Raw genomic sequence first — 72,089 nt, 5'->3', positions numbered from 1 at the left:
GCCTTTCATCACATCTAAAGTCACGTGGTTAAACATGTATTAGTTGGAATACTACCAGTGTGATAGCATAGGCAAGATTTAATCGAATATAGCAATGCTCTACCCAAACCAGTGTAATTCCTCATAATTATTGTAATATAGTCTATACTACAAGTAAGTCTTTGTTTTCTTAACATTCTTATCAAAGAGTCATTCCCTGGAATAAAATCACTCAAGTCCAATCAAAGTGAAAAATGTAGATAGCACTAATCCAGGAATCAGGCTGAGTCTCTTGTTCCTGTTTTGCTGCCCACTTGCTGTGTGACTTTGGAGAAACCACCTAACATCGAGGGGCCTCAATTCACTCAACTACAAAATGATTACCTTGGATTTATCCATGATATTAATGTACTTTATGATTAGATTTTTTGTTGCTGTCTCCTTAGTTGTATTTGAAGTAGCGTTGAACACAACTGAGCGACTTGACTTTCACTTTTCACTTTCATGCATTGGAGAAGGAAATGACAACCCACTCCAGTGCTCTTGTCTGGAGAATCCCAGGGACGGGGGAGCCTGGTGGGCTGCCGTCTATGGGGTCGCACAGAGTCAGACACGACTGAAATGACTTAGCAGCAGCAGCAGCAGATGATCTCTGAGGGTTTTGGCATCTCTGATTAAATTCTCAAAAGACTTCAGAAGTTATGTGTGTCTTGTGCTCTACAGGGAGGTTTTAGTCTAAGAGATGTGCACATCACCTTGGGCACTATTTGAAGTTAGGCAAGGGGAAAGAGACACGAAATTACTCTAATAAATTGTTTTTAATTTTAAAAGACAAAGCGTTAAGGGGTTTGTTGATTTTTCTCAACAAATATTGAAGTCCTTCTATGTGTGAGGTTCCATAGTGGCCACTGGAATGGCAGTGGCTACAAGGCTGAACCAAGGATTTCAGGACCACCCACACCTTAACTCTATCTGCTTGCAATCAGAGCACCTGGTCATCTAACTCAGACTTGAGCATCCCTCCCACTACTTGTCCCACAAATTTCAGCAGCCAAACAGCAGGAAGGAAACCTCTAGGAGCATTTTCATTACAAATGCCACCCAGATCTCCAGGTGGGAAACTGTTCCTGGTAGAGCAGGAAGATTATATGAAACATGTTTGTGGTTATTTGTGTGTGTGAATGTATATGCATTTATATGTATATGTACATATATGTGAATATATGTGTCTGAGTGCATACTTGTGTGTGAGGGCATTTACAAGGTTTGTGTGTTATATGTACCAGTTTATGTGTGTAGTTTTGTGCAAGTGTGTGCTATAATCTCTATGTGAATGCTTATAGCTGAATGTAACTATACCACTGCATAGTAAGTTGACGTGAGCCTACATAAGTGTGTGTCGTTGTGTCTGGGTTTATGGCATGTGCATGATGTCTGGGAACTGAAATGCTGAAATGCTATACATGTGCTTTTAGGCATGTGGCTAGCTTGTTTTCATAGGATCATGTCTTATTGCAGACTTCCGTTTACACAGCTAATCCTTTATTTTTTTGCTTGTAGTGTCACAAGGCTCATTCTTTTTTGGCTGACAATCTGCCTCTGAATAAACAGGTAGGTGTGTAAGCCACAAAGTGGCTGCTATTCATGAAATACTTGCACACACCACCAGCCCAAGGTGCCGGCCACCACTGACTCATGACTCCATCATCAAGCAAGGCTATGGGTATATCTGGGGAAATTTACACAGACCTTATGAGACCTTGTGAGCAAGGAACATAAGCAGTGGCAGCAAAAAGCCTGTTCTTTTTGTATGTAAAATAAGACATGGCCTCTGTCTCTAAAGGCAGGATCCTTGGAGGCAGCATTATAATCGCTCTGCTAAACCAGTATCCAGCTGAAACCAACCCCCTGAATATTAAGAATGTTTCTCTGAACTTAAAGCCAAGTAGATAGTCCCCCAATCCATTTATGCCTTAATCAGTGAGTCAGAAGGGAACCAGAGTTGATTGCAGATGCTACCAGTCCACCAGTCATGCCCATGACTCATCCTTTGCACAGAGAGCTTTTTGGCTGTAATACAGTTCATCTTCCAAAAATACCTAGTATTGATGAGCTGTGCTGTCGTAGCTGGACCAACTGGCTGCTCCCTTGTCCATTATTAGAAAACTGATCCAGAAGTCCTCCAGTTCCATCTGGGAGTAATTCAAAGCAACAGCCAAAGGAAGGAGAGTGAGATTTCTTTATAACAAATGAACTGCCTGTCATACAAGTTAACTGATGATCTTCCAAAGTTAAGGGGAACAAAACAACTAACCATAAATAAAATTAAAAGACAAGCACAGATTGGGAGAAGTCAGTCATAATAAATTACAACAAAGCATTAACATGCAGAAAACAAACAGAAATCCTACAAAGCAATGTAAACTCAGAAGAGTTTTACACTGCTGGCATGGAACAGGATGGGAATTCACAGAAGAAATGTAAATGACTGAAATACATCAGGCCAACAAAAAGTATAAAACAAATTTAAAAAAAATACTATCACTTTTGCTCATTAGATTGACAAAAATTTAAATATTGGTAATGTCAAATGTTAGCAATTTAACAGACACTTAAATTGGAGCAGATTGCCTTACCCAAGCATAAATTGAAGTGATTTGAAGTTGGGCTTCTGACTTTTTAAAGAATCTTTTACTTCCTATGATATAGTAATTAGACAGTCCCATCCCACAGCCTGAGTTTTTGTCAGGACCCTAGATCTTTGCATGCTAAGTCACTTCAGTTGTGCCTGACTCTTTGTGACTTAAAGAGCCTGGGCTGTAGCCTGCCAGGCTCCTCTGTTCATGGGATTCTCCAGACAAGAGTACTGGAGTGGGCTGCCATTTCCTTCTCCAGGGGAATCTTCCTGACCCAGGGATCGAACCCACATCTCTTAGGTCTCCTGCATTGGCAAGCGGGTTCTTTACAACTAGTGCCACCTGGGAAGCCTAGGTCATCAGCTCTCTAAACACCAATTCTGTTCTTGATGCCCCATAAAGCTATAGGAAGCTTTGCTGAGCTTCTCAGCCTCTCAGCCACAGTTCAGATTTTTGGAAGTTCCTTGAGGGAGAAAACCAGTCCAAACGCCACTTCATTTCTGGTTTGTTTGTTTTTTTCCCTTTTCTTAAGGACCTTGTCCCACGTCACTTCATTTCTGGTGTTTTTTTTCCTTTTCTTAAGAACCTTGTCCCTTCAAGTTTTTGCTGCCTGAGTAGCATTCCAGGGCCTTCACAAAGGCATTTTATGTATTTTCTTCATCTTTTCTAGTTGTTCTTGGAGCCAAGAACAGCTACAATGAGTGCTTCCTCCCTTACTAGAAGCAAAATTCCCACCCAGCTTGTCTTCTGAGCATCAATTTCATTTTGAGATTCTGGAAATTCATCCCATTTCTTTTGAGCTCTAAAATTGAATTATTCCCTATGGCTCTCCTTAGAGTTTCTGTTTCCTTAAAGAACCAAGTCAAGGGGATCTACTTTGTTGTTTCAGCTAACATTTTGATCTTTATTATTATCTAATACAATGAAAATGTTAAAGATCAACCATAGTTGAAACCAGACAAAGAAGTTTTTTTTTCCCATGTGCCAAAGACTCTGAGGCTACAACTCATCCAGCAAGAAAGTGCCATGATAAAAGTGCCTGCCCTTTAGAGGAGTGGTGGCCCATATTTGCCAGGCATTTATCAGACACAAAGAAAATGCCCCACAAGTGGACTCATCTCTCTGAGAAGTTGCTTTGTATGCATTCAGATTTTTAAAAGACACAGCTAATACCTCTCTTTGTAAGGTGGGCAAAGGTTTGCTAACATGGCAGATATTCATCCCATAAACTAAGAGATTGTTGTTGTTGTTCAGTCGCTAAGTCATGTCCGACTCTGCAACCCCATGGACTGCAGCATGCCAGGCTTCCCTGTCCTTCACTATCTCCCGGAGTGTGCTCAAACTCATGTCCACTGAGTCAATGATGCTATCTAACCATCTCATCCTCTGCCACCCTCTTCTCCTTTTGCCTTCAATCTTTCCCAGCATCAAGGTCTTTTCCAGTGAGTCAGTTCTTTGCATCAGGTGGCCAAAGTATTGGAGATTCAGCTTCATCATCAGTCCTTCCCGTGAATATTTAGGATTGATTTCCTCTGGATTGACTGGTTTGATCTCCTTGCTGTCCAAGAGACTCTCAAGAGTCTTCTCCAGCACCACAGTTCAAGCAGCAATTCTTCAGCACTCAGCCTTCTTTATGGTGCAACTCTCACATCTATACATGATGACTGAAAAAACCATAGCTTTGACTATAGAACTGTTTGTCCACAAAGTGATGTCTTTATTTTTAATACACTTTCTAGGTTTATCATAGCTTTCCTTCCAAAAAGAAAGTGTCTTTTAATTACATGGCTGCAGTCACTGTTTACAGTGATTTTGGAGCCCAAGAAAAGAAAATCTGTCACTGCTTCTACTTTTCCCCCTTCTATTTGCCAAGAAGTGCTGAGACCTGATGCCATGATCTTAGTTTTTTAAATGTTGTTTTCAGTCAGCTTTTTCACTCTCCTCTTTCTAAAGAGGAACTAAAGAGGCTCTTTAGTTTCCCTTCAATTTGTGCCATTAAAGTAGTATAATCTGCCTATGTAAGTTGTTGATATTTCTCCTTGCAATCTTGATTCCAGCTTGGGATTCATCCAGCCCAGCATTTCACATGATATATTCTGCATAGAAGTTAAATAAACAGGATGAAAATATACAACCTTATACTCCTTTCCCAATTTTGAACCAGTCATTTGTTCCATGTAAGGTTCTAACTGTTGTTTCTTGACCCACATACAGGTTTCTCAGGAGACAAGTAAGGTGGTCTAAGTAGTCCCATTTCTTTAAGAGTTTTCCACAATTTCTTGTGATGATCCACACAGTCAAAGGCTTTAGCATAGTCAATGAAGCAGAAGTAGATGTTTTTCCGGAATTCCCTTGCTTTCCCTATGATCCAATGAATCAGTTGGCCATTTGATCTCTGGTTCCTTTGCCTTTTCTAAACCCAGTTTGTACACCTGGAAGTTCTTGGTTCACCTAGTGCCAAAGCCTGAGCATTACCTTACAAGCCTGTGAAATAAGCACAATTGTCCAGAAGTTGAACATTCTTTGGCACTGCCCTTCTTTGTGGCTGGAATGAAAACTGACCTTTTCCAGTCCTATGGCCACTGCTGAGTTTTCCAAATTTGCTGACATATTGAGTGTAGCACTTTAACAGCATTATCTTTTAGTATTTGAAATAGCTCAGCTGGAATTCCATCACCTCCACTAGCTTTGTTCATAGTAATGCTTCCTAAGGCCCACTTCATTTCACACTCCAGGATGTCTGGCTATGGGTGAATAACCACACTACTGTGGTTATCCAGGTCTTTAAGACCTTTCTTGTATAATTCTTCTGTGTATTCTTGCCACCTCTTCTTAATCTCTTCTGCCTCTGTTAGGTCCTTACCATTTCTGATGTTTATCGTGCCCATCCTTGCCTGAAATGTTCCCTTGTTACCTCCTATTTTCTCAAAGAGATCTTTAGTCCTTCTCACTCTATTGTTTTCTTATACTTCTTTGCATTGTTTATTAAAAGAGACTAAAGTGAAAATCACTTAATCATGTCTGACTCTTTGCAACTCCATGGACTGTACAGTTCATGGAATTCTGCAGGCCAGAATAGTGGCATGGGTAGCCATTCCCTTTTCCAGGGGATCTTCCCAACCCAGGGATCAAACCCAGGTCTCCCACATGACAGGCAGATTCTTTACCAGCCATCAGGGAAGCCCAAGAATACTGGAGTGGGTAGCCTATTCCTTCTCCAGCGGATCTTCCCAACCCAGGAATTGAACCAGGATCTTCTGCATTGCAGGCAGATTCTTTACCAGCTGAACTACCAGAGACTAGCAAAAGCCAAATCTCAGTGACCCATGGTTTCGGTTTCCCATCACTTTGTTTATAAGAATTGAAATTAGAAATAGGGGGCATGTTGTTGATTGTCTTAGTCTTCATACTGCTATACCAAAATATCACAGACCGAGTGGCTTAAAAACAACGTAAATTTATTTCTCACAGTTCTGGAGGCTGGAAAGTCCAAAATCAAGGTGCAGGCAGATTCAGTGTCTGGTGAGAGCCTGCTTCCTGGTTCAGAGCTGGCCATCTTCTGTGTCTTCACCTGCTGGAGGGATGAGAAGGCTCTCTGGAACCTCTTTCCCAAGGGCATTCATCCCATTCATTAGGGCTCCACCTTTATGACTGAATCACCTCTCAACGGCCCCACATCTTAATACCATCACATTAGTCGCTCACTGATGTCCAACCCTTTGTCACCCCATGAGCCTGCCAGGCTCCTTTTGTCCATGCAATTCTCCAGGCAAGAATATTGGAATGGGTTGCCACACCCTCCTCCAGGGGATCTCATCATATTGGGGATTACAATTTAAACACAAGAACTTCGAAGAACACATTCAGTCCATAACACTGCTTGAGACTCAGCTGTCAGAAGGAGAAGGCAATGGCAACCCACTCCAGTACTCTTTCCTGGAAAATCCCATGGACGGAGGAGCCTGGAAAGCTGCAGTCCATGGGGTCGCGAAGAGCTGGACAGGACTGAGTGACTTCACTTTCACTTTTCACTTTCACGCATTGGAGAAGGAAATGGCAACCCACTCCAGTGTTCTTGCCTGGAGAATCCCAGGGATGGTGGAGCCTGGTGGGCTACCATCTATGCGGTCGCACAGAGTCAGACACGACTGAAGCAACTTAGCAGCAGCAGCAGCTGTCAAAAAGTGGTAATTATGGTGACTATATATTCTATACCCCAAATAGAAGGAGGCACTGAGGGCTACTGCTCTTACATCAGTAATAAGATCGAATGCTGGAAATCAAGACTGACCAGGAGAAGCCAGCTCATAAGTATAAAAATTATAATTCTGTCACTGGTTCAAAATGTTCTTGATTTTCACTAAATTGGCTCCAAAATGGGGCTTTAGAGAGCTGGCCACATTGATGAGATTTTTCCAGACCACAGTTACAGGAGAGAAGGGCCTTCCTGGACTCTGGTCTCGGCCTCCAAGCTGCTCCCAGACCCATCTGCAGGGAACCAGATAACAGACCCCTAACCTGCTTATTTCAGTCAGCGGTTTTGCTTCTTGCAGTGCCCAACCTCACAGATGCTAAAGGCCTTTACTCTGAACCTGCCTGCGAGCAAGGACAGTTCAGCAGCAGCTGCCACCGCGCCGATAATGGGTTTATGCTGCTGCCGACCCAAGGAAGCCGCTTTGAGTTGACGATGTATCTGCATTCCTGCAGCCCAAACCCACACCCTCCGCGATGGCTGCGGCACAGAGAGAGCACGAGCGCCACCTACTGAGCACTGCAGGCCTAGCTGGCTTCACGGCCAGCAAGACGGGCATGGCTCCCAGGGTGGGCCTGAAAACCACCTTTGTACAGTCATTAAGGAGGCCTCATCTTCTGCCAAAGTTGGTGACTGTTTTTGAGAGTTACACTGAAAAAAGTTACAAGGAAGTTCATTTTGCTCTGAACAAACATGAAACTTAACTACAGTTGGGATCCAGGCAGTATTCCACTTAAGTGAGACATGGGCAAGCCAGCAACTGCAGAGTTTATAGAACACAATTAAGGACTCACCCTTAAGCAGGCGGTGGGTGAGGCACCAGGGACAGAAGGAGGAGTGATCTACACTAGACCAACAACAGAAAGGTGGTGAAGCTGTGTCTGTATTCCACAGCTGAGAAACACGCTCACTGAACTCAGCCATGATTCACTCCCGAGTCCACCTCCAAGGGTTTTCCATCTTTCCCTGTGTTCCATCACCACTGTCACTAAGCTGAGAAGTCATGATGACTTCTTTATTGTTCTGTTTTGGTTTGATTCTTGAGTTGCTGACTGACAAATGATATGTTTGGAATTTTGTTCTCAAAATAGCTGCTTTGCAGATGCCCTAAGCCGGTCCTCTTGGCCACGCTTTCTGAAAATAATGCCAGGAAAACTCTCAAAGTATTCAATCCCTTCCCTGTATTCACAAACTCCTCCACATGTGCTAATAGCGCATTTCTGACAATGATCAATAAAATATGGTTTCAAATGTTTTTAGCACCTAATGACCCAATCTTACTTCCTCAATACATACAAATAATAGGTTAGTTAGTAAATAAACAGTCTATTAAGTAAAAAACCCCAAACTGGGTGATATGGTCACACACTTTTGCATCTGGGCAGCAGAACCTGAACACCCCAGGGGACCCTTCCTGCAGAGAGATCCTGGTGCCCAGCCTCGGTCCACAGCCATCATCCAAGCATAATCCAATGAACTGCACTGGGGTGCTTCCTTCTCCAGGAAGAGGCCAGGTAAACACAAATAACTGGAAATGGGCAAACATGCATGTTGGATGCAAGATACCCAGATTGAAGGGAGAATCAATAATTCACAAACTAAACTTTCTTAGGGTTTCCCTGATAGCTCAGTTGGTAAAGAATCCACCTGCAATGCAGGAGACCCCAGTTCAATTCCTGGGTCGGGAAGATCTGCTGGAGATGGGATAGGCTACCCACACCAGTATTCTTGGGCTCCCCTGGTGGCTCAGCTGGTAAAGAATCTGCCTGCAATGTGGGAGATCTGGGTTCGATCCCTTGGTTGGGAAGATCCCCTGAAGAAGGGAAAGGTTACCCACTCCAATATTCTGGCCTGGAGAATTCCATGGACTGATATAGTCCTGTGGGTCACAAAGGGTTGGGCACAACTGAGCGACTTTCACATCACATCACAAACTTTCTTAAGCTACTACTGTGAGAATTGCATTTAAGGCCCTACTAAACTTTCTGGTATTTTACTATGATTTTATTTTTGACTACAGTCCAGGTGGGCAATAACTTAAGGTATTAAATATTTATATGAGCTCATAGTTTTACCCATAAAGATTCAATCATCATGTTTTCCATCCATTCCAGCCCCCTTCTTTTTACAAGGTTCTGTGCAAAGTAGTTTTGAAAACATGTTTCCAGCCAATCATTCAACTGTTGACCTGGTAAGATTTCTTAGATGGCTTATTCTTTAATTCCTACAATTCAGTTCAAAGAGGGCACCTAAAGCAACTATCAGCTACTACAAATTCAAGTTTAACCATTAGGTGAGCTGCTGGGAGAAACTTCTCTCGTACCTTGCAAGCTTACTTCCTTGGCACACATTAGAAATCTGGTCCAGAAATGTATACTTTCAAAATGAGCACAGCTCCAAAGCAGACCGTTTACTTCAGGCCTTTCTGATTTTCTTCCTTTGGGGTTGAACTATAAATTTTGAAATCTTTACACTCATAATTAGTATCTTGTTAACTTAAATTATATTTGAACCAAGAAAGGGCTTACCCAGGTAACGCTAGAGGTAAAAGATCCAACTGCCAGTACAGGAAACCTAAGAAATGCAGAAAAATCAGAAAAATACCTTGGAGAAGGGAATGGCAACCCACTCCAGTATTCTTGCCTGGAGAATCCCATGGCCAGAGGAACCTGGCAGGCTACAGTCCACAGGGTCGCAAAGAGCTGGACACAACTGAAGTGACTTAGCAGAGCACAGCACAAACCAAGAAAACTGAAAGTGCCAAAGTACCCACTCCAATCTCAAAATAGAGACAGCTTTAAAAGAAAAAACTTCTCCTGAACTATTTTAAACATCACTCTTCTTTGATAAAATTGTTTCTTTTGAATTTTAGAACTTAGCAATTTTGAATACACTTTCTTCCACAGCTTCAGTGATTTTCTAGAGATATTTTCTTAAAGCTTTCAACTAATACAAACCCAAATATGCACACCAGCTTTAAGAGAAATTATAAGGTTTTTAGCAACAGAAACAGAATTTGCCTGTTACCTCCTTTTTAATTTTTTCACCCCCAAAAGCTATAATAAAACATTAGTACCTCTTACACTAAACATCATATAAATACTTAATGTTAAAATCCCAATTTCAAAAGAGTAAGAACCAGACCCTACATCCCATCTACCTAGATGACAGATTAAAAGACATCTGGAAAATGATTGTGATTTCAATACAATTCTTCAAAAAGAACTCTTGCTGCCTTGCACACAATGTGGTACATATGCATTAATAAACCTGACAAAAATGTAAATGAGAGACATGCCAGGAGTGAAACTTCTTCAGAATTTTTTCAATCTAGTAAAATTCTTCTTAATCAAAAAACACAAATCATATATGCCAAATGCTTTGTTAGAATTTCAACTCATTATTTTAAGAAGGATCTATATTTAAAATTTCATTTTGGTGTCAGGGAAGATCACAGATGACACGGTAATTCTCAGCAAGAATATTTTAGGTGTACATACCTTGAGGAGTCTTGTCCCCTCTCATGGAATGCCACCACTTCAGAAGTAGAATTCAGAGTTTTTAAAAGCTGCACACAGCTATCAAATGTGACCAGTCTTCTGAACAAACAATCATGACTCCTTTTGGCTCCTACCCCTGCACATAATATGTGTTCAATAAACACTGAACTGACTAGCATTTAGCATCTCAAGCATGACATGTGAAAGATGAATTTTAATGAGATAGTCATAGCTGTTTAATATCAGAAATCAAGAGCATCTGGGATAGATTTTTTTTAAGTAGAAACAGAGTCATTACTAACTTGTTCATTTTAATAAACTCTTACATTTGTTTCTCAGTGAAGAGTTTATAAATTCATGAAGCTATTAACTCATTAAACCTCACTCTAAGAATATTAGAAAGTTGGTACTTGTGTTTTCCTGCAGTAACAGAAAGCGTGACCCAAAAGGTCAAGCGATATGCCTGAGTGTGAAGAAGGCACAGTTTAAACCCTGGTTTCCTGCCTCCAAGTCCCTGGTTGGCTGAGTGAGTTCAGATGCCTGTTAGGGGTTACTGATTCTGCAGTTTCAGCAGGTGCATCACAACCTTGATGCCTCAAACTGGACTGGGCCAGTAGAGGCAGATACCAACACCATAGGACATCACCCTGGCCAGCACAGGGCGACCATGATCTCACTGTCACACTCCAAGCGTTATCATCTGCAAGTGATGTTTACTGCACTAAGTCAGGAGTGCGGATGCCAGCCTTCATGGGCATACTTGAGATGAAAAATACAATCACTGTAGCACAACTGACGGGCCCGTCTGTTTCCACCATGAAGGGGGGAAAAAGTGGATCATTTCCCAGCCCAAGAAAGCACAGGTCTCAGTTTGAAGCTAAAAACCCAAACAGGCATAATCAAACATGGCTTTCACGAGATGTCTAACTCACCTTACTAAATCAGATGTCATCTATTAGTCCCATCACCTTCTCACCCCACCCTCTTTCCTTATTGCCTCACTGATGCTGGTTTTAGCTCACTTCACACACCCAGTGCTTTAGGCTGTGGGGAGGAATACTGACACTTCAAGGGCAGAATTCAGCAAACGTTTTTCAAAAGATGTTCACAGCTATTGAAGATGATCCGCCTTCTGAACAAGCAAGCCTGCTCTTAAAAGAAGCTCTTTTATGAGTCTGACACAAGGTGTGCAATTCCTCCCCTGGTATTAGAGAACTCTCCATATCTTCAGGAGCCCCTTAGGAAGAAGCCTCCTGTGAAGCACCCTTAGCATTACCCACTTTTGACAAAATGCTTGCCAACGTGTGTGTGGTTGGGCCACTTTCCTCATCTGTAAAATAAATGGGTCGAGTCCATTTCTAAGGTCCTTCCTGCCCTACTATTACAAAAACGCTTTCTGAAGTAACATACATGATCAAAATAAGGTGCACTTTTAGCACTTATTACCCACCAGGGTATGTGCTAAAGCATTTTATTGCATTAAGCACTTGTTTACATTACTTCATTTTAACCTTAATAATAATACCCTTACCCCTGGGCAGACACTCTTACTATTTGCAGCTGATGAAAGACAGTATGAGTGCTTGAGCAGGAAAACCATCCTCAACCAACCTTTCCTTGGCCAATCTAGCAAGTGCACTGACTCCAGTTCATTTTGTAAATCTGCACTGTGATGGATGACCTCTGTACTGTGGATGTTAGTAGCCGGTAGCTACTCTTAGGCAGGGTCTCCATACAGTTTACCCCTGCAAAGCTGTGTCCTGACCAAGAGTTAGTCGTGTTTGTCCCCAAACTTGTTTGTGCCAGTTATACTTGGCACTGCAAAAATGTAATTTAATAAAAATAGTACATAAGCCAATGACATATAATTATATAAAGAAAACACCGTTTCAGTAACTCACTAAGATGCTTTGGAGTGACAGGACAAATCATATACACACAAAAATGTTGTTGAGTATAATACACACAAGAGATAGTACAAAGATTAGGGGCCAGAAACCCCCAAAGTCAAGAGAGTTGGTAAGTTTATAGTTTCTCCTATGCCTTTATGTTCTCATTCCATCTTGAAGAAATCCAAATGGGAGGTTTCTTAGAGAATGCATTACAAAAGGAGATTTTGCAAGAAAGGCAGCCTGGTCCTACAAGTGACAGAATCACACGTTAAAACAAGCAAAAGAACCACATCTGCCCAATGAATGTGTATGTCTTATATAAATTTAAAAAATATATTGATGGTATATAAATCATTGGGAGTGGGACTCTTCTGCTTTATGGAGGGATAATTCACATAATAAACTACACATAAAGTATGCAGTAAATTTTGATATATATATAAGAAGTCATCATCAAAATCAAGATTATGAACACATCTATCACTGCCAATGGAGAAGGAAATGGCAACCCACTCCAGTATTCTTGCCTGGAAAACTCCATGGACAGAGGAGTCTGGCAGGCTACAGTTCATGGGGTCGCAGTCGGACATGACTGAGCAACTTAACTCACTCACTCATCACCCCCAAAAGGTCCTCATGCCTCTTTGTAATCATTTTACCTACCCTCCCCCTCACTGTGCTGTGCTTAGTTGCTCAGTCATGTCCAACTCTTTGCAACTCCATGGACTGTAGCCTGCCAGGCTCCTCTGTCCATGGGGATTCTCCAAGCAAGAATACTAGAGTGGGTTGCCATGCCCTCCTCCAGGGAATCTTCCCAACCCAGGGATCGAACCCAGGTCTCCCGCATTATAGGCAGAATTTTTACCATCTGAGCCACCAGAGAAACCCTCCCCCACTTCCTCTTTCCATCCCCAGGCAAAATTGATCTGCCAATATAGGCTCATTTGCATTTTCTAAAATTCTACATAAATGGAGTCATATAGTATATACTTTCCTCCTCCTGACTTCTCTTTAGTGTAAATGAGACTCAGCCATGTTGCATGCATCAATAGTTTGTTCCCTTTTATTGTGGAGTACTATTCTATAGTATAGGTAGCCCCCACTTTTTTCATCCACTCTCCTTTTGATATAGACATTTGTGTTGTTCCTGTTAGGCGCTATTACAAATAAAGCTGCCAGAAACTTCTAAACAAGTCTTTTTGTGGACATGCTTTCACTTCTCTTGGGTAAACACATAGAAGTGGAATGGCCAAGACACAGAACAGATATATGTTTAACTTTTTAAGAAACTACCGGCTATTTTCCAATAGCGTGTGAGTGTTTTTTATGTCACATTTTTTGCCAGCAATTGGTATTCTTTTTTTAAAAGTCATTCCAATGGGTGTGTAGTGGCATTTCATGATGGTTTTAAAGTGCATATCCCTAGTGACTAATAATGTTGAGTATCTTATCATGTGTTTGTCATTTTTATTTTTTTGGCAAAGCATTCAAATATTTTGCACTTTTTTTAAATTGGCTCATTTATTACTACATTTTGGAATTATTCATTATTTTCTGGATCTAAGCCCTTTTCTTCCAGTTTGTGGCTTTTTTTTCTTAATAATGTCTTTTGAGAAGCTCTTAATTTTAGTATCTTTTTTATCTTTTTTAGATTTTACATTTATGATCCACTTTTAGTTAAATTTTTTTTAATAAGGTAAGAGTCTTGATCCAAGTTTGTTTTTTCACATATGGATATCAAATTTTCCAGCTCCATTTGTTACATTATCTTCTCTTCACTGAATTCTTTTTATGCCTTTGGCAAAAATTAATTGCCCATCTACGTAAGTGTGGTTTACTTTTGAACTCTATCCTTCCATTGATCAAATTGCCCATGTCTGTGCAGGCTCTCCTGGTGGCTTAGATGGTAAAGAATCTGCCCGCAAAGCAGAAAACATGGGTTCAATCCATGAATCGGGAAGACCCCATGGAGTAGCAAATGGCAACCCACTCTAGTATTCTTGCCTGGAGAAATCCATGGACAGAGGAGCCTGGCAGGCTGCAGTCCATGGGATCCCAGAGTCAGACACAACTAAGCGACAACACTTTCCCTTTCCCATTTCTGTGCCAACTGTAGCAATCTTTTCAACTTTTTTGATTTACCAACCAGCTCATGTCTAGGTTTGTCTGGGGGCTTTTACTGTATTCCTGCAATGTGGGAGACCTGGGTTCAATCCCTGGGTTGGGAAGATCCCCTGGAGATGGGAATGGCTACCTACTCCAGTATTCTGGCCTAGAGACGTCCATGAACAGAGAAGCCTGGTGGGCTACAATCCATGGGGTTGCAAACAGTCAGACACAACTGAGCCACCTTCACTTTGCTATATTCCAGTGGTTAAGAAAACTGATAGGGAAGGGAAGGCAGAAGAAAGGACAAGATGGGCAGGAGAAAAAAGATAAAGCAAAGGTATCACAACAGGTAATAAGACAAAGATCAGAAAAAGCTGACACTTCCATTAATAAAAAGTGGCTTTTTCTCAACTCTGCCATCAACAAAGACCACCCTCCACCTAACAGAACTCTTATCTTGTTTTGAAAAGTTATGTCTACAAAATAAACAGCATTAGATATTAATTCATTTATGTTCTCATATATAATTCATCAAAGGCATATACCATTGTTTCTGAGCAGTATGGAATAACCAAGATTGCTGTAACTCATGCCAAAAATAAACTGACCGTTCAGATATTCTGTGCAGTCTTGTGATAGGTAACATCTTCAACCCCATTAAGTTTTGTGAAATAGTCACAGAAGCCCCTGGGACTGCCACTGTCTCATGCTTGGCCCAAACCACTCTCTTCTGAGAGCCATGGGGTTCTTCTGGAGCTTCAGACAAACTCCAGCCCAGGGGCTTCATCTGGCTTTACTTTCTCCATCAGCCACTTGCAGTGTCATCAGAGCCTCAGAAAAATATGTGATTCATTGATGTGATAAAAAATAACAAGAAACTGTAAGGCAGTGATTGCCAATCCATGGTTTTACAGTAATTAGGGAGGCCACTAATGATTAGCTCAAGAGATAACCCCTACAACATGAAAAAATGTCTCTCTCTCAGCACTACAAATAAACAGTGATCAGGCAGAGCAACTCAAAAGAGTCTGAAATACTAGAGCTTCAGACAAAGAGCACTAAAGAGAAATTGAACATGAAACACACCAAGAGCAACTGTTTGAAAACTTAGTCAAAAAGGAAAACCCTGTCCCAGCTGGGGAGACCAAAGCTATCAAATCTGACAGCCTGACATGTTTGAATCCAGAAACATCTTAAAGTCAGATCCCGAGTGAAGAAGTGACAGATTCTTAGTGTAGACTGTTGCAAATGTTACCCGACACAGCTCTCCTCAAGCAATGATTGATTTTAACAAAAGAACAGCAGTCAACAAATGAATGCACAAAAAAATGAGGGAAAAGACACAATTATTCTGATTTCAAATATTACTTCTCCTCTTTCTCATTTGTTTTCTTCTTTCTAAAAATAGGAGATGTTTTCCCATGTGCTTCTCACCCTCACACAGGGGGCTCAGCAAGCCTCTCAGAATTACTTCCATTCTAGCACCACTCCTGCTGAAGTGAGGGCCACTGTACCTTTGAAATCCAGCACCTTGTCAAAGGGCTTCCCCTGTGGCTCAGTGGGTGAAGAATCCGCCTGCAATGCAGGAGACACAGGAAACAGGGGTTTGGTCCCTGGGTCAGGAAGATAGGCTGGAGGAGGAAATGGTAACCCACTTCAGTACTCTCAAAAATCCCATGGACAGAGGAGCCTGGCAGGCTACAGTCCACAGGGCTGCAAAGAGTCAGAGGCGACTAAGCACACACATGCCTTGTCAAAACAAATCCAAAGCTCTCTCTCAACTGAAAACAAACTACACACTCACTGATGTCATTTTGAGAAATAGGAGAGGAAATCCAGACTTAATTCCCAGTCAGGCAATAACTGTTCAGACTTATTTATGTAGATTTAAGTTCTCTGGCAGAGAAGGCAATGGCAACCCACTCCAGTACTCTTGCCTGGAAAATCCCATGGACGGGGGAGCCTGGTGGGCTGCAGTCCATGGGGTCGCGAAGAGTTGGACATGACTGAGCGACTTCACTTTCACTTTTCACTTTCATGCATTGGAGAAGGAAATGGCAACCCACTCCAGTGTTCTTGCCACAGGGGAGCCTGGTGGGCTGCCGTCTGTGGGGTTGCACAGAGTTGGACACGACTGAAGTGACTTAGCAGCAGCAGCAGCAAGTTCTCTGGGCCTCAGTTTATCTTTAAGATGAATGTAACAGTCAATAAGATTGAAACAAACAAATGAAAATAACAAAACAGAGAACAAAACTACTGGTTACCAATGGGGAGAGGGAAGCGGGGAAGCGCATGATAGAAGGGATTAAGCGGTATAAATTACTATGCCTAAAATATATAAACTTTAAGGATATATGGTACAGCACAGGGAATACAGCCAATCTTTTACAATTGTAAATGGAATATAATCTATAAAAACACAGAAGCACTATGTTGCACATGTGAAAACTAATATAATATTATAAATCAACTATACTTCAGTTAAAGGTATGTGTGTGTATGCTCAATTGTGTCCAACTCTTTGCAGCCCTAGCCTGCCAGGCTCTTCTGTTCACGGAATTTTCAAGGCAAGAATACTGGAGCAGGTTGCCATTTCCTCCTCTAGATCTTCCCCACCCAGAGATCAAACCCATGTCTCTTGCACTCCTGCACTGGCAGGCGGATTCTTTACCACTGAGCCACCTGCGAAGCCCATGCGTGCGCACACACACACACACACACACACACACACACACAATGTGAACATGACAAAAAACACAGTCCTCGCTCTAAATTCTGGGATCTCTAATTCTATGACTGTTACAGCTATGAATTTTCTACTTTTAGGCTTATGGGGAATGTAATTAGATAATTCCAAACTTGATTTTAGTTATGATCTAAACTTTCAAACAACTGTATCAGAACCGCTGGCATGGTGCCCATCACAAGGAAATGGTGCTATGGGGCCAGATTCCACTTGGGTTCCACTTGGATACTGACAGATGTAATCAGTGTCTTTACTGAATACCATGAGACAAAGCGCTTTGTTTATTTCTGCTGTCCCTGAGACAATACCAAATTGAGCTTATATGAATTAATTACCACAGTGTCAAAGATTATCGTTAGAATAAAAGTGTTCTTTAAAAATACATTATTTCTAGCGTATCTGTATGACACTTTACGATCTTCAAAGATATTTCATATTCATTAGATAAGGTTTATCCCAGGTATAGAGAACTGAAAGAACATAAAAAGAATAAAAGCTCACACACGGCTTTTTCTTCTTCCAAAATTTAACTCTTTACTAGAGAAACAGCCTATAAAATTAGCAAGCTAACTGCTGCTAAATTTAAGTCAAAGCTACATAAACAAGATTTAAAGAAATGGAAACTACTAAAAACAAATAAAATTTTCCTCCATTAAACATAATCCTTAATAATCAGTTTAACTTTTTTTCTTTCTACCATAGTAAGAACTATATGTTCCTTACAATTGCAAAGGAATTTTGTTGAAATAAATTACACTAGTAGCAATCATGATATCCTAAGTCATTAGGCTTTGAATAAAATAAAATTTATATCTCAGATGTCTGTAGGAAATAATGGTAAAACAAGCTTGGAATCCCTTGGAGACTCTTTCCTCACCCTCCTTTCCAGATGTTATTATGTATTCTAATGATTTTGTGGATTTCAATTCTTTGGCTAAGAATAATATGTGAAATGAAGGGAACAAGGAAATTTGAAACATAAGCTAAACTAGATCACAGTGCCTCAAGTCAGCAAGAAGTTTAACAACTCAGTTCTCATTTTCTTATAATGAAGAAGGATATAATCTAGTCTTTTCATTATGCAAATTGTTACAGGCCTAGAAACAACAACAACAAATTGTAGAATAGGATTATCTACTTAGTCAGATATAATTCCCTATAACCAGAACAATAATTGTGGATCATCCACATGGAACCAACTCTGTTATACAGAATGCTTATTTTGTTGTAAAGGGAATTTGTATGTGACACACCACTTTTAAACAGCAAAAAAAGTTCTGAGTCTTTATTAGCTGCAATAGGGGTTTTGAAATAGCTACATGAATAGTGACCAAACCATAGGAAAGACTTCTCTATTATCTTTTCTGATCAAACAATCCCATGCTCAAAAACCTAAAATCCCAACAGAAAATAAAGTGGCACACTGAAGAGAGAATACAATATTAGTTTCTGAAATTTTATTATTTTTAATACATACATTTCACAAACAGAAACCTTCTAACACCACACAATTCCAAATGTTTCAACTTTATCAACATTCTTTAACTATTTACACTGTCTTCTCTCAACAAAAGTGCAATCCAAGACATCTTGACAAGAAATCTTTACTGACAAGAATGTATTTTTGAGCAGGTGTTAATGACACCCATCCATTATGTTTTCTTTCAATGATGTGGAATAATAATAAAGTCAACAGGACACAGAGATGAGTTGGGTTAGGCAGCATCCTTTTACAGGAACCAAAACACTGAACAAGAGCACTTCCTCCTCACCTCCTCCCCAACCTCTGACTGCAGTGACCCAACAGCTGCTACCGTGAGACTAAAGAGAAGAGCAAACTGGACTGGCTGACCCGAACACAGGAATAGAGACTGCATGTTAAGCACTGATCTCACGGGACAAAACGAAAGATTTCAGCAAGTTAGTCTGGGTGATCTAACAAGTTACATTAAAAGTTTATCTGTTAGTTTTAGGATTTAAACACCTAGGAATATTCTGTTTGGAGAAAGCTCTTTCTTAATTACAATGGGATAATTCAGCCCACTCCCTAACTTCAGGGCCACAGGTGTATCAATTGCTTCAAATGCAACCAGAAAACAGAAGAGAGTGAAGAACTGAGCTAGCCTGAAGAGAAGACGACAATATGATCAGAAATAGTCATCCCACTAAACTAAAGCAGGTAATTTTATTTGTTCAAGGTTTAACTCTGAGCCTTATTATGGCTCAGACGGTAAAGCATCTGTCTACAATGGGGAGACCCGGGTTCAATCCCTGGGTCAGGAAGATCTGCTGGAGAAGGAAATGGCAATCCACTCCAGTACTACTGCCTGGAAAATCCCATGGACAGAGGAGCCTGGAGGCTACAGTCCACGGGGTCGCAAAGAGTCGGACACGACTGAGCGACGTTCCTTCCTAACTCTTAAAAATAATGATAAAACAAGTTAAAGTAGATAAAAATTACCTATAAGTGGGTTCATGTCTTTGAACACTATTAGAAAAACAGAAAAGGGACCTCTTGGATGACTAATATTCTTTAACATCTGAACTCAATCAAAATAATCATCTTTTGTGGTACATTCCAATTCCTATCAAGGTACTCAGAGCAAAGTACTTCTAGAAAGTATGATGAAAATATTAAGGTCAGCAGATTCCAAAACAAAATTTAGTCTTCACATGGTTGCATACTCAATTATATTTTATTCTCAAATCTGCCAAATTTTCCATTTTAGACAAGAATGCAATGCCGTAAAGGCATTATCAATTTAGCACCCACAGAATCCTAACAGAGCCATCAAAATAAAGGCCACAAGCAAATTTTATTCAACTACAGTGAAACTTCGTCATACTTATTTCTCCGAGAGTAGACAACAACGTAAGGGGAAAACATCTACACTTGCAATAGTTTTAGGCTGAGGGGCATGTAGGTGATCTACATGTAAGCTTTTAAGCTTCAGAACAACAATACAAGCAGGTTTCTCTTTAGAAATTTAGGTGGGTTAAAGAACAGCATTACAAATAGTTTACTACTCATTTGAAATTAAGAAATAAAATCCAATGGTTTGCTGAAGACAAGAGAAACTCCTCAATTTTTTATACCTGGTACATGACAGAGAATCAATAGGGAAACAGCTGATTCAGTTACAGTTTTGTGTATCAAAGACAGATTTGCAAGGGCTATGTCCTATAGACTTCTTTTCCTTGCATCAAACACTGTCAGGCTAATAACAAATTGCTGCGTCTTATGAGCACTGAGCATTTCCCGCCACTGTGAAACATTCTTCAGATCATCAAATATCAAACTAGATGCAAACTAGATGTGCTCAGCCAAATTATCATCATCCAAACCGAAAGACGAAGAGTATTAGTCAAATTCTCACAGTCAGCTGTATTCTTTCAAAAAAAAATCAAATATTCCATGTAGCAGAACTGAAACTCACTTGCAATGATGCCTAAACACTTCTGAGAGGAAAAACAACTGTTTTTTCTTGGGGGTGAGAGGGGGAAATGATATAAACTAAATAATAGAAAATATCCACATAACCCCAAATTTAGTTACCCATAAAAGGATATTCTCAGCATCCTTATAACACATATGTGTATTATAGCTGAAATTACCAAATTCATTTTTTGAGAAATCATATTCCAATTCCAGTTTTATAAAGATAAGGGGTATCAGTCTATTTAAACCAGGAAACTCTAAACAGAGGCTGTATTTTAGAAAGCTCAATGCTCTCACTAACAAAGTTCTATAAATTACCATCTTTTTCAACAGTGGTAAGCTATCATGGAGATCTTTAGAATAATCTATCCTCAAACATATTGTTATGCATTATAATTGGTGATCTTCCAAAATGAAACACTTTAAAAAGAAATACTAAATTATTCTTTTCCTCAAAGCTTCACAAATAATTTTTTTCCATTCCTTCCGAAGGTCAAATCTTTGATTTTGGAAACTCAGCACTAACCGAGTAAAATGCAGCCATAAGCAGTTTGGGGGGAAGGTTAAGTGTGGCAATGATTGCTTGTGAAACTTACCAGTTAGGGTCTGTGGCTGTGAGATTTACCTGTGAGAAGAATCTGACATCAAATGACACTTCGACAGTGTAAACCTATATAAATCAGTACCGCCCAAATCATGTTATTCATGGAATTCTCCTTACAAGCTTGTTTGACCAACCTCAAAGATACAATTCAAATGACAGCGTACTGCCCTTTTGCCCTCTGAGTCAGTATGCACCATTTCCAAATTCTTTTAGCATATTCTCTTTGTTACGGGTCAGTTTTACCTAAAAATATGTGCAACACCCATTGTTTTCACATGTCTTATAATTTGGATATTATTTTCAATATGAAAACTGGCTGTTAGAATACAACAGGGATAGAATCAGGGCTCACGTCCACGTCCCAGTGATCTGCCAGTGAGGGGAAGCTGCAGGTCAGTGTGTGCTGCAGAATGCCAAACCAAAGCGGACAAACACACCATCAGCTCTCCAGGCACAGGTTACATTCACTTGTCACATGTTTTGCCCAAGGCCCAGAGAAGACTTAAAAGTGGATCTGTAGGCAGTCAACATCTTAGTAAGAGTTTCTCCCCAACTCCTTCCATGCTCTCAGTTTATGACCATGTAATCCCTTTCCTAAATTCACCCCATCCTCCCCACCACCCTAAAAGCCGCCTGAGAGACTCTTAGTGATAGCGAACCGTTCCCCCAAGCTCACAGGAGTACCTGGCTGGGTGCTGGTCATGACCACAGACTAACACATGGGGGTCAAGAGAGGGCAAGGGGCAGGACCCCTTTAAGTGGCACACGTACACAAAGGAACTCTCCTTTCAATTAGAAAAGAAATGAATGTCACAGAAGGCTTCCCTAGAAAAGATATGTAACAAAGTAATATCAATAAAATAGCTATTACTAAAGCAAAGCTTTCATCAATAAGCTTCAAGAACTTTGAAGGAGGAAAATGGCTTCACGAAATGGTAGTCCAGGTTGCCACAGTGTGGACACTGCTGGACGTTGCTGTACTCGGAGAAGTACTGCATGCCGATCCGCACGTCGATCACCGGCTTCCCGCAGTGCTTACAGTTCAGGCGGGCCTGCGGGGGAAACACAAGAGGCCGTGAGCCACACTACCCCTCTGCCCCCCAGCATTACCAACCAACACTCAAGACTGCTTACCTGGGAAACTGATCAAGAGTTTAATAAAGCATCCCTTTATTACCCCAAACAGAGTGGGCAGAGCATCAGATAAGCATGAGATATTATACACGCAAATATTTACCCAGCAGCCTAAAAGATTAAAGATTCTTCATTTCTCTCCTGATGTGCAGCACTGCTTGTAATTACTCTACAGGATGGGAAGAAAATTCTCAACCTCTACTGCCTAAACTTTTCCAGTAAAACTCCTAACAATCAAAAATCTCTTCCCCGTGGGTTTTAAAAAGTGGCTGAAACCAACCTCTCTTATCCAAACCTGCATGAAATTTCTTTGAAGATTGTTTTTGAGTTTATTTCTTAAATGTATATATATACATTTTTCGTTCTACTCCTAACTATACTTCTGCTTTCTTCGAGGTAAAAATAAAATCTCCCTCAAATACTCTAGTAAAATTGAGGATCTGGAAATAAGGGCCATGTTTATGCCAAGGCTTCTGGAACCTGCAAAAACACTGTACCTTCATTCATGCCCCGGCCTCCCTCTAGTAGCGCCAGACCTAAGCTTTCAGCAACAGGTCCAAGGACTTCAGTAAATAATAGGAAATTATAAAATACAATGGGCTCTCAATTCAGATGCATTCTACAACCACTTCATCCTCAAAACGCTCCCACAGGTAGGTAGTAGCCTATCAATTTTAGATGGCCATACTGAAGCGCATGGTGATGAAGCAGAAAGGCTGAGATCTGAACCCAATAGCTTTCCCAGAGCCTACCCTCTTGGTCAGTACAGTCTCCCTGAAATAAACTCCCTTTTAACTGACTAATCTCTCTGAACAGTATTAAAAGTGAGATTCTAAGCACACCTCTCTCTTTAACCACTCTCTTTAACCTGTTACTTGTTTCTAATAATGAATTCCTGCTTGTTTCGGCCTCAAAGTCTTCCTGAAGACACTCCTTGATGCCTTTGTAGCATCTAACATTTGTACCTTTCCCAGTGAATATAGTTAATTAATTTTTTTAAGTCAAAAAATTGATTTTTTTTTTTAAGTCCACTCCAGTAAGGGGCAAGGAAAAAAAAAAAAAAGTGTCTGGGATTAAATTGTTTTAAGGAAGAAATATATGGTGAGTAACAACAGGCTGGGTGTGGCATGATACCACTCTGCTTTTCTCCCTGAAGATAAGACAGCAATCCCAGGGCCTGTCAGTGGTGAAGCAGAAAGAGCAACCAGGCTGGGAGTGACAGAGGTTTGTGGTTATGCTGATATGTGTGGGTAGACCTGGGGAAAAAGTTCTAATTGTTCAGGCCTCCACAGCATGTGAAAAATAAAGAGTCCTTTCCAGTGCTAGCACTCTTACGAGTTATAGGCCCACACATTCTTTCACTTCCCTATTCTTTAAAAGGTAACTCTCTGGTGTGTGGGAGAGAACTCTTCCTTTTGTTTCTCTCATCTCAAGAGCAGGCATCAAGGTATATGGGTATTATAAAATGCTACAGTGAATAACTCTTAGTAAAAGACAATGATATCTCATTTCCAAGACTAAGTTTTAAAATGGAAATGTGGTCTGTATATGAGAATAGCATAAAAGGAATCAATTATATCTAGAATCAAACGACAGGCTACGAATGACCCATTCAGGGCTCTCACGACTACATTTCTCTTCTAAGATCAGTAGTACAGACACAGAAAGGCTGAAATACCAACCCTGCCAACCTCTTCATTCAACCAACATAGCTTATCTTCTGAATACACTGCTAATGGTAAGGATGTTCTCTTTATAAAAATCAAATCATAATGCTAAAGATATAAAACTATTAATAAACTACTGAAATGTTTATCAGGTGTTTATATTAAAGGCTTAGCCACTTAAGAGGAAAGGAAAATAATCTCTCCAGCCTGTAAATATCAAGGAATTATATAAAAAGCCTTTTCTTTTCCAAAGCACTTGGAAACAAATCAAGATATTTCCAAGGATTTTGTTTTGTCTTCTGTTTCTATGGACTTATTTAATGCATTTTCACATGTTAATACTTCCCTCTTTTCCTCATGACAGCTAGATTTCAGATGCTTTCTTAGCATCAGAATATGCCTCCCTTTAGCAGAGCTTTAAGGATTACAAATCTTTCAAGTCAGCCTCAGACACATTCCATGGCAGGCAGATCCTGTATAAATTGCACTGTCCCACACAAAGGAAACAAAAAGAAAATCCTGTCTACGAGAGGAAGTGAGACTTTCTTCTTTCCTTTTAAATGACAACTTTTTCTTACATTTAAAGCTTTAAAAACTCTAAGTAAGCAAGAAGAAAACTAAAGGAACCATTGAGCATCCCATCCCACCATCCAGAAACAAGCTCTGGTAACAGGCTAGCAGAGTCCTTTTCATGTTCACTTTTTACAAATCAAAGTGTGCTATTCTGCCATTTAAGACGTGCTTTTTTTGACTTAAAAGACTGAAACTATTTCCCACAGAATTATACAGTATCCTGCAAGATCCCGTTTAATGACTGCCAAGTATTCCAGGAGCAGCGGCACCATGCTGTAGTTAATCAAGCGTCACTGCTGGACTCCTGGGAGGCCCTTGGCCGCTCCTTCCTGCGGCACGCTCTCCATGCCCTCCCTCCTCCCCCAGCATCACCCCAGGGCCACCGCTGACTCTTCCATATTTACTTGGGGACAGAAGCCTGAGGTCCCCCACTGCTTGCTCTGCGGGGTCAGCACCAACCTGACAGCACGGAGAGGCGGCCAGGATGTCGTAGGTGTACATGGTGCCCAGCTGGTGCCAGCTGCCGTCCCACCGCGACTTACACTTGATGCAGATGATCTTGTGAACACCTTCCAGGCAGTCCACACACACCGCGTACAGGTGCATGAGCCTCCCTGTGCACAGAAGACAGTAGGCTGAGAGCAGCTGGCAAAGAAGCCACCTTTGGTCGCCAAAGGGGATTAAAACAATCGCTTATTTATCAGTTATAAGCTAACACTTTTTCATCTGAACAAACATAAAAAGCAAAATAGATGATACATATCATATATCCCCAAGTTGTCCTTTTAGAATAATGATGGATTACCAACTACTGTCAATGAAACACGTACTTTAAATTCAAGTTTATTAAACACTGGCTTCAACTCACTTTTCTGAGAAGTGCCGCCAGGTTTACAATACGTATACCCAAACTCACGTGACCAAGCCACAGAGGCTCGTAACCAACCTGGGATCATGCAGGGCTTTCTGCTCAGCGGTCTACTGTGGAATATGGAGGCTGAACCAGCAATGCCGGTCTGTGCTCAGGGGCTCTCATCGTCCCCTCATAAAAAGCCCAGAGTCTGTCTTCGTATTGATAGCCCAGAATTATGCCACAACCAAAATTACTACGTTAACTATTCTTGCCTCCAAAATTGCTCAGCCATCACCACATCCAATTTAGGAACCAGAATTATATCTTACTTGTGTTTTTTTTCTGAAAGGAGTTTGATGTCTTGTTATTTACTAGGCTCTTGAAAGTCACAAGTTCATCCCTCTACTATTTATCGATATCTAATGCTTATAAAGGAAAGACATCACCCTCGTTTATTTGGAAGGGTTTAGGTTCAATCAGGAAGTTAGAATGTCCAGCATCAGGCAACAGGTAGCAGCAATAACGTGCTCTCTACGGGGATCAGGGTTCCACTGTGCTAAAAACTACCATCAGCAGGACACATACTCCTATGCGGCTTCTTATTCAGATTGTGCTGCCCACTGCCATCTTTTCAGTGGTTAAGGGTCAACCTGCTCCTTACCCATTGGAAAGGGATATACAGTACTTATAAGGAAACCTTTCATTTCATTCACTTTCAAGACTCTCTCCACTTCTGTGAGAACTATGCCTTCCTTGAAGGTGCAATGTCTAGCACAGTATCTGGAACATGGAAAGCACTCCATAATTGCATGTTGCATGAACGGATGGAATATGTTAACAGCCAAAGACATTTTAACCTTGGGGGCCTCTGCCAAAAATGGGATGGGTGACAACAGTTTCTTGCAATACTGCCCACCTCTGCTCTGCAGTGTTCTGAAAATAAAATGATCTCACATGCCATCCCCACTCAGAGTGGCCTGGGGCATTTCAGGATGTCAGTTCAGTATCCAGCTGCCACTGGAAAAGGCTTCATTTCCAATCTCCCTCCTAGACTTACTCATTGCAGTTCTCTAACACTCAAAGACACCCAGGTGGCTGGTTGGGGCAGGGACAGACAGAGAAGTCACATGTTGGTAGCAATAACCACTATGATGAAGCTGACAGTGAACCTCCCTGAGTGCTTACCCAGGACCTGGCACTGTGCTTGGAGGCTATGTGACTCACTTTACTTAACCCTCACGACAACCCTATAATGTAGGCATTATTGTTATTCCCACTTCAGATAGGAGGAAGTAAAACTTACTAGAGCTGAAGTAGCTTGCTCACGTTCAAAAAGATAGTAAGTAGCAAAGTCCAGACTTAAATTTCTGTCTGACTCTTAACCTCCACTCTACATCATGGGAATTTCTGGCCTGGACTGAGTCTCTGGATTTGTTTCAATTACTGTTTACACGTTGTCCTAAGTACTGAGAATTGAAAATTTCTAAATCTATTCTAGAATTGTGAATTCAAACAAATAGTATATTTCTGTGGTTCTAAGTGGTAAAGAAGCACCAAAAGAAATTCTTAATTCTATCTCTCTCAGTAAATTAATAAAGTATTAAACCTTAATAAATGATCACAACCAAGCAAAAGCATCTTCATCTGGAAAAGTCAGGGAAGAGGAGCTGGAAGCCGGGGAAGACAGTGAGGGGGACAGGGCCCCAGGGCAAGGGCGTGACAATCCACACAGTCCACCACTGGAAATAATACAATATTTCAGGAGTGTATCACCAACTGCAGCCTGCAATCTTATGGCCTGGAATGGGCCTTTCTACTGGAACTGAAAATGCTTTAAGGAATACATGGTTGAAACTCTGGAATGGAAGAAATGATTGACACTGGCTTGTTATAAAAAAGACTGCACGGACTTCTCTTGGATGTGGCAATAAAAACACAGACACATGCCAAGGCCCCACTTGTGGCACTGACTTGCTGGGTACTGATAAAACACCCAGATCCTCAGATTTTTATTATCAACAATCAAACTGCTCAATACCTTCGTAGTACACACCTAATGCATTCATTATCTGTGGATGTACATGTACTTCAGGTGTGTACACACACAGGATTAGTCCTGGGCTCGGTCATATACTCCTGCTTTTCCTTCTCTTGTCTCCCCATTCAAGAACTCTTCCACTCTTTTAGCCACTAACATTAAAAATAAGCTTCAGTGTTCATCTCAGATGTTTATTTCTCATAGCACTTGTGAGAGACATCTCCACACAAAAGTCCCAGCATCTCTTCAAACCCAATACACACAAATGCTTCATCTTCTTTCGTCTAAGGCCTGGTCCCTTCCCCAACTTTCTCCACTCCTGTTCATGATAATACCATTTACTTTGTCTAGACTAAGAGTGGGCCAACAAGGACACAGCTTTATCCTCCACAGTCAAGCTGTCTCCAAAGCTGTAATCTTCCCTTTAACATAATCTCTCACAGCTATTCCCACCTTTCAATCTCCACTGTCACCACTCAGCTGGTCCCTTTTCTCCTTGCATCTAGAATGGAGATTTAAGTTACACCTGCATAGCTTCCACCCCTTGCAAACAATTTTTCTCCCAAGAAACCATTGGCTTAAAAAAAAAGAAAAAAATTGCTAAATTCTTCAGTTCATCAACATGGCAAAGCTCTTTGTTATGGCTTGAAAGGACATCTGTAATCTGTTCTCCACGTACTTTACTCATTTTCCACTCGAGAACCTCTGCTCCAGCCCAATGGTTCTCTCAATTCTCCGTCTCCTGATCTTTTTATGAACCACCATTCCTTTGCTCACATTACTGCTTATCAACAAACACCTTACATAGTAGTTAGACCCTGAGTTTATCAAAGTCCACCACACCTCCTGATATCTGTCTTCACACTGCCTCCTTTGACTATCCAGGTCAAAGTGCCCTTTTCCTCCTTGGAAATGATAAGATGCTGCTTTATGTACATAATAGCCAGGTGATACCAGTTCTGTAGGTGATACTAGGGCCTTAGGTCTGGTAAAGTTAGTTACATTTTTATAAATACATCTTACATCCTAAGATTATAGATTGATGAGTAGCAAGAATTGATAGTACCCAGTACGAGTATGCAATGCATAAGTCTGGTTGGTTGGTGAACTGATTAAATGAAAGGAATTTGTCCATCATGAATAGAAAAAGGACAACTCTCCTCTCTTGTATCCTGTACCCTTGTACCCTCATTCATTTTCATAAAGAATACTTCCAGTCATGAAATGATAAAGATGTTTCCATCTTCTTTCCTCTATAACTATCCCCACACAGTAGAAAGATCATGTAACAAAATACAAATTCCATCTTCCATGAAACAATGACATACTTGTAACTGAACCAAAATATGAGGTCAGAAATAAAATGGAGAAATAGTAAATGGTGCAGCTCTGAAACTGGACAAAAAGCACAGGGGAGGTTGAGATGAAGTGCTAACAGAGAAAGAGTAATTTATTACTAAATAACCACACATTCTATACAACTTTCATCAAGAAGCAGAGTCTATTGAATGATCCCCTGAATTTGGGATAGCCTGACAAGTTATTTTGAAGAACAGAATGTGACTGAAGTGAGTTACTCAGTCCTAAGCTTAAGTCTCAAGAGAGAAGGGCCATGCAGCTCCATTCTCGCCATCTTTACTGCCATCCTGAAAACAGCATGTGAAAAAGCCCCGGCTAGTCTACTGGCACACGAAAGGATGTATAAACAGAGATAAGACATTCTAGCCAAGGCTCCCAAGGCCAACCAGTCTGCCAACTGTGAGATGTGTGAGATGCCATCCTAACCAACCAACTCATAGAACTGTGAGAAATTATGAATCATCACTGTTTCACACCACTATGTTTCAGAGTGGTCTGCCCAATAACAAAGGCTAAAAGACACAGAGGAGTAGGTGAAATTCCAGAAAACGAGTAAGACCAAATTCAGCTCACTTTCCCTGCTGAGAAAAACAAAATAGAAATAGCATCCATGAAATAAGAACAGGATGCTATTAAAAAGAACTTTAGGAAATTACAAATACAACACAGAACAGAAAACCTTAAACTCAGTAAAAATATTGGAATATAAAATCACAGAAATCTTCCAGAGAAACAAATGATAAAGAGATGAACAGAAGGACCAAAAACATACATAATGAAGCATCTCCTCCACCTCAAAAAAAAAAAAAAAGATCAGTCTAAGAGCTCCAACATCTGATTAACTGTTTTAGAGTTTAAAAAAAAAAAAAAAAGGGAAGAAAACGAAAATGGGAGTAAATCATCAAAGAAATAAATCAAAAGAAAATTTCCCCAAACTGAAGACTCTAAGTTTACAAAATCTTAAAGCTAAGAAAGCATCTTGCACAATGAATGGAAAAAGAGACTCACATCATCATGAAACTTCAGAATACTAGAAAGAGAAAATCTAAAAACCTTTGGAGAATAGGAAGGGGGGATAAAGGAACAGGAGTAAGAATAATATTAGATTTCTCAGTGGCAACTAGGGAAGACAGGAGTCAGTGAAGAAAAGCCTTCAAAACTCCAAAGGGAAAATAATTATAACTTGGAAGACTATACCCAGCCAACTACCAATCAAGTGTGAAGACAGAATCAAGATATTATCAGACTTTCAACATCTCAAAACATCTATTCCCAAGCCTCCTTTCTCAGAAAGCTCCTAAAAGATGCTTCTCAACAAACAGGAAATTAACCAAGAATAAAAAAGAAAGTATGAGATCAAGGAAGCAGAAAATAAAAAATAGGAAAGAGATGAAGGAATTTCCTAGGACACCTAAGTAGTACAGCTAGGTAGCACTTAAGTGCACCAGGATGGACAGGAGCAGGAAGGTGAAAGTGTCCACACAAAAAATTTCCAGAAAAAAATTCATAAAATGTTTGACAGGTATGTGGAAATGTTTTTGAAAGGTGGTTTGTAGAGTTGCTACAGAGTCAGAACTACCAACCAAAGCTTCAATAAAGGTTAAGCAATTATTAACTCTGATAAAAACAGAAGGTGTCCTGGAACACATGACTCTCTATACAGGAAATATATCTATACTCGCTGGCTCAGGATTACATACTCATAATAGCAAAATCATTAAGGATTCAACTAAGAATTGTGATGTATTCAACTAAGAATTCTGATGCATTATCCTGAGAGAAAGGGGAAGCTACAAGAAAGCATAAATCATCATCCACCTTAAAAGTAAATCAATACTTTACTTCTCTGGTGGGTAGAGGTAAAGAATCCACCTGCCAATATAGGAGACACAGGTTTGATCCCTGATCCAGGAAGACCCCACATACTACAAAGCAACTAAGCCCGTGAGCCCAACTTTTGAGCCTGTGCTCTAGAGTTGGGAGCTGAAACTACTGAGCCCAAATGTCATAACTACTGAAGTCCTCGAGCCCTGGAGCCCAGGCTCCACATTAAGAGAAGCCACCACAAGAAGCCCGCCCACGGCAACTACAGACTAGCCCCCGTTCACAGTAACTAGAGAAAAGCCTGCGCAGCAACAAAGACCCAACACAGCCAAAAAAAATTTTTTTTAATTTTTAAAGGTAAATCAATAAGTAATACCTAAAATTGGAGAATAAAGTTCTCAGTTTTAAAATTACGATCGTAAAAATCTGAAGTTAGTTAAGATTTGAGAGCGTCTCTGAGAAGTGAGACAGCAGGGAATGGTAGGAAGAAGTTAAGTGGGGATATATCCTTCTTACTATAGGCTTTCTCAGCACAGTTTTAAAGTTATAAATAGCTTATATGTCATATATCCCGTATTTATGTAAATTCAATAGTTTTACATGAATTGACAGAGTTCTCTGTCAACTGACCAGCCCTGTCATTCATTTCTCGGCTGCAATGCTCCAGTCTCTGTATGTTATCCACAGCACTAATAAGCTCCCCACCTCTTACTCTCGCATGTGTGTGCTTAGTCGCTCAGTCGTCTCCGACTTTTCGTGACCCCATGTACTGCAACCTGCCAGGCTCCTCTGTCCACAGGGATTCTCCAGGCAAGAATACTGGAGTGGGTTGCCATGGCCTCCTTCAGGTGATTGTCCCAACCCAGGGATCAAACCCAGGTCTTCAGCATTGCAGGCAGATTCTTTACGTTCTGAGCCAGCAAGGAAGCCCAAGAGTACTGGAGTGGGTAGCCTGTCCCTCCTCCAGGGGATCTTCCCAACCCTAGGAATCAAATCGGGGTCTCCTGCATTGCAGGCAGGTTCTTTACCAGCTGAGCTACCAGGGGAGCCACCTCTCACCACCAGAATAATGTCTGACTTTTCCTTTTGCTGCAATCAAGAAAGTCTCGCCTTTCACAAGTTTTAAGAATAATTCAACTCATCTAAAAACTCACTGTCTCTGACCCTCCTTTTCCTTTACTGTGTTATGTTTACAAGGATCAAAGAGAATATACTATAGCTTGCTGAGTATATTAACATAGATTTCAAAGGCAACTATTTTATAGCGAGTAAAACATTTTTATGCAATTGCTTCTCTAACTTTCTTCCCAGTTACTAAACACTACACATCCGAATCCTCTCTTCAAATGAGAGCAAGACGAAAACATAAAATTACCCACCAGGACCACTGTATACTTGGTATAGTGCGACATCAGAGTGAAGGATACCACCTCCACCACCTCACTGGGCAGAGCTGAAATATTCAAATGTTAGCTAGCTCCTGACTAGAACAAAGACACACCAGCAGTTAAAATGAAGCCCGAACACAGCCATCCCTTCTCGTTGGCTTTTCACTTCTCACACACAGAAAACCGGCAAGGTGAGTGAACACCTATACCTTGAAGGTGACAGGGAACATCGTATTCGATCTCATCGTGTCTCGAGGGGCTTAAGAACAGAGTGCCGTCCACCAGCGGGAACTGCTCGAACACCGGGAGCGCCCGGTGGCACAGGGCGCAGTTCACCACGTTCCTGTGGCTGGCGCTCAGGGCTGCCAGGATGAACTTGCGCAGGTCCTCGCCCTGGCCCATCTGGGCATCGTCCTCCATCCGCACGTGGAAAGTGTTCAGCTTGTGCCGGGGGATGTGAGTCAGGAGCTCGGACAGGTCCAGGCGCCGGAGGAACTGCACCGGCGCATCGAAGTGGCCCCCTCTATGAACCGACAACCCCGCCGGACTGTAGTCAAAGTGGGCGTTTCGGAACACGTGGCCCCCGGCCAGGGCCTTTTTGTGAGGCTCCAGGTGGATGGCGTTCTTAAGGAACTCCCCGAGGTACCTGGAGGAGCGGGGGCCGCTGAAGTGGGCGGGGGAGAGGATGGAGTAGCCGGTGGGCGGGGACTGGCCCGGGGAGCCGCAAGGCGAGCGCGCCCCGTAGACTGCCGCGCCGGCCCCGGCACCGCCCTTCTCCTGCGAGTTCTGCCGGTCCATGGAGTGCCGGCGGGGCAGGTCGTGGCTCAGGCCTTTCTGGGGCTTGGGGGGCGGCCGGCACTTCTTGGCCTCCTCCACAGCCTCGCCGGGGGGCCTCCCAGTGTTCTTCTCCGACCCCGACTTCTTCTTCTTCTCATCCTGCATCCGCTTCACCTGGTACCAGTCCGTGTCCTTCTTCAGGTGGCCCTGGCCGCAGCGGCAGGAGCAGAAGCGGAAGGCCAGGTCGTAGCCCTTCTTGGTCCACATGTTCTGGCGGCACTGCTTCTCGTTCCAGCTCCGGGCCCGGCCGATGCAGTTGAACTGGACCAGGATGCTGCTCTCCCACTCGTAGAAGCACTGCAGGTGCATCCAGGTGCTGTGCGGGCAGTGCTCGTTGTTGCACACCACCTTCTGGTAGTCGTCTTTCTCCAGGTCCACCGGCCTCCCGAAGCTGCAGATCAGGGGCGTTGCACAAGGGGCTTCTGGGGAGAAGCACAGAGAGAGAGAGTCAGCTGGCGCGCTGTGCGATTCCAGCCGACGCCAAGAGTGAGATCAAAGCTCACTCACCATCCCGCCTGAGCCCATTCACGCCAAAGCACGTTTCTGGTGTGGGGATTCCCACTGCTGGAATAACACCAGACGGGGTTAGAAAACGTTCACCGCTTTCTTTTGGTGGGATGTTGTACCAAGGGAATTTATTCTGTGATATTTGTTATCAGCTGAAAAAACCATTAAGCTTCAAAAAGCCCAAATCCTTCACAGTGCAATTAGCTGCACATCATTACTTGCAACAGTGTAGTATGAGGTCTTCCTGAGACATGAGTGTAATGACAGGCAGTTTCAGGGTTTTTTTAAAAATGAATCACTCCGCTGAACTATAAAATATGATGCAGCTAGGGAACCAACAAGAGGGCTTCCCTGGTGGCTCAACTGTAAAGAATCTGCCGGCCAAGCAGGAGATGTGGGTTCCACCCCTGGGTCACGAAGATCCCCTGGAGGAGGACATGGAAACCCACTGCAGTATTCTTGCCTGGAGAATCCCATGGACAGGGGAGCCTGGTGGACTACAGTTCATAAAGTGGCAAAGAGTTGGACACAACTTAGCAACTAAATAACACTAACAATTGAACCAACAAGTTCAGATGGTAGCTCCAAAAGGGCTCTCAAACCCTTTCTCATAGGGTTGTGTAATCCTGAATACCATGGAGAAAATAAAACAGACTTGCCTCATCCCCAGCACTCTAGAATGGTCTGATACCAAATGGTGGGATGTTTGATTAAACTGACTGTTGGTCTTCATGCCAGTTCATGAAGAAAAAAACAAAACAAAACAATTCTCATTAAGCCATGAGGACAGCAAGCAGGAACACAAGGTATCTCTACCCACAGGGTGTACAAAAGGCCAAGCAGGTTCCCAGAAGGGAGGTAAAACTTGGTAACACAGAATAGACCCCATTTCTTAAGAAGTAAATAAGATTTATGAACATTTGGAAGCTATGCAGTTTCCCTAAACCTTCCCAGCATCCCCACTGCCCACCGATGACAAGTACAACATGCCACCAAACAAAGTAATGCCAATGATGGGGCCCAAAAAGCCATGGCCCTCTATGGTACAATCATCCCCTTCAGTGTGGGATTCCAGGAACTCAGCAAAATGGCCCAAACTGACTTATCCACCTCCGTGATTACCATGGCTTCCCCATCTACCTCCTGGGAGTCACAACACTTCATCTTCACTTGTTCAAACCCCATGTGCCCAGTGTAGCAATTTGCAGCATGAACTCTGCAGCTGGACTGCCTGGGTGAGAACTCTAGCAGTACCACCGATGAGCTGTGTGCTCGCGGGCAGGCTACTACTTCTCTTTGCGTCAGCTTCCTCTGTATAAAATGCAGGTGTCAACTGAATGGACCTTATACGGTTCTTAAAAGGATGAAATATATGGATACACAGGTGGTGCTTAGAGCAGAGCCTGGCATGCAGTAAACCACCTCTGCTTCCTCCCATTCTTCAAGGCCCACCGCTAGACACCAGGACTCCCCTCTTCCCTTGCATCCTAATCCCCCACTCTCAGGAAGGCTCTGATCTGAACCTTATCTGAGTCCACACTGTGGTCTCATCAGGTGATGACTTAGGTGAGGATGCCTATTACACTTATCTGATTTCCTGGCACCACTGGGCTCAGGTCTTGCACACATCCAGTGCTGCATAAAGGCTCACTAAAAAGACACTGGCACATGAAACCCACACATGATAAGCAGAGCGGAAGGAAGAGAGAAGGCTGTGATCCTAGCATGAAGACTAGGGTAGGGAAGCACACTGAAAAGAAGCGTGGTGTGTGCACTGGGTAAATTAACTGTAGTCACCTAGGCTCCAGGTGACATTTTAAAACACAGTATTTCAAAATGTTAATTAGTCAATTAAACAAAGTTCAGTGGCTTTTATCGTCAATCCTGCAGAGGAACAGCTTTGAAGGGAGCAACTCTGAAATGTACCAGCAAAAACCTAAGTGATATTAACCCAGGACTAAGGAAATCAAATTTAAGAATGACCCAGGAGTACCTCTGCATTCACAATATCTAAAACTTTACATTTTAAATGTTGAGATTGACTTGATGTTTCTTTTAAAAGTATTTTTCACATTAAAGAAAGGTAGACCAAAAGGGGAAAAATTATTCTTACATCTTTTTTAAGTTCCAAATGCATATCATTCAGCCAATCCTGAGCACTTCCTACATATCATGTCTTTGGACTTGGAAAGATTGGCAAGCCATGTTAAGAGCTCTAAAGACGTTCGTGCCGGGACCACATGCACAGAGGAGGGAACACAGCTCCACGTCCCTGTCCCTCTAACACCGTCTGTCTTCATCACAGCCATTCCCACCTATTTCTCCAGGTGGGACTCCACAACAAAGTGTCTCCACTCCAACCTGCCAGCTCGGCTGGTTCACATGGCAGCCACTTTGATGGGCCTTATGGTTAGACCTCAAAAACATATATAAAGCCAAGTGTATGCATGCTAACATGCTTCAGTCATATCCAACTCTCTGCAACCCTATGGACTGTAGCCCACTAGGCTCCTCTGTCCATGGGATTCTCCGGGCAAGAATACTGGAATGGGGTTGCCATTTCCTTCTCAAAGAGATCTTCCCGACCCAGGGATCGAACCCAGGTATCCTGCATTGGCAGGCAGGCAGGTTCATTACCACTAGCGCCACCTGGGAAGTGCTAAATATGGCATTAACATGCATGCCTGCATGCGAAGATATAAAGCCAGGGCTTGTTTAACACCAAACATATGCAACAGACACCCTGCCCCGTTACATACCTCCAGCCTTAGGGCGAGGCTCTGAGGAACAGAGTGAGGAATAGGGGAACTTTGGGAAAGGGCCTCTGACAAACCTTCTGTATCTACACAGCCTTCTTTTTCTTCCCCCCTTTTCTTTTTCTTACACAGGCTTCTAGTGAAGCCATGGAGGGCTTGCCTTTCTGCTCAAAGACACGATTTCCTTCAGGATTTGTTTGGAAAGGCAGCTGGGAAGAATGAAAGGGGTGTGGGTACCCATTCCACCACTGACTAGCTGTTTGACTTGGAGTAGTTTCCTCATCTGTAAAGTAAGGCTACAGATGCTTGCGCGCACTCACCTCAAATGCGGGTGGAAGCGCTTCGTGACAGTAAAGTTCCATAAAAACTCTTCTAAATGTAGTGCTCCCCCATTAATGCAAGCTGCTCCGAGACATTTAGAAAGTAAGTCAATAAATGCATAATGCCATGCCTTTTTTTCAGTTTCCTAAGTTTTGCAATTTACTGAAACATATAGCAAACGTTCTTTTAACTGTAAAAAACAGCACTAGTGGCATTCAAATATCACACCTATAACAAAATTTGCCACATTATAGAACGTATTTGATTGTTTCCTAAAAGCTACTTCTAAATTTAGAAAATTCTTAGCTATTAAGAACAGTAGTCCCACAAAGGTATAAATGAGGGGAAATGAGGAGAAGGGAACCCTCACTTCAGTGAGGGCCTCTGTTATGCACAACCCTCGGGACTTTTGTCTGAGCTGTGTTGCCTAACAAGCAAAATGAGAAAAGGTTCCTTCATACGAAGACAGTATAGTTTTAAAAAACGTATAGGAACTCTCCAGTACATGTTTTTACGGCTTCACCATCAAATATCTCACACTCAATTTCTCCCTGTCCAAGTGAAAATAATCAGGGCTCACCTCATTCTGCTCCCTGCTAGCTCAGTTGGTAAAGAATCCACTTGCAATGCAGGAGACCCCAGTTCGATTCCTGGGTCAGGTAGATCCCCTAGAGACGGGATAGGCTACCCACTCCATTATTCTTGGGCTTCCCTTGTGGCTCAGCTGGTAAAGAATCAGCCTGCAACCAATGCAGGAGACCTAGGTTCGATCCCTGGGTTGGAAGATCCCCTGGAGAAGGGAAAGGCTACCCACTCCAGTATTCTGGCTAGAGTTGGACACGACTGAGCTACTTTCACTTCTACTTTCACCCCATTCTGGGCAAAAATCTCAAGTCATTTCCAGTCTGGACAATAAGATACGGAGGCTGACATCACTTGGGCAACATCTGTCCCTCTCCATCTCATCCTGTATCCTTCCTCCCACCTCAGGCCTTGGTGTCCCCCTCCCCAACTCCACCCCCGGCACCTAATGAAAGGGAAGGATCTGACAGCGGCCATTTACACTGCCTTTCCAACCAACCCAAAGTTCTTGATGATAAACTCGTTCACACTCACAGGAACCCCCAAACCAGACACTGCTGTTTTCAGCTTCTTAACTGTGAAATTAACTGTTCTCACAGCTCTTAAAATAATTTCAAGCACAGGCAGGTGGGGAGTTTGGCGGGGTAGAGAGGTTTCTGAAGTCATGTGAGGCTTTTCAGACAAAGCCTAAGGTAGGGATTCGGTCACACTCATCCTTGCAAATCCACTACGGTGAAAACTGTGTCACATGTCTAATAAATGTCTTGGGGAAGGCAATTTAGGGCCCAGTCAGATTTAGAAGTCTGCAGTGATGGAGTGCTGGAGGAGGGAAGGTGGGGGAAGGTGGCCCCCAGGGAGCTCAGCCCCCTGTCTGAGTCTTCGAGACTCAGCCAGGAGCCCCTCTCGGGCACCGCCTGGCCCTCACACTCACTTCCTCAAACTTACCAATCTATTCTACCTTCCTTCAGCATCCAGGTACCAAATGCAAACTTTAAGGTTTCTGAACAACTGTTTTATGATACAGGTCTGTTCCATACAGTAATTCCTCTTAGTGGGAGCACACCCTCTTGTCTGAAGAGCAAGTTCCCCTGGGGGGACGACTGTTCTGACCTGAGGATGCTCATCTATCTCCAAGCTTCCTGAGGGGCTGGAGCACGGTGATTGAGGATATGGACTCTGGAGCCAGCCAACCAGCCTGGATTGACTTGCAACTCTAAACTTAGCAGTTTTAAGACCTCTGACTAGTCACTTCAACCTCCCTGGGCTTCTTTCTTCTCATCTGTAAAATGGCAGCGACAAGAGTGAGCACCTACCTCAAAGGGTTGCCGTGAATATCAAAGGAGTTATTAAGGCAGTTTAAATGGTGCCCGGCCCATAATGAGCACAATTTAAATACACGCAATTATTATTAAAAGCCCTATCACTTTATATTACTTGATGTAGAAACAAAAGGACCTTATTTAGAGCAAAGCTACAACCAGGAAGTGACCAACCTCCTTTCTCCATCTGTAGGTAAGTGCAAAAAATAAGTGCTTTCCCCCCACAAACAAAGCAGGGTGGCATGCATGAAATAAGTCACTAAATATGTACTGACAAGTTTTAAAGAAGCAGAAGGAAAATTCTGTTCTCCTAGCCCGTTAAAGATCTTCTATTCAGTGTCAGCCAAGTACCTTGCTATATGTAGTTTTCAACCTAAAAAGATCTTTTCCACGCCTGGGTAACTGGGATTCACAAAAAGCATGGCTGCCTTTGATTCATGAGATGTGTTCCTAAAGAACTTACATAATTCAAGACTGATTATCTCACAGTCTGCGGGCGGAGTATGGGGAATGCATCCTCGGAACGCATAAATCCGCAGCTCAGCCGCTGTGCTGTTTTTGGTTTACTGCTGCTTTTTAATATCAGAATTATCTCTAATATTTCTCAGTTGTACCTCATAAATTGACAGCATGGCATAGCACAGTGTTTTATCCTATTTCTGTTCCAAAGTTACAGATTTTCAGGATGTTTTCCAGCATGAGTATTATAAGCACAACTCGGTTACTCTGAATGCTGTAATAAAGGTTAGAGTTATAAGCTAATTTGAAAATAATAACACAAATGTCACTTAAATCCATGAAGAATATCTGTAAGCAACAAGAGTTCACATAATATTGCCAAGAGTTAGAAGGTATTTCTCTTAAAAAGAAAAGGATGTGACATTGGGTAACAAAGCATTTTTACAATTCAGTTGACCTGCTGGCTTTGAAAACATGAGATAGCCTGATGCATAATTTGGGGGAATGTGCCTGCCAAAACTTTGCACATAACGTGAAACTTTTATTATCACTTATGTATCATTAGTTGAAATTTGCATAATTCAATCTGCATACAATGGGATCATGTGATACTAAGAAAAAAATTAGCAGACTGCCTTTTCTCCTGCCTGGAGATTTAGATCTTGAGGGCACTAAATCACAGAGAACTACACAGCACCCTGGCATTTCATGTACTGCATGCACTCACTCTGAAGACTGGTCCATGAGCTCTCGGAACCAATCCACAATATCACAGGATGCAGACAGAACTCCAGGTTAAGTATATGTGTATATGCACATGTGTCTGAATGTGTGCACATATATAACAACAGAGAGACTGCCCAGCTATTAAACCATCCCACTGTTGAGACTCCAGAAAAGACTTCATGTTATCCTCCACTTCAGTTCAGTTCAGTTCAGTCGCTCAGTCGTGTCCGACTCTTTGCGACCCTATGAATCGCAGCACGCCAGGCCTCCCTGTCCATCACCATCTCCCAGAGTTCACTCAGACTCACGGCCATCGAGTCCGTGATGCCATCCAGCCATCTCATCCTGGGTCGTCCCCTTCTCCTCCTGCCCCCAATCCCTCCCAGCATCAGAGTCTTTTCCAATGAGTCAATTCTTCTCATGAGGTGGCCAAAGTACTGGAGTTTCAGCTTTAGCATCATTCCTTCCAAAGAAATCCCGGGGTTGATCTCCTTTAGAATGGACTGGTTGGATCTCCTTGCAGTCCAAGGGACTCTCAAGAGTCTTCTCCAACACCACAGTTCAAAAGCATCAATTCTTTGGCGCTCAGCTTTCTTCACAGTCCAACTCTCACATCCATACATGACCACAGGAAAAACCATAGCCTTGACTAGACAGACCTTAGTCAGCAAAGTAATGTCTCTGCTTTTGAATATATTATCTAGGTTGGTCATAACTTTTCTTCCAAGGAGTAAGTGTCTTTTAATTTCATGGCTGTAATCACCATCTGCAGTGATTTTGGAGCCCAAAAAAATAAAGTCTGACACTGTTTCTACTGTTTCCCCATCTATTTCCGATGAAGTGATGGGACCAGATGCCATGATCTTCGTTTTCTGAATGTTGAGCTTTTAAGCCAACTTTTCACTCTCCTCTTTCACTTTCATCAAGAGGCTTTTTAGCTCCTCTTCACTGTCTGCCATAAGGGTGGTGTCATCTGCATATCTGAGGTTATTGATATTTCTCCCAGCAATCTTGATTCCAGCTTGTGTTTCTTCCAGTCCAGTGTTTCTCACGATGTACTCTGCATAGAAGTTAAATAAGCAGGGTGACAATATACAGCCTTAACGGACTCCTTTTCCTATTTGGAACCAGTCTGTTGTTCCATGTCTAGTTCTAACTGTTGCTTCCTGACCTGCATATAGATTTCTCAAGAGGCAGGTTAGGTGGTCTGGTATTCCCATCTCTTTCAGAATTTTCCACAGTTTATTGTGATCCACACAGTCAAAGTCTTTGGCATAGTCAATAAAGCAGAAATAGATGTTTTTCTGGAACTCTCTTGCTTTTCCCATGATCCAGCGGATATTGGCAATTTGATCTCTGGTTCCTCTGCCTTTTCTAAAACCAGCTTGAACATCAGGGAGTTCACGGTTCACATATTGCTGAAGTCTGGCTTGGGGAACAGTACTATAATCCAATTTTAAAGCATTTGCCTTGCTTCCATGAAACACTAAAGAACCTGATTCTGATTATCCCTGTCAATGGCCTTCCCTTTGCGTGCACAAATATTCCAAATACAGCCATAATCAAAACTCCAAAATAATATCTTTATATGTGATTGCCATTTACCACCTAAGTTATAAGTACAGTGTCCCAAAAATGTTGGCTCACTTCTCTCTTGGTGCATCCAGAATGGTGCCTGAAGACCAAAGGCCACAGTGGAGTTGGGCCCTCCCCTTGCCTATGGATTCCCGAAGGCCTCAGCTGAAAAGACAAATGGCTTCACCTCCCCCTAGTCTGTCCAACGGGTAAAACATTCAGCTGTGTGATCAACTGGCAACAGGGGTCATCTGCAGACAAGACACCCATCAGAAAATATGCCCACAACTCACTGCTGTTTAATACCGTCCAAACATTCTTCTGAGAGAAACAATTTTTAGGAAAGATGTCAAAGATGATGTTCACAGTCTTCTAGATCTGAGCTCCAGTGGGGTGGTCTAGCCTGCAGTGTCTTATTAAACCAGTACAGGGATTCTTGTTATGAAGTGTAAATGCCTTTTAGATGCATCGCGCCCTGTTCAAGTACTTATTCATACGCCAGGACCCTGGAGGCATCTGAGTGTGTCAGCCTTGCACCAGGTAAAAGCTATCTCTTAGTAAAGCCAGGTGTCACAGGGCTGGTTACCTGGACCACACTGTTTTATTCCCTGGACAGGCTGCTTTTAATGGTGCATATGCATGCATGCTCAGTTGCTCAGTCGTGTCCGACTCTTTGTGACCCCATGGACTGTAGCCCGCCAGGCTCCTCTGTCCATGGGATTTTCCAGGCAAGAATACTGCAGTGGGTTGCCATGCCCTCCTCCAAGGGATCTTCCTGACCCAGGGATTCAAACCCATGTCTCTTACAGTATGAAGGTATTACATGCATTGGCAGGTGAATTCTCTACCACTAGTGCCACCTGGGAAGCCCCTTAATGATGTGAGCAGGCCTAATAAATCTGTTTTATTTATGAAAGGATATTGTCATGGACATTGCTCAGTATTTTATAACATTTTGTAAGTCACTGGTTTTGTTTTGCTTTGTTTTCTTATCTGATGGACCCTGGAGTGCAGACCTCTGCTTCTGTTTGCCTCTTCCCTCCATGTACTAGAAATCTGAAAGCCACATTTGTGACCTACCTCTTGCAATGCCCCAAGATATCCATTATTTTTCCTAACAGTGTCATCCCTATTACTAATATTCTCACTTATTTATTATTTATTATAGTATTACATGTATTTTTGAAAGCCAGTTTATTTGTAGAAGGAGAAGGCTATAAATGATCAAAACAAAAATCCATTCCCCACATTTTCCCATAAAGTTCAAACCAGCTTTGCCTAATTCATATCAAACTGTGGACTTTGGGGTGGGAGCAGATGCTCTCCTCCCTCCTCATTTTCCAAAGTCAGCCAGAAAAGGATGCAAACTGAGAGAAGAGGCCAGTGCTGACCCACGGAGCCCAGGAGCCCCACAGACACAGCCCCTTCAGGAAGGGCTGGCTGCGGCATAAGCACTGAGTCCTGGCGCCGCCGTGCTCACCAGCTCCACACTCACTCCTTCTCCTGGGCTCAGCCCCTTCAGCTTCCCACTCTGCTCTTCATGCCCAGCCATCCACCTGTTCCCAACCAGCCTGGTGTCTCTCAGGCACATCCCAGGCTGACTCCTGCTGCTCAGAGCTCTGCCAGCCAATCCAGCCCCTCCGGCCTCCTTGTCCCGCCTGGACCAGGCAGGTGCCTCCTCCGTCATCTGCTCCCAGCCTCACCGGTGAAGCGAGACATGGTGAAGTGGGCTCTGGCGCCTGCCAACTCCACCCCACCTCATCTTCTTCCGGGAAGAGGAGATCCTGTCTGCAGGGCTCTAAACCACAAAGCCTAGACTCTGTCATCCCCGTGTGGGCCCAGCCTTGTCTCCACTCAGCTCTTACCAACAGCAGCCTCTTTACTTCTTCCCACTCCTCCCTCACCTAGCAAACCCAGGAATTCATTTCTGACAAACCGCATGTTCCCTGCAGAGATCAGCACTAAGGGAGAGGCAGACAAAAGAGCAGTGAACCGCGAAATGGCAAGTATTACAGATGTGGCCACACAATCTGAACCTGCTGCGAGGTTACATCACCACTGACAGCTACAAGAGTCCAACCAACTTCACCTTCTAAGGATGAACGTGTTAGTTGCTCAGTTGTGTTTGGCTCCTTGCGACCCTATGGAGAGGGTAGCCATTCCCTTCTCCAAGGGATATTCCCCACCCAGGGATCGAACCCAGGTCTCCTGCATTGCAGGCAGATTCTTTACCATCTGAGCCCCTACAAGATCCGCAAGTGGAAAAAATGCCAGTGTAAAACCTAACAGCAAGAATAGCAGATTACTATAGCCATCGAGCCTTTATTAATGGCATTAGCAATTATAATGACAACTTGTTTTAATAATAAAAGTCATGTCCATTGGTATACTAATTATAGATACATGTATTCACATGTAAGAATATAAGAAAAAAACAAGTTTATAACATGCCAACTGAAATAAGGCACACAGTCATACATAGGTGTACATGAGTGTGTCTATGAATAACCAGATATCACCCTAACAGTGTAATTTCATACACATGCATGTTTACACGCATACACACCTACTCTAGATGCAACATTACTTCCACAGTGAACAACAACAAAAGACCCTGGCTTTTGCTAACCAAGTTCTTCAACAGTTAAATTTTAGCCTCAAGATCCACGGTGAACGCCAGACTTTTTGGCAATTACAATTGCCAGTAAACAACTATCAGTTTTACAGCTTGCTCCTGCTCGTGTCACTCTTTGAATATTGCCAGCCTAGCATTAGCCTCGGCAGGGATCTGTCAACAGCTTTTGGAATTCTGACCACATTCTCCAAGATATTAATCTTCCCTTGCCTTCCTCCCTGGCATCAATGCAAATTCAGTGAGCATCTTCTCCTTGCAGTGACATGGGGTTTTGAGGCCTGCAGGTCCAGTAGGTTTGCTTCATCTTTTTTTACAGACACTGGAGCAGAAAAGGATGATGAAAAATATAGAAAAATATACACAAGTAAGTATCTGAAACCAGGATATACTGATAACGCTCTGTGCACTGATGTGATGTCTTCAGCAGTTCCACTTTCCTCCTCTGCTCCTGGGATGAATCAGGGAATGTCAATATAGTACATAACCCTGAATTTCTGCCATCCTCAAGACTGATCATGAACACAGTAAAGGTTTATTTATCATCTGCAAATATTATGGATTAGAGGCCAGATTTATTTTCCAGATTTTTTTTTAATAAGCATGTCCAGATATGTAGATGTCTAACACTGGTTTACTAGGTCTGACACACTAAAGTTTTGGAATCTACTATAAAGAAGTCAAATACTGGATAACATGAGCACTTGATTACAGGTCTCTAGAGATCTGGACATTTGCAAAACAGAATAGTTATATTCTCAAAATGCTGTAAAACTATACAGGCAAACTTTACACAGGAAATATTTCAAACTAATCTGGTCTCTGAACGAGGCAGTTTTCTTAGCAGATTTATTATACTTAATTAATTAAAGAAACAGCTTTCAAATTTTCCAGAATACTAATAAACACTCATTTGAGCAAATGTATGGCTTCTATTAATAGTTATTATTTAATAAAGACCCTGTTCTAGGGGACAAAATAAACATACCAGGGTTTGTCTCAGGGTTAAACACTTATTACAAAAGAAAAACACACCGGGTCTCTGAAAATCAGCTAATTACAAGTCAACTCAATAACACTTCTGAACACCTGTTGTGTGCCCAGTCCAGAGCTTCATATAGGGACTGCAAATGATGAATAAATTTGTTAGCCACGCTTTCCTGTGTCTTTGAGTATCTTATACTTTTTTGTTGAAAACTAGACACTTTTACTAACAGTGGCAACTCTGAAAATCAGAGTGGCAACTCTGAAAATCAGATTTTCCCTCCTTCCAGTATGCTGCTGCTGTTGTTACTGCTGTTTGTTTGTTTAGTGACTAATTCTCTAAGGTCTCTATTTTTCCATCACATGTAGCCACCGAAGTTTCTGCTCAGTTAGTTTAGTGGTCAGCTAGTAAGAGATGGAGATTTTCTTAAACGCCCTGAACAGTAAGTGTCCCACCCTTTGCCAAGGGGCTGTGTGTGTCTTGGGTAAGCCTTCAATGCTTCAACAATTTACAACCTTACTGGCCTTTACTTTCAGCTTTTTTGGAGTCTCCAGATCAGCCAGAAGCAACAATGAGGGGCTCTTCAAGTCTTCCCTGGGCATGCTCTGAGCCCTGCCCACATGCATGGTCTTCTAGAGCAGCGTCCCCAACTTCTTTGGCACCAGGGATGGGTTTCACGGAAGACAAATTTTCTATAGACCAAGGGTTGGGGGGATGGTTTCGGGATGGTTCAAGTACAATACATTTATTGTGCACATTATTTATATTATTACTGCATCAACTTCACCTCAGATCATCAGGCATTAGATCCTGGAGGCTGGGGACCCCTGCTCTAGGGCACCAGGAATGTGTCAGAGCTTCTCAAAACCCCTTATGGACCTCCCACTTTCAAGACATTCTTCCTAGGTGTTTTGACCCATTTCTTGTTTGCTCTGGCTGCTGGCTAGTATCATAATTACAATGACAAACAACTGCTGCTGAGTGTGCTCAGCAGACATCATAAGAGGGCTTCTAACACTGGGTAATCTCTAAGCCAGGTCAAATAAAGACCAGCCCTGTGAATGAGATTTTACCAGGCAGCTTCCAGACATGTCGAAAGGTAGTAGTTCTCTGGGACTAGAGTTTTGGGGGAAGCTTCAAATCTGTTCTTCCCCCTCCAATGACTACTAGGCTGCTTGTTTCAAAGCTACTATGAATATTACAGGGCTTCCCTCGGGGTTGATCTGGTAAAGAACCTACCAGCAATGTAGGAGACCTGGGTTCAATCCCTGGGTTGGGAAGATCCCCTGGAGAAGTGAACAGCTACCCACTCCAGTATTCTGGCCTGGAGAACCCCATGGACTGTATAGTCTATGGGGTCGCAAAGAGTCAGATACTACTTTCACAATGTATACTATTATATATAAAATAGATAAATAAGACCCTACTGCACAGGAAATTATATTCAATATCTTATAACAACCAAAGGAAAAGAATCTGAAAAGTATACATATATATATGTATGCATAAAACTAAATCACTTTGCTGTACACCAGAAACTAACACAACACTGTAAATCAACCACACTTCAAACACACACACACACACACACACACACACACATATTTTTTTTTAAAAAAACGAAGCTACCATGGAGCCAAGGAAAGGAAACGGGAATAGAGCAAGTTAAGAGAAAACAAAATTCATTGTTCCTACTATGACTCAGGCATTTCCCTTGAATAAAAACTCCGAGGATTAAAGCAAGTCTTTTGTTAATTTCTAGAATTCTGAAAAGTTGATTTTGATCATTTTTTCCGGTGTTCACATTGTTCTTAAGGAGAGGCAGATATCCAGAGGTCCTTCTATCATTCCGGAAGTAGGTCTTAATATAAATTTAAGTTTAAAGATATATTTTGTTATAGAAAAATGACAAGATGATAAAAATAGAAAAAAAATGTAAAATTTCTGACCATGATCTTTTAAATGACTACGGTTATCAAGTTACTATGATATTTGGATTCTGTTTAAATACATCAAAATGACGAGTTTTACAATAAACTGAAGACTGTACCCTCTGCATTTAAACTTCAACAACAACAACCAAAAAAAAAAAAAAACAGGGTGAAATAGTATTAAGTAAAAGGGACTTTGCTTTCTCAAATTCCTTTAGGGGACACACAAGCAAAAAAAAGTATTTTTCAAGTATTTTGTCAACTTGTTTTAATTAGTATAGGAGCTATAGTAAAGCTCACTTAAGTATATCTGTCTTAAAAAAGTTTTATCAAGGGAGGGGGGTTCATGTTTGGGAATGCATGTACACCCGTGGTGGATTCATGTCAATGTATGGCAAAACCAATACAGTATTGTAAAGTAAAATAAAGTAAAAATAAAAATTAAAAAAAAAAAGTTTTATCAATACTTTCAAATCAGCCTGCTGAAAATTATAGTGATGACATCACAGATGCATTCAGGAATCTCAGAAACTCCCAGGCCAAAGCCCCACGTCCCTCGGCTGCACTCAAAGAGCGCCACAACTAGGTCCAGGACTGGATCTGCCACCTGGTCACCCATAAGGCCCATGTGCCAAGCCTCTGCTTCGGTCACCAGCCTTCCCTGTGGGGCAGTACTGAGCACAGATCAGAGGAGGAGGAGGCCGGTGCCCATACCACACCTCAGACTCACCAGGGGGTTAAAAATCATTTCTTGACTAACTGGTGAGTATTTTCTCAAGTGAAAACTAAAAAAGTTTTTAAGCAAATTTTCTCAACTATTTCGAGACCCTTCTCTACTAAAACTTTTTAAAAGATACTAAGTCCTGTAACGAAGGGAAACTAATACTTTCAAAGTATTTTGTCAACTTGTTTTAATTAGCATGGGAGCTATAGTAAAGCTCACTTAAGCATATCTGTCTTAACCTCTGATTTAGTTTATCCTCTCTGATGTTATTTTAGTGTGTGAGACTGTTCCAAAGAGGGTAGCAAGTTGAGTACATGGAGATTAAATTCAGTTAAACATGTTTTCATGCTTTGAATAGGATTTAAACACAAGACTTCTACTCAAACAAACCACTCCACCCAAATAAACATGGAAGCCTCATATTTCCCCCACCAACCAAAAAAAAAACAACAACAATAACAACGTGCTCTTCAACTATATTTAACAACTTGGGTTTTTAACGTTGTCTCAATAGATTCAGTTTATTCTCCTAGACTCACTCTTTCTTAGGTTCAGTTAAAATTCACAAGCCTACCTACTCTGAAGTTAAAACTGAATAGAAAGCTACAGACTTCTATTTTACCCATTTTTAAATTTCCATTCTGGCTCAAAAACCCTGATACCAGTAAGAAATCTGTGTCAATAATGACGTTAAAGTAGAAAACTCATAGTTTTGTTATCTACCAGAGATCATGTCAAGACCTAAAAGGACACAGACCCCAAATACGTCTGCTTTTGGCTGAATATCAGGATGAAGATAATGGTTTCATAATTTTCCCTGAAAGTTTCTTAAAAATACCAAAACTTCACACAATACAAATAAGACAATCCCTTGGTTCAGATTCTACAAACACATCCTAAGCCCACAAGAGGATCCTTTACTGCTCTGCCCAAGGTCATTCAGCTAGCAAGGCGCCTTCCCTCTTCCATACCCACTCATACTGCACAGAGATCAATAGAGCACAGAGCCAGCTTATAAGGAGAGGCAGTGACCAATAACTCTGTGTAACAAGGTACAGTAACCAGTTCTAGAATCTGAAATAGCGTCTCATTCAAAATTATCTAACTACTGACTATGATCTGGTGACACAAGTTTATTCAGAATGGCCAATGCCCACATCAATCCAGAATTATTTAAAAACTAGGTCTACAGAAAGTCAAATTAAAGAAACAAGTGCTTAAACCCGATTACAATATAAAGATTTCCTGACCCCAATCTTTGCACTCCTTAAAAACAAAGAAAGAGAGTGAGGTAAATCTACTCTAGCTAATAGAAGTGCTAATCTCAAAAATAAAAAAAGGTTTACATGTCAAGGAGAATAAAGCAACTTTTCTCGGAAAGAACATAAACATTTGGCATTGTATCAGTAAACACTATGGAATGGGGCAGCAGAAAGAGCGCTGGCGTTGAGAAGCAGAACCTCAACCTGCTTTGCCTGAACCCTGCTTGGGTCAACATGCCAGCAATCCCCAAGAAGATTTTCAGGCTACTATTGTCATTAAATCAATAAATCCCCAGCACAATGTGGCTAAATTCATTTCCCTACTCTATCCACACTCCAAGCTAAATCAAATCCTTACACTCCTTTGTTTTCCATATTCCTTTCCTATCCTGCTGAACTCCCTGAAAAATACACTCTCAGTTCCCTTGCCTTCCCTTCAAAATAAAGCTGAGAAAAAGCGTTATAGCATTCCCTTCCACCCCCGCAGTCACTCTGCTGTGAGCTAGGGAGAGAAGACAAAGCTTTAGCCTGGGGGGGCCACACTACTCGGCCTATTTCTAAAATGCTGCATCAGCAACCAACAAGCAAGTTAGAGAATCTGTTGTAACAAGGAAAGACTTGTCAAAGCAGAGGGTGTGTCTAAGCCTTATACATACCTCAGTGAAAATGAAAACTAGACTCAAAAATAAATCATGTCTATGTCCAAACTCAGTAGTTCACCACATATACATACTCAACAAAGCTGCTATAATATGACTTATTTTCAGAAGAGTATGCCATAAAATCTTCTACTGCAAAGGAAGCTCAAAGTTCTTCCCCAAAAGTTTTTACCCCACTGATATATTAAGCCAAAGATGTCATTATATTAATAACTAAACAATGCTTCCTTTCCCAGTTACTAACTTTTGTGGAACACAAAATATAATTTTATAGTATGATTATTTTCAAAGGTTCAAAACTATTCATTTCTAACCTAGAGGGGGAATATACCACTTATGAAAGAGTTAGCAAAAATATCTAGACATTTCTCTTTTGTCATAAAAGAATTTGTCCAGTTAAATACAATTTTATTAAAATATATAAACATATACAAATGTATATATGATTATACTCCAGATAAATTCTAATCAGTATTTCCAAATCTGTCAAGAGAAAAAATTTCAAATTAATTCTTCAAAAACTTTTCCAATTCATCTTTAGATCACACACCTCATGAACATTAAAAAATAAATTATGAGGAAAACTGATACAAAGTCAAAAATTTCAAATCTGAATATCTCAAAGAGAAGGCTTGTTTTTAATCAACCAAATCCCAAGAAAAACAATGATTTAAAAAAACGCACCCATACATTTATATAAACGCACCAACACAGATACATACCAAGTGTCATATGCCTGTAGAAGTTATCTTGTTAAAACCCATAATACAATTTGGTACATTCACAATTCTTTAATTTTATTTAAGATGTAAAATCTGAAAAGGAGGTAAGGAAACAACCCAAAGTGTTATGACCTGCAGGAGGAAATGGCAACCCACTCCAGTATTCTTGCCTGGAGAATCCCATGGACAAAGGAGCCTGGCTATAGTCCATAGGGTCGCACAGAGTCAGACATGACTGAAGCGACTTAGCAAGCATGCACGCAAGTGTTATGAAAGTATCCCAAATGCTTTTACAATACCAACTCCTACTCCACAGAACCCCAGAGGTTGGTAATGAGCAGGGAGCACAAAGGCCTGAAATGAGTGGACACAAACTAAAGAAGGCATGATTACAGACATAGGCACACCAGGCCAAAAGCAAGGCTCTGCTAATCAAATGGTTAAAACCACAGCACAGTTTGTGGTTATAATGAAACCTGGGGACAGATGATTCACAGATCACAATGAAACAATCCACAAGTCAGCTCTACAAGGGCTGGGGGAAAGCACCCGCCCCATGACTTCAGCCTCCACAGGCCTTCCCCTCAGTGGGTCAGAAACCCTAGAAGAACCCACTCAAGGAGGGCGCTCACCCTGAGACCAGCAGGTAAACACTGCAGATTCCTTGGGAAAACTCACACAGCAAGAGCTGCCAGACCTGAACCTACAGAGAAACGAAAGGCTCTCCCAAGGAAGTAGAATCAGCATTTTGGAAGAGCAACATTCACTGCAAGCTGTGGGGCAAAGCCCAGGTTGGCCCCGGTTCTTTCAACAAATCAGAGCATGCATTCACCACTAGGGGAAGCAGACACACAACCACAGGACAAACAGAAAACCAAAACACCAACTAGAAAACACCCAAAACCCCAAAGCATGACACAACCATGGGCTTTTTCAAATAGCAATACAGTTTTTTGCAAAGAGTTAGTCATACGCAATATCATGTTATCCTGCTTTCCACAGATAAGGATAGTTGGCCTCAGAAAGCTCCATCAGCCTTGCAAAATGGCAAACCTCAAACTAGGACCTGGGTCTCTCAAATCTCACACTCTTTAAAAAAAGCAGTGAGTTTGGGAATCTCCTGCAAGTCACAGACATTTGGGAAGCACAGGGCAGACTGGATCAGCGTGATGAACAGGGCACAAATAAACTTTTGGTCCAGGTGAGTTCTGTGTTCTCACTTTCTTAACACAGAAATGTAATTTGAATGCAAGTGCCAGAATGAAAAAAGTGAGAACTTTCCTATAATTCAGCATTTAAGTTTACGATCACAGGGAATTTACAGGTAACTTAGCCATAAGCGGCCTCAGTTTGTAGCAGAAGTGATAAGTAAATTAGTAAGCTTTTATCTACAAGTTTCAAAGTCCTTGGAACTGGCTGGAATAAAAACTGCAGGGGACTTTAAGAATGTGCAGGAAACAACAGGTGTTGAGCATGGGAGCTCAGCTCCCATGGACAGGAGTGGTCAGGGAGGAGGTGAAGGAGGGTGATGGGAACTATAACCAATCCTGTGAAACAAAGCCTTGCAAATTAAATACAAACAGAACCTCAGGAACCTCACAAACAGAAGGACACAGAACCTCACAAACCTAACAGTGTTACTATCGTTGACACCCAAATGAATTCAGTCACTACCCTGACGCCAGGCCCAAACTGCTTTTCCTACAAGTAACTTTACAGACAACTTTCCCCACTCTCTCTTGTCTTTCTCTTTGTGGATTTTCTGGGATCATACAAATCTATAACATTTCTAACCAGCCAGGATGCTTCAAACAAGGTAAGAAGATAAACAATAAGCCAGCAGAAATGTATGTCAAAAAGTATCCTGAATATACAAAGACCTTGTGCAGATCAATGCCCATTAGTTAAATGGACAAAAAACACAAACAGGAAAAAACACAAATGAACAGTATACACATAAAAAGACATTCACTCAGCTGGCAAGTCAACAAATGGAAATGAACATTACAATGGGATGTGATTTTTCACCTATCTGATTGGCATAGGGGAAAGTGGTTATCAAACTCCCGGTGGAGGAGTGTGGAGAATGGAGCACTCCATGCAGCGCCAGAGTCAGTGGAAAGAGGGGAACCCTTTCTGGATAGCAGTTTGGCAAGAGGCATCAAAGCCTTGAAAATCACACGCCTGGTGACCAGTGATCTCACTTCTAGAACTTCGGCCTAACGAAGATAATCACATCTGCGCTATGAACTGTGATCCATTAAGAACTGGAAGTATCCATGCAGATGGCCTGTTTCCGCCATCCCAAGACCAGGAAGTCCTTCTATCATGAGAAGGATCAAATTAACATGAGCGTACAATGTGTAAGCTAAGTACTTCCTTGGACAAATGTTTTCTTGTTTCACAAATTTAATTTCAGTTCAAGTACCAGAAAGATAAGCATGAGGTCTTTTATTTTTTTTGTTTTTTGTTTTTTGTTTTGTTTTGGTTTTGTTTTTTAATTTTAGTTTTTTATTTTTTAAATTTTAAAATCTTTAATTCTTACATGCGTTCCCAAACACGAACCCCACTCCCACCTCCCTCCCCATAACATCTCTCTGGGTCATCCCCATGCACCAGCCCCAAGCATGCTGCATCCTGCGTCAGACATAGACTGGAGATTCAATTCTTACATGATAGTATACATGTTAGAATGTCATTCTCCCAAATCATCCCACCCTCTCCCTCTCCCTCTGAGTCCAAAAGTCCGTTATACACATCTGTGTCTCTTTCCCTGTCTTGCATACAGGGTCGTCATTGCCATCTTCCTAAATTCCATATATATGTGTTAGTATACTGTATTGGTGTTTTTCTTTCTGGCTTACTTCACTCTGTATAATCGGCTCCAGTTTCATCCACAGCATGAGGTCTTTTAAAAGTAATTTAAATGGCCCTATTGCTTTCTTGGGGTTCCCTGGTGGCTCAGTGGTAAAGAATCTGCCTGCAATGCAGGAGGCCCGAGTTCGATCCCTGGATTGGCAAGATCCCCTGGAGACGAGAATGGCCACCCACTCCAGTATTTTTGCCTGCTGCTAAGTCACTTCAGTTGTGTCCGACTCTGTGCGACCCCATAGACAGCAGCCCACCAGGCTCCCCCGTCCCTGGGATTCTCCAGGCAAGAACACAGGAGTGGGTTGCCATTTCCTTCTCCAATGCAGGAAAGTGAAAAGTGAGAGTGAAGTCACTGAGTCGTGTCCGACTCTCAGTGACCCCACAGACTGTAGCCCACCAGGCTCCTCCATCCATGGGATTTTCCAGGCAAGAGTACTAGAGTGGGGTACCATTGCCTTCTCCTGTATTTTTGCCTAGGAAACCCCATAGACAGAGGAGCCTAGCAGGCTAGAGTCCATGGGGTCTGAAAGAGTTGAACACAACTTAGTGACTAAACAACAATAACAATGATTGCTTCCCCTAATGTTTTTATACTAAATTTAAGCCCTCTACTTAAAAACTTGTTCATTATTCATACACAGGTTTGCATATCAGTCAAAACAGACCCAGTATCATGTAAGATCTGACTGCAACATCAGGGTCTAGCACATCCCTCCAACACCAGTGTGCCTTTTCTGTAAAAAGAGAGGGAGGCCATTTCTGGAGCTTAGTGTCCCTGTCCTCCAATGCAGACTGCAGACAGCAGGGGCGTCCCACCTGGCTCCCAGTCAGAGCTCCATAAAGGGAGTGATCATTGTTCCTGTTGCCGGCAAAAGCTGCTCCTGCTTTCTGTGAGTTCCAGGGGTTCTACAGCCCCAACATAACTACCATCCAGGCATTTTACCTAATTTGCTACTGAACCACAACACATCATCAGCATTTGTAAAACTAAATGCCCAATACATATCATTATAGGATTAACAATACTCCAACTTGTAAGCACTGCCCAGTAAGAACAGATCTGAGGAGGTGAAGTGGAAGAATTCTCCAAGTTGCCCTGTGTGTATTAGACATGGTCATTTCTGCCTCCACCACAGAAAAACACTTTCTATCTTCCAATGCCAGGCTCTCTCATGGCCTCTGGCAGCGCTGCATTTGTTCGTAACAACCATCACCAAGCATCCCAGGTTCAGCCTCTCAGATTACAGACTGCACCTGCTGCCAATCAAAAATAGCCAGACCTTGATTCCCTCCATTGCCCATTCCCTCCATTTCTGTCCAGACACTGAGGTCTGTCAGGCATAACAAGTAATGTGTCACTTTAATAAATTCTACAGTTCAACTAAATATTATATTGATGTAATGTCACATTCAGGAGTGCTCATTTAGAAACCTAAAGTAGTCTGTGATTTAGTTTCAATACTAGTGTCAAAGACTCCTGAGATGCTTTTATGATTTAAAGGGACACGATCTCAGGTATCAAACCTATACTAACCCCTGGGAGAAACATCCACTTGAAATTTGACGAGTATATCTTCTTTTCTTATAGGAACAAGTTGATATCTTCCTAACTTTTGCCTAATTTACTCTCTCAGTTTATAAAGGCATATGGCTTAAGGCCATCTATTTCTAATAAATTTACAACAAAATGAAAAACAGAAATCCAGAATTATAGCACTATCTTTTCTAACTGCTATTATGGGGGTGATACTGAACTTCAACAAGTTTTGAAAGGGTTCAGAATCTGCCACTGTGGCCTAAAAATTATTCTAAGCTGAAGGCATTTGAATTGCTGAAATCTCTGCCTAAAAACAGAGCCTCTCAAAACAACTCATAAATCCCTTTCAAAAGCAACCTGAGAAGATTGACTTTTACCATCAGAAATAAGTCTCCACACCACACCTAAACACACACTGTCACAAAATGATCATCACCCATGTATTCTTTTAGGGCCCACTGAGCTCTTCAAAAATTCATTTCTTTTCTTATAGGCGCCCTTTCTCCCTCTCCCCTACTCTTACTAGGAAGCCACTTGGCTTTCCAAGAAGAACCCTTCTCCCCGCCCCATCTCTCATTAAGATAGTAGATAAGACACAAATTCTAACCACACCTTTGAGTCATGTTTTTGTCTGTGAGTAAATCTGTCTTTTGTCTTGCTACTCTGTCAGTTTAATTTGCAAGCCCCAAAATCATGAACCTAAGAGGGGAGAAGAAAAGTTTTTCCTCCTTGACAATTTAAATCAGTGAAGTATCAATACACTGCACTATGCGTACATATGAGAACCATGCAAACGTTCTTGTTATTCTAAACAATGATATGATTAACATTAAACACTTCCTTTTAAGTTCTCCTTCACTTTTCTTTAAACTTCCTCTTAATATCTTTCTTGTTTCTAACTTTTAGAATGCTTTCAAGTACCATCCTCCTAAGTATAATTTAGCAGAAATAATTTGTTTTTCTATCCACTTCTGATAAATCAGAACATACAATTAAGAATTAGAAATGCTACTCATTTTTTGCCAGTTTACAAAAACCTCTCAAGTACAATTGAGCTAAAGCATCCTGTTGATTAAATAAAGCAAGCTACTATTTCACCAACCACTGAGAAATGGAAGCTTTCTGAAACACACAGACTTAAAAACACAGTCACTTTGTATAAAATAATGACATCTCCCTCACCAGACTTTATTATTTTAAAACTGACTCGATGAGGATAAAAAATAAAATTACAAATATAATTAGTCCAACCCAGCACAGAGATAGACACTTTCTATCAAGATGTGAAAAATAAACCATAGCGACAACCCCTCCATCCAGAGGAAGCTCTTTGGCTCATATGGTACCCAGCCCTCCCTTGGCGTCAGGTTCTCTGAAGTTCACCTCAATTAGCTAACCTCCCATGGCTAACAGAGCATCAGGATGCTGGTGCCCACAATTAAGAGAGACTTTTCCTTGGGGCTGTCACACTTTCATCTTGCCGTGCAGAAAAGCAGTGTGTGCTGTGTGCCCACTACTTTACTAAAAAAATCACAATCAACAGTCAGTGGCAGGCTGGACCACCAAACCATGATTAGCTGTAATAAAAGAAAGACTGCCGAAAGATACCCATGATGTTAAAATAAACAACAACTTTACAAGCTTGCCAACCGATGATTATTCCCCTTTGCAGGGTCAACCAATCATGTCTTTGCTTATAAACCTCAGGGATGGTTCTGTACTGGTGACTAAGCACCCAGATTTGACTGTCTGGACCCATTTCCTTTCCACCACCGAACCTCACACCAGCCATGAACCACTACAGCAGCAACCAGAACTCAAGGCTCTTGCCCACCTCCCCCAGCCACCCTCAAAACATCCTTCCTCTGCTTTCAGAGCCTTGCTTCTTTTCCTGCAAGACTCAGCTCAAAGGTCCCCCTCTTGCAGGAAACAAATCCTTTCTTGTACTGGGCACCTATGATCATTACCCCTGACGTGTACATGTCTCTCTCCCAGTTTCCATGAGCCATGCAGCTTCTGATGTCTCCATGTATAATTCAGTGTCACACTTTCAGTCATAGAAGACAGTGGGCACAAAATAAATGTTTAGTAAATGCATGAGTGCACAGATGAACAAAATAGTGAATGAGCAAACAAACACAGGAGCTAATGAATGAGCTTTCAAGCTGCTTCCTGGAGAGAGGAAAGGGTCTTTAATTAATAATATTAAGCCCCAGCTGATCCCCAAAGAACACCCGGAGCGCCTCACCTCCTCTGAATTACTCTTTACTTCTATGTGCTCAGTTCATTTGCTCATGTCCTCAGACACAAGCCCCAGCTTTAATCCGATACGTGACCACCTCACAAGTTCCTGCTCCTTATTCCATAGCTGCCTTTGCGTAGTACATGCAATAACCTACTCTCATTCATTTCCATAAGGACTCCCAACTAAGCCATAGGCCCCCAGGGGCTGATTCTTTTGTCCTTGTAATCCCAGGGCCTAACACAGTGCCCTGACACAGCACCTAACAGGCGCTCAATACATACTAGCTAGACAAACGAATGAATGAAGAAAGGAAGAGGAAACCATTTTCACAGTTTGCTTTTTACTTTTTTCTTTTGGTTAAATCCTCTGATTTTTCCAGGTAAACTATGGAAAAAGAGAGATGATGAGGGAAGAATAGAAAATCATGTATAGTCAAATCAATGCCTGAATAAAAATCTGTATGTCACCACAGTCTTTTTCTACATTAAGAAATCAACTTATTGACTCTCAGTGTCTGTTCCCAACAGAATAATTTAACAAGTTTTGTAACTAGATAAGGCTGAACAAATCACAAAACTTTTGACATTGTTAATAGTGTTCATATTTGCCAGGCCCTATGCCAAGATCTCTCACATATACCATTTTTCTGAATCTGCAAAAACACTCCAAAGGCTTGTGTTCAGAAAATGAAGGCTGAGAGAGGTTAAGTCACTTTGCCCTTAAGTTGTGGCACCTTGGGTTACACCCAGGTCTGTTTAAACACCACGTTTTGACTAAAACTTACAAAAAATTCTAGGGCTTATTTTTTAAGATTAAAATAACAGTGCAGCAAGAATTTCAAAAGCTTATGCTTGCATCCTCACTAACAATCATGCATGCATGTTCAATCTCTGAGTCGTGTCTGACTCTCTGTGATCCCATGGACTATCACCAGTTAGTAAGATACCATTTACCACTATTAGGTATTTTGTTGAATACTTGTTGATCTGGTGGCTAACAAGATCACAGGAGAAATAAATGCAGCCTTGGAAAATACCCCCAAGTATGGCAGCATCTGCTCCAGGCTCTGAATCTAAACATGGGCCTCCCTACTGTTGATACGTTTGGAGAGTACCAGCAATTCTCCAGCACACCTTTGAAACAGTATGAACCAGAAACTGAAGAGGCCGTGGGGAAAGGGCACTCTGACCACAATGAAGTTAAAATGGTACAACCTTTCCATAGGGCAATCTCCAGGCATATATTAAAAATCATAACAAAGTGCATATTCTTGGACATAGCAAGTCTACAGGTAATAGTTTATCTTAAAGAAGTAACTGAATAATGCTTGCTGCTGCTGCTAAGTCACTTCAGTCGTGTCCGACTCTGTGTGACCCCATAGACGGCAGCCCACCAGGCTTCCTCGTCCCGGGGATTCTCCAGGCAAGAACACTGGAGTGGGTTGCCATTTCCTTCTCCAATGCATGAAAGTGAAAAGTGAAAGTGAAGTCGCTCAGTTGTGTCCAACTCAGCGACCCCTTGGACTGCAGCCTACCAGGCTCCTCCACCCATGGGATCTTCCAGGCAAGAGTACTGGAGTGGGGTGCCATTGAATAATGCTTAGAGATATACAAATAAACACTTAAAGATCAAACAAGAGCAGAATGATCAGTTTATCCAAGATATAGACACACAATGGTATATTATATGCAATCATTAAAAATAGTGATGTACCTGTACTTACTACTCTGCTGAAATGTCCACAGAAGCTCTACAGCTAACAGTTGTCACCCCCCTCCCAGATCATTCCCTCTTCCTGGGGGTACCTCATGTCCAATGACCAACCAATGTGTATGTGGGGGTGAGGGGGGGTAGTTAAGGCCCCACCCATATGCCTCAAGGTAAGATAATTCAGGAGCGTCAGCGGAGCTCCAGAGCTCCCTCTGCATCACAGCTCAGCTCCTCCCTCTGCTCAGTCTTGCCTCCCTCACTCCCTGACCACTAATGATGCAAAGAGCACATCCAGTAAACATCTGGCAGGTAAATCTTTGTCTCAAAGACTATTTCCAGAATCTAACATGAGTGGCTAACCCTTAGTAGGCTCGTATCATGCAAGTCAGCCACTATATATATATATATATATATATATATATACATACACACACACACACATACACACACATATATATATTATATTATATTATATATTGTTGTTGTTGTTCAGTTGCTAAGCCAAGTCTGACTCTTTGGGACCCTATAGACTTCAGCACATCAGGTTCCTCTGTCCTCCACTATCTCCTGGAGTTTGCTCAAATTCATGTCCATTGAGTAAGTGATGCTACCTAACCAACTCATCCTCTGTCAACCCTTCTCCTCCTGCCTTCATCTTTCCCAGCATCAGGGTACTTTCCAATGAGTTGGCTCTTCATATCAGGTCACCAAAGTATTGGAGCTTAAGCATCAGCTTAACATTATGTATAATATTATATACATAATATTATAATAAACGCAAGATTAATCACTGGGTAAACTAACCCAATCTACTACAAAGAATAATGAATGAATGGTTGAATGAATGAAGGCAAACTCAGCAGCCCAGAGGTTCTGGTGGTAGTCAGGAATGAATGGAATGGTGAACCATGGTCATCCATAAAACAGGAATTTATAAAAAGGATTTAAGATCCAGGCCCATTAAAAAGTAGATACTATGACCAAGGCTCATATATTTTTAGGCCTCAAGTGAAAACCAGTGGCCTTATAGAACCAGAATTCCAGAGTGAAACTATACATGGGTATAATCTATGCATGATTCCAAGTGAAGTCACTCAGTCATGTCCGACCCTTTGCGACCCCATGGACTGTAGCCTACCAGGCTCCTCCATCCATGGGATTTTCCAGGCAAGAATACTGGAGTGGGGTGCCATTGCCTTCTAATCACTGCAAATCTTGTCCATCTACAATCAAAATGTTGCAATATGTGCAAACAGATGTTTACTATGTAGAAAGAGGACAGTGCTTCTTCATCTTTTACTCCAATCCCCACAAAAATTTCATAAACCAGTATCTGAAAATGTACTAATTAATTTCGTCTTAGGGGTACAAAGTCCTTACAATTAATATTCAACTTAACCAAGAAGCTTAACTTCAAGTAGTTTAACTTCAACTATAACTCAGCCACAGCTTCCTCAAGGTTTCCCTAACCATCAAATCTTTTTTTATAGAATCAGTAGTTATAAATAACTACTGACTAACAGTGAAAAACTATGAACAATATTACCCTGCCCTAGTGTCCACACTGCCCAGGAAGCACAAGACATAAAACCATTCTATGAACTCCAAATAAAAACAAATAAATACTATTAACTTTAGGTGAAGTCATAAAGTTTGAATGTTTGCAGATGTAGATCACAACGGACTTGAACAGTGTGAGCAAATCATTTAAAAGTTTAATAATGTAAATGTACTACACTCTTGAAATAAATGTGTAATATTCATGATTATGAAATTTCATGTCATAGCTAAATAAAAAATTGACTTAGAAATACTATGAGTTCAATTAACATCATCCTGAAATTTAAAAATAAGTGGGTTTTATCAGTTGATTGAGAGGCTGCACATATCAGCTGCCCCCTCCTTTAAAAATTCACCAATGCCACCTTTCCCACGTCCACATTAAAAAACACATCTTTAAATGGCAAAAAAAAAAAAAAGAGAGAGAGAACAAAAAAGCATTTATAATCTCCTTATTTATCAATTTTGCACACAGGAGACCTCAGCACCCATGTGCAGTGATCATCAACTGGAGTGACAGATTCTTCACATTAAGGTGGATCACTCACTGAGACTTCACACCACATCAGCATCAAGAATTTGGCATCATAAAATTCAGCTCACTGGGGACTCGTTGGTGGTTCAGTGGTTAAGACTCCACCCATGCTCCCAGTGCAGGGGCCCAGATTCAATCCCTGGCCAGGGAACTAGATCCCACATGCTGAAACTAAAGATCCTGCATGCCCAACTGAGACACAAAGCAGCCAAATAAATAAACAAACATTAAAAGCAAAAAAACTGCAACTCACTGCTCTAACATAAGTTTGTACCTTCTCTAAGTGTGATTATTGCAATGTTTGGCCCATTTATTCCTTTTTTCCTCTATTCATGTAATAAAACAAACTCCAAATCACAAATACATACCTTCACACAGACATACACAGAACTGCTAAATATACCTGAGATTGCCACTTCAGTGGAAAGCAGTAACAGGGGCACCATAACCATAGCCTAAGGAAAACATTCCGTCACACCACTTACGAGGTCTTATCTTTTAAAGAAGAAAAGGGAACAGTCAACCTGAAACTTTCAAGCAGACGCAGGGTAAGCCCTCTGAACCATCCCCAGGAATGCAAGCTCCGGTGAGGACCAGCAGGTCCTTTCTTTGACTGCCACCTGTCCTTTAATACTTAACACAGTACTTGTAACATGGTAAATGCTTAGTATCTTTTGAATGAGTGAATGACAGCTGTCATTCACTGATCACTTCCTTTCCTTGACAAACTTGACTAAGCTTGTTACAAATGTAACCAGCTTCTAAAACAACAAGTACTGGGGACTGCGTAGAGAAGGGACACTCTGAGCCTCACAGATAACTTCCTGAGGGAGCCAATACAATCAGCATAATTCTTTTTTCCCCGATTTTACAGGGTAGGAAATTGAAGCTCAGAACAGCTGTCCTTTCCAAGATGACAAAACTGAATGGCTGAGCAAGGAGTCGCTTCTTTCTCCTCTGCCACATCAATACCAAGATGAAGTTTAGAACAAAAAAAAAGGGGGGGTGGGGGTCGATTAAAGTGACTCAGAAGGTAAAGAATCTGCCTGCAAGGAGGAGACCCAGGTTTGATCCCTGGGTCAGGAAGATCCCCTGGAAAAGGGACTGGCAACCCACTCAGTATTCTTGCCTGGAGAATTTCACAGAGGAGCCTGGCGGGCTACAGCCCATGGGGTGGCAAAAAAAAACCCAAAAAACAAAAAAACCAGAACACGCCAAAGACAGTCTGGCCAAATTTTGACTTTTCAAACATTCACAAATGGGATGTTTGTTCCTGGGGGGCGGGCGACAGGGGGGAGGGGGGGGGAACCTTCCTATTTCAAAATTGCAGAGATATAGCCAAGGGGCCTAAGGTTCTAATAGGCTAATCTTCAGCCTCCTCTGCTCTGATAACCATGCGGGTTCTTCTAAGTGCAGGTCACCAGTTTAAAAAGTAAGTGATCTACATAAAGAAGGGCTTTGGAAGCTGAAACCTACAAGTTAAAAGTCAGATATTAGGAACCCAATCTCTCTTCATTAAAATATACCTATATTCCCTGCTCTGAAAACCTGCTTGACCAGAGGAATTCAAAGAACTGCCCAAGTCCGAAAAAGTGTTTGCCCAGCACGCTGTAAGACTGTGTCTCTGCAGTGACAACGGCAATCTTGTGGTATCTTCACTATTTCTTAAACGCTCTCTCAAAAGGTGCATTCAGGTTATTAAGCTTCCTCCTAAAATGTGAAGTAGAATTAAATAATGATTTTTTTTTTAAACTCCGGGCTGAGAACGGAAGTCAAGTTCAGATTCTCTTCCTTCCTCAAGCGAGCAGAATTAAAGAGCACACCCCCGCCCCCTCAGCCCAGCGACACACACACACACACCCTACAGTAAAAATGTCTCGGGGCCTCTTCACCTGTGGCAGTCGACACAGCAAGCCCTGGTCGGCCGGGATTTGCGGCTCCCCTTCACTCAGGGGAGGGGAAGGCGGGTGGGTGAGGGGAGCACAGGGAAGAAGGAACTGGTGCCTAAGTTTCCAATCGGACCATTCTTCTCAACTTGAGCAGCTCTTTCTTCCCTTCCTTCGTCCTCCCTGGTCTAGAGCACACACTCGGCTTTGCCAGCGCGAGCACAACGGGCAGGGCCCGAGGGGAGCGCCGCCCCGACCGGGGACCCGAAAGCCCCTCGGAGTTTGGGGCGCAGGCTGCCCGAGACGCGCGACCGGAGAGCCGCGCGGACACCGAGCCAGGGCCGGCGATCGATCGCCGCCGCCGTGCGTGGGGAGCGGGAAGGGGCAGCCGCGGCGGGGCGGAGGGGCGGGGTGAGCACTTCCTGACTCTCGCATTGTCCACACATCGCCCGCGCCACCCTGGGCCCCGCCGCCGCCGCGCCGTCCCCGTCGGTGAGGAAGTTGGCGCTCGCCTGACCGGACCCGACTTACCGTTCTTGGCGTCGCCCGCGGCTGCAGCCCCCGCGGCGGCCGCGGCGTTGGCGGCGCCCGGCCCCGCGCCTCCCGCGCCCGCCGCGCCCCCGGTGCCGGGTGCGCCCGCCGCCGCTGCTCCGCAGCCGGCCGCCACCGCCAGGGCCCCCCCGGCCGCGGCGCCCGCCGCGCCCGCCACTGCCAGGGCCCCGGCTCCATTTTCCTGCTCGTCCCCGCTGCTGTTGGCGCGCTTGTTTTTGCGGCCGCCTTTACTGTTTTTGGGATTGGGCATCTCGCGAGCGTCCAGGTACCCCGCGTCGGTGAAGGCGGCTCCCAGCGGCGCGACGCCGGGTTCGGGAGGCCGAGAACGGAGGGCGCGGGCCGGCGGCTCCGCTGGCGCCCGTCTAGCCGCGCGGCCCGCGCCGCGCCATCCCGGCTGCCGCGCCCTCCCCGGCTTCCTGGAGCCGGCGCGCGGTCACCCGAGGCTCGCAGCCGCGCGGGCGCCGCGGGCTCGGGGCGCGAGCAAGAAGCTCTCCAGCCGGAGGGAAAAGGCGGGTCTCGGGCTTGTTTTGATTCGGCTTCGCTGACACGCTCTGGCCCCGCCCCCTCCCGTGACGACACTGGGGATTCGGCGTGGCCGCACCCACTAGGTGACCTCATGGTGGCCTGGCCCGCCCGCGTGACGTCACGCCCCGCGCTGAGCCGGCAGCCTTGGAGTGACGTCATCGGGGCGCCCGCACCCCGGGTCTCCGACTGCACCTGGGTGCCTGAGGACCTACCTTCCTGAAATGGCCCTAAACGCCAGTCCAGTGGCATCTGGAGTTAGTCGGAGGCCTTCTGACCTGCATGTAATTGAGGCTTAGAACGATATGATCGGGAGAAAATGGGGGTGGGGGGGTGACCAGAACAGAATTGGAAAACAAAGGGTTTCTAATTAATCATACATCAAAAGGCTCTGCCATTCAGAAACAATTGTAGATTCACTAATTAAAGAAATCGAGTCAAGTTCCTAGAAAATGAGAAAGGACAGAAGAGTCCGTGAATGGAAGGCCGTCACAGTCTAGTGGTGAAACCGCTGGTTCAAACAACCCACCATCCAGGGATGATACTAAACGTCTCCAGGGACGGAGAAGCAGGCTCTTCTTGGAGGGGACACCCAATCCCCGTGGACTGAGTTGTCCTGAAAGCCCGGCGGCCACTGTTGTGAGCAGGTGGAGAGCAGAGGGTGACACCAGTGATAAGGCAGTGACTTGAGGGGCAGGGAACCCCAGGAACAGTTTCCCGTGGTCTCTTTTTCTGCAACTCTTTTTCGGCTTTTTTGAAGACTAGCTCCTTCCCACCCTTCAGGTCTCAGCTCAAACACATCACTTCCTTCACAATGATAGAACTGACGCCATTCCCCAAAAGGGCTATCAGAAGTACCACTCATCCATCTCTAATTAGGTTGTCAATGTATATATGTTTACTTATTTCCTGTCTATCTGCTTCTCAAATGAAAGTTCATGTAGGACATTTTATCTGTCTTGGGCACCTCAGCAGGACAGCTGGCATGTATTTGTTGAGTGTATATGTTCTTTTGCCATGAACTGTGGAGGGAAAACTATGTTAACTGACAATTTACAGTTCTCCCTTCCTATACAGTGTGATCTTCTTTAATTAACCCAGCTTTCCAGTAAAGAATCTTGGAACTCTGCTCAATGTTATATGGCAGTCTGGATGGGAGGGGAGTACGGGGGAGAATGGATTTATCTATATGTATGGCTGAGTCCCTTTGCTGTCCACCTGAAACTACCACAACATTTTTAATTGGCTATACTCTAATACAAAATAAAAAGGGTTTAGGTTTTTTTAACTTTTTAAAAAATCTTTAGTTGTGTTCTGAAACATAAAGAGGTAGACAGGGAAGTACTTGCCCTGTGTTTACGTAATGGGGAAACTCCCTGGGAATATTGGGCATTCATAACAGAGCCAGGAGCTGCAAGAGAGCACACTCAGGAGCAGGTTGGACTTTTCAGGAGGAAAGTGATGAATCTTTTAATTCCCTAATTTTGCCAGAGGAGAGTTGATTTCCTTTGCATAAGGAAATCAACCCTGAATATTCACTGGAAGGACTGATGCTGAAGGTGAAGCTCCAATATTTTGGCTACCTAATCTGAAGAGCCGAGTCTTTGGAAAAGACTCTGATGCTGGGAAAGATTGAGGGCAGGAGGAGAAGCAGGTGACAGAGGATGAGATGGTTGGATGGCATCACCAACTCAATGGACATGAGTTTGAGCAAACTCTGGAAGACAAGGAAGGACAGGGAAGCATGGCATGCTGCAGTCCAGGGGGTCGCAAAGAATCGGACACCACTTAGTAACTGAACAACAACAACAATTTTCATGTCTATTTCTCCTTCACCCTGATTTCCCTAAGCAGTTGGGGAGGCAGGATTGTCTATCTTTCTAACTTTGCAGAGTCTAGCATAAAGCCTGACCCACAGTTAGTGTTCGATAAAATTTTGTAGAATGGATAATGCCTAAAGCATTCTTCTTCTGGCTACATTCTTCTGAACCTTTCAGTCTCAGCTAAATCATCAGTTCTCTGGGATCCCAGTGTACTCCCTGTACCTTGCTCACAAGAGCTTACACACAACATGGAAATTGCTTGTTTACTTGTCTCTTGCCTGGGCCCACCCCCTCCCCTGTCCAGACGATAAGCTGTGTGATGGCAGAAGCTATCTCTCTGAGGTGTCACTGTATCCCATGGTGCCTAACACAGTGCATCGTACACAGTAGGTATTTAGTAAGTGCATGACAAATACATGAGTAAGTAAATGGACAAATGCTTTGAAGGTAGATTTGGCAGGATTTGGTGGCCATTTGGATGTGAGGGATGAAGGAGAGAGGTAAGAAATTCTGAAAATTGAGAAAAGGATGGCAGTTAATGAAATGAAGACTTCAAGGGGAGGCTATTGGAGTGGAGGAAGATAGTAGTTAATGTAGGCCATTACACTTAGATTAATTTCATTACTGATTTCCCTCCCTAAATGTGGCTGAGAGATCTCAAAATATTTTGGTGACTTCAGCTTTGACCTTTTTTTCTCGTTAAGGCTTTTTGGGTTTTTACTTTTAAGTCATGAGGATAAAGATGCTTTAAAGTACAGGGAAATTGAGACCACTACTTTTTTGAATAAGCGCATTGCTGTCGTGCCATATTGGATCAGAGTAATCATGCATGTACCCTGCAGACAGACATTCACACCAGCTGCCTCCCACCTCTACATAACTGAGACTTCAGAATTGGAAACTTTCCCACAAAAATGTCATAATTGGCTGAAAGAACACAGACACCCAGCCAGTTGCTGTTCTTGTTCATTGTGTGAGCCACCTCCTTCTCATTCAAACTGAAACAAAATGAAAGGAAGGAGAAGCTGGGCCACTTCTTTCACGCTCAACCTAGCTAGCCTATTTTTAGCCTTAGTCAAATTTGACACACAGGCAATAGTTCTGATTTTATCGCAACAACAACAACAAGAAGTGCTAAAATCAAAATGTTAAAAATAAAAGGTAGGGTTAAAGGATTCCATTTTTTACTTTCATACAACATGTGGAATTTTACAGCACTCCTACTGTTCTAGCACTCTTATCTTTCCCTTTTCTCCATCATTTCTGAAGGTGGGAGGAAAAGAGGGAGAGATGGAACAAAGGAGGGAGGGAGGAAAGAACCAGGCTAAAAAGCACAAGATGGCAGAGGTGACACAAAGCTCTGTCCTCAGATACTTCCAAAGGAAACATGAAGAGCTCTAAGGAACCAAGGAAGCTACTGTGTTCTGCACATCCACCCATGGCTTCTTCAATTTCCCTGATCAACTCATGCGCTCCGAAATAAACTTCAAAAAATTGTACCTCTACCTAAGGTTTCCTTCCCCCAAACTTCATCACCCACTCCATCACTCAGGTCTTTGCACAATTAAATAAAACAGCAACAAACCAAGGTCACTAAGCTAAACCATTTACACCCTTGAGAAAAGGGGCAACAAGCTAATGTTCAGGGCTGGAGGAGAATAAGTGGTCATTGTTTCAATGTGGCTGTTATGTGCGGCTTCCTGTTTGAAATTTGTGCTTGTCTTCTGAACTCTCAGGCTTCCTTGTGGCTCAGATGGTAAAGAATTTGCCTGCAATGCAGGAGACCTCGGTTCGATCCCCGGGTTGAGAAGATCCCCTGGAGAAGGAAACAGCTACCCACTCCAGTATTCTGGCCTGGAAAATTCTGTGGACAGAGGAGCCTGGCAGGCTAAGTCCCTGGGGTCGCAAAGAGTCAGACATGACTGAGCAACTTTCACTTTCACTTTCTGAGCTCTCAGAGGGAACTGATTCATTTGGGCCAGAGTTAGCCTGATCTGCTAATATCACTTCAAATAAAGATATCTTGAACAATGTATATTATCTCTTTTCACCAGTTTTTTTCCTCTGGAAATAGCTCCTCCTTTACCCTGGTTGGATACTAAGATCCTGCATGCCATGTGGTCAAGTATAAGAACGGAGGATCCAAAGGGAGAGAGAAAGCCTTAAAGACTCTGGTGGTTTGTCAGGTTGAACTGGAATATAATCAGATTACAATGGGCCCAGTGTAGCAGGGGACATGCAGCTGATTAGACTCCAGACTTTGATAACTGGTAAGAAAACTAGAACTCCCTCACTCTCTCCTTTTCTTGCTTCCTTTTTCCCCAGTAGTACTGAATAACTAAACTACATGTTTTTTCTTTTTCTTCCTATATGACATGTCAATGTTTATTTACTTTGTTTACTGTCTTTCCTCACTAGAAGGTAGATTTCAAGAGGGTGAGGATTTCTTCATGGACTCTTCAGTGCCTAAAACAGTGCCAAACAGACAGTAAGTATTTGATACAGATTTGTGGAATAAAACAACGTATAGAAGAACATCTAAAAGGAACAATCCAAACCTGAGGTCACGGTGAGGGGACAGGAAGGAGAGGAACCTTCTATAACCACATGAGGAGCTTCCCTGGTGGCTCAGTGGTAAAGAATCCACCTGCCAATGCAGGAGACATGGGTTCATCCCTGATCCGGGAAGACCCCACGTGCTGCAAAGCAGATAAGCCCATGAGCCACAACTATTGAACTTGTGCTCTAGACGCCAGGAACCTCAACTACTGAAGCCCACCCACTTTGAGTTCCACAGCAAGAGAAGTCACCACAGTGAGAAGACCATGCACCAGCAAGAAAAGTAGCCCCTGCTTGCTGCAACTACAGAAACACCCACGCAGCAACGAAGACCCAGCACCGCCAAAAATTAAAAAAAAAAAAAAAAAAAATATTACTATGTTCTTGGTAGCCCTGACATTCTTCCCCTTAACTAGCGCAATAGTTAAACCAAAAGGTGATCTCTTGGAGGCTAGTTTTGTATAACAAGGAGCCCTAGGACAACCGTATCTTCTTCAGCAATTGCAGTGACCACACTATTATCACTTTCTACACCCTCTTTCTCCTCCTGAACTGGCACAGAAAATTTCAAGACTCTTCTCACCTAGATTTCATCTTCAAGATCCTCTTTGTTTCTCCCAATTAAATCAGGATTTTTCTACACTGCCACTCTAAAGCACAATTTCACCACAATGCTTTAGTCTTTTCTTCCGCTGTCTGCAAGGTTTGACTCAGATAAAAGAGCATTTGTCTTCAGTTGTATTGCTGCCTACCAAATTGCCCCACCATTTAGTAGCTCAGAACAACAAACACATTCTTTCACAGCTTCTGCATCAGGAATCTAGGCATGGCTTAGCAGGGTCCTCGGGCTCAGGGTCTCTCACAAGGCCAGGTTCAGGGGTCAACAGGGATGAAGTCCTGTCAAGTCAAAGCTTAACCGGGGGATGATCTGCTTCCAGATTCACTCTTGAGGTTGTTGCAGGATTCAGCTCCTTGGAGCTGCTGGACTGAGGCCTCCCTCAATTCCTTATCATGTGAGCCTCCTCACAGAGGGCAGCCGCCTCATCTGAGTGTGTCAGAGAGCAGGAAAGAGCAAGCAAGACAGAAGCCAGTCACTTGCAACCTAATCTCAGAAGTAATACCCATCACCTTTGCTGCACTCTGTTCCTTAGAAGAAACTCACTAAGCTCAGCCTACAGTCAGGAGGAGAAGATCATACAAGACATGAATACCAGGATATGGGCATCATTGAAAACTATCTGAGAAGTTGCCCACAAGTATGTTAAAATAGTGCTTGTCATCCAAATTCTAATTCCTAATGCTTCAAATTTAGTTTATAAGAAGGGTGGAGTGTGGTAATCATTTCATCATGTTTCCATATATCCAAACATTGATCTCTATATACCGTAAACAACTTTTCGTTGTCAATGTGACAAAAAAGAGTGAGAAAAGGTACAAACTTGTTCCAGTTCTTTCTTTCTGAATTACTGTTTCAATGAAATCTTTGAGGACTAAATTTCATGAATGTAAAAAACTTTCGCAAAATGATTTTAAAACTCTGTGTTCAAAAGACTACTGATGTTTAGAACAAACACAGTATAGTACATTATTGGATTCAAGTGCCTGCTTCAGGGACAGCTTTTTTTAAGTGCTAAGGCTACTGCTCTGCCTGTTTGGGGAGTAAATTTTGATTGATCTTAAATAGAATTCTCAAAATTTTTCTTCCTCCTTTATTTTCATCTTATATAATTTCCACCAGGGGTTCCCTGAGGAACACTAGTTATATAAGATGTGCCTCTATTTCTATGGTTAAATAAGTCTAAGAAACACTGTATATTTTATGAGTTATAATATACACTACTATAGTAAACACCCTAAGAAATCCAGCAGTAAAGAAACCTGCTTATTCCTAACTTAGAATTTCCTGAGCTTATACAACCTATAAATTCCTTTATGTGTAATACCCATTAACATTCTGTGAAACTAGAGTTCTGCTTTTTTGGGAAAATAATGACTTAGAGTGCAGAAGGAAATAGCAACCCACTCCAGTACTCTTGCCTGGAAAATCCCATGGACAGAGGAGCCTGGTGGGCTGCTGTCTATGGGGTCTCACACGGTCAGAAACGACTGAAGCGACTTAGCAGCAGCAGCAGCAGCAGCAGCAGCGCCTTAGAGCAAAAAACACTTGCTCCTAGCATTAGCATTCTAGTGAAAAGATACAAATGTGAAAATTCAGATGAAAATAGACAGTGATCCCTCTTGTAAACAACCAGTTCAAAGAGAAAACATCTTGGGAAAGATCCTTAAAAACTCTATAAACTCTAACTGTTATAATGGCAAGGATGCATAAAACATTAATTCTAAATGATATAGAACAGTCAAAAATTCACAATACTGCTTCCATTTCCAGGAATGTCTTTTTGCCTATCATTATTCCATTGAAGAACAAAAAATTAGTATCAGCAACCTACTAAGAACTACTTATTTTTCCAGTGGGAAAATGTCTTTGCCAATATTACAGCCAGAAGTGGCATCCAAATTGTTCAGAACCTTTGATACAGTAGAATCTGAAAATAAACACCTGTATCTTCAGAATATGGTAACACTTCTTTTCTTTGCCAACTCATGAATAATCAGGTTCACCTTTTGTCCACTTGTAAAGGGCTGTTATGCTTATTTCTGGAGTTAATTTTGACTGATCCTGAATACAGTTGTCTCTTAAGATTTCCTTTCCTTCTGCAGAGTATACTTATAAATGTAAATATGGTACCATATGGATTAAAGATGACTACAGTTTACTACTCCTCTCTTCAGGACGTGAAGTCTGTTTCCCCTCCCCTCCAGGCTGACCTGGACTTGTGACTTGCTTTGACCAACTAAAAATACAGTGAAAGTGATGGTGCTCCCGTTAGCATTTGCTCTTATTGTCTTAAAGCTAGACACTGTGCTGTGAAGCAGCTTAAACTAGACTGCGGAATGATGAGAGTCCACACTGAGATGACAAAGACTCTTTCATTGACCAAAGTTGAGTTAGACTCCTCAGAGTCCTCTTGCTGATTGGACTCTAATCTCGGGTTCTGTCCTTAGTCTGCTTAGTTTGCTGCTAAGTCGCTTCAGTCGTGTCTGACTCTGTGCGACCCCATAGACGGCGGCCCACCAGGCTCCCCCGTCCCTGGGATTCTCCAGGCAAGAACACTGGAGTGGGTTGCCATTCCCTTCTCCAATGCATGACAGTTTAGTTTTAGTAAGAATCATGCTGAGTCAGTTTATCAAGAATATTCCATGCTTGGTCTTTTATTGCCCAGGCTGCCTTCAGCAAGAATCCTATCAAGTTGGTTTAGCCAGTGTCTCGACCCCTGATGTTTCCTCTCAGTAACTTTCCATCCACTGACCTCACAACCCTGCTCTGTGGCTATAAATTCCTACTTTTCTTGCTGTATTTAGAGTTGAGCCCAATTTCTCATCCCAAGTAGTAGTCCCCTTGAATAAAATCTGACTAGCCATCTTATAGGGCTTCCCTGGTGGCTCAGACAGTAAAGAATCTGCCTGCAATACAGAAGACCTGGGTTCGATCCCTGGGTTGAGAAGATCCCCTGGAGAAGGGAACAGCTACCCATTCCAGTATTCTTGCCTGGGAAATCTCATGGACAGAGGAGCCTGGCAGGCTACAGTCCAAGGGGATGCAAAGAGTCAGACATGACTGAGCCACTAACATAGCCATCTTAGACAAGTTTCAGGAATACATTGTCCTTTAACAAAGGATCCTTGACAAGTGGAAGAAAAGGAACAATCTTTGATGTTTCAGCCTCAGCCAAGCTCCTGGGTAAATGGTTCTCAGCCTGAGCAATTTTACCCTGCATTTTTGGTTGTCCTTTCTAGCATTGAGTAGGTAGAGGCCAAAGATGCAGCTAAAATCCTGCAATGTACAGGATAACCTCCACCACAAAGAATTATCTAGCTCCAAATATAATGCCAAACTTGAGAAATCCTATCCTAGCTGCAGGCAGCCATAAAAGTCACCACAGCATCACCATATAAAGCAGATTGCCAGATGAGCCCAGCCAACTCACAGAATTGTAAGAAGTAGTACACAGCTGCTATTCTAGGGGGAGGTACTTTTGTTAAACCGCTGAAGAGGGGAAGGGAAGGAGTCACAGCTTGTAGTGTTTGCACCTGCCCAGGGTGCTCCTAGCATGGCCAATTTAGGCTACCAACATGAGCCATTGGATACAAGGCTAGAAAGAAGTGTGACAACTGGCTCTTTGAGTCACTAGGACTTGATTATACTGTAATAGGCAACTGAGGCAACATCTCACGTCC

At 42.5% G+C, this 72,089-nt stretch overlaps 1 protein-coding gene across 1 annotated transcript; it reads right to left on the bottom strand.

Annotated features, from left to right (window-relative positions):
* Nucleotides 1-18,556: 18,556 nt before the first annotated feature.
* On the bottom strand, nt 18,557-63,391 carry HECA (hdc homolog, cell cycle regulator). The gene is made up of 4 exons (XM_069598549.1): nt 62,866-63,391; nt 32,203-33,252; nt 24,991-25,145; nt 18,557-22,209 (listed from the first exon to the last, which is right to left on the bottom strand). Exons 1-4 carry the CDS (start codon nt 63,134-63,136, stop codon nt 22,045-22,047), a joined length of 1,641 nt encoding a protein of 546 aa, XP_069454650.1. The 5' UTR covers nt 63,137-63,391; the 3' UTR covers nt 18,557-22,044.
* Between the last annotated feature and the right edge of the window lie 8,698 nt (nt 63,392-72,089).

Source organism: Ovis canadensis, chromosome 8 (genome assembly GCF_042477335.2).
Source record: "Ovis canadensis isolate MfBH-ARS-UI-01 breed Bighorn chromosome 8, ARS-UI_OviCan_v2, whole genome shotgun sequence".
Taxonomy (NCBI): domain Eukaryota; kingdom Metazoa; phylum Chordata; class Mammalia; order Artiodactyla; family Bovidae; genus Ovis; species Ovis canadensis.
This window is presented reverse-complemented; position numbering and strand designations above follow the sequence as displayed.

Excerpts from the sequence above, each read along its gene's own strand:
- HECA (XM_069598549.1), bottom strand. The coding sequence starts at position 63,136 with ATGCCCAATCCCAAAAACAGTAAAGGCGGCCGCAAAAACAAGCGCGCC. Across the intron at positions 33,253-62,865 it reads CGCGGGCGACGCCAAGAACG|AAGCCCCTTGTGCAACGCCC; the intron begins GTAAGTCGGGTC and ends GCTTCTCCCCAG. Across the intron at positions 22,210-24,990 it reads CCGCCTCTCCGTGCTGTCAG|GCCCGCCTGAACTGTAAGCA; the intron begins GTTGGTGCTGAC and ends TTTCCCCCGCAG.